This window comes from Peromyscus maniculatus, chromosome 9 (assembly GCF_049852395.1).
Source record: "Peromyscus maniculatus bairdii isolate BWxNUB_F1_BW_parent chromosome 9, HU_Pman_BW_mat_3.1, whole genome shotgun sequence".
NCBI lineage: Eukaryota > Metazoa > Chordata > Mammalia > Rodentia > Cricetidae > Peromyscus > Peromyscus maniculatus.
Window position 1 is genome coordinate 60,239,930 of NC_134860.1, and position 69,648 is coordinate 60,309,577.

At 43.9% G+C, this 69,648-nt stretch overlaps 1 protein-coding gene across 1 annotated transcript; it reads right to left on the minus strand.

Moving 5' to 3' along the window:
• Positions 1–47,537: 47,537 nt before the first annotated feature.
• Dleu7 (deleted in lymphocytic leukemia 7) lies at positions 47,538–59,583 on the minus strand. The gene is made up of 2 exons (XM_006984289.4): positions 58,826–59,583; positions 47,538–48,126 (listed from the first exon to the last, which is right to left on the minus strand). The coding sequence occupies exons 1-2, from the start codon at positions 59,246–59,248 to the stop codon at positions 47,920–47,922; spliced, it is 630 nt and encodes a 209-aa protein (XP_006984351.1). The 5' UTR covers positions 59,249–59,583; the 3' UTR covers positions 47,538–47,919.
• Between the last annotated feature and the right edge of the window lie 10,065 nt (positions 59,584–69,648).

A 69,648-nucleotide genomic window follows, 5' to 3' on the forward strand; every position in this document is an offset into this window, starting at 1 on the left:
TAAGAGAAAGAATAAACTAGAATTCAAGGAGTCACTGGGCAGCTGGTAAGCTCCAACTTTCCCCCAGGATCCCAGCCTGTGTGCAATGGAAGCAGAAACCTGGCAATGGAAGCCAGACAGAGCACAGAGAAGCCTGCAGATTCCTCTCAGGGGCTTGGGAATAAGAAGATCCAGACAGGAGAGTCTCCAGTTTTATTCCCTTCACTGTCTCCATGGCCAGCCCCAGACCATGGTAGTAGCAGCGGTCACAGAAATCAAATACTTCTCCTTGTAGAATTTGTTTTCACTCCCCTACCAGAGTGTTTCACACTACAAATACTAATTTTGACCAAGTTGTTAGTCCGGGTCCTTTCTTGCCCTGCCCTGGCTCCCATCTGCTTATGGGCAGCCTGACCATCTGTGAGAATTTTTGGACTCTTTGTCATGAGGCAACAAGTTTCCCTCCACTTGTGTGCTTCTGAAAGGCCTTTTTCTTTCTTGAAAGCCAGCTGTTGTTCCTGCCACCTCTCTCCCATGTCATTGTCTTTTCTGTTGATGCTTTTGACGCTACTCTTCTGGTTTTCAGCCGGTTGACCGCAACTCAGTCACAAGTGCCTCGCTTGCTCGTGGGTGTGCACAGTGTCAGCTTGGGTTGGGCTGAGCTTCATGGGTGTGGGGGTGGCTGTTTGGGGTCAAATTTAGAGAAAATTTCAACCAACACAGTTGTGTGTTTCCCACCTCATTTCCTCCATCCTCTCTCTTACATGTGTGATAACAATCCTGAGAGAATCCTAAAACTCAATGACAGTATTCTTAGTGTTAACATTTTCTGTTGCTCAGTTTAGCTTAGTTCCAATGGTCTAGTCTTCATGGTCTCTGCTCCGTTTTCATTTTTGTCATTTTTAACATAATAAATCTCAGGAACATGCTTGCATTTTCAGTGTTAGGAAAATTTTCCTCCTTTTTTTCTTTTTCATTTTTTCGGACAATCTTGATAGATAGCCTTAGCTGGTCTGGAACTCACTGTGTTGGCCAGGCTGATCTTGAACCCAGAGATATCTACCTGCTTTTGCATCTCTAGTGTTGAGACTGAAGGCATGTACCATCAATTTTAAGTCTCTTTGACAGATACAAATTCCATCTTTTGCTTCCTAACCTCCATGGACTTGCTACATTTTACTCCAGTGTCGTGAACCTCAGAGTGATGGGGAAAAGGAAGGGTCAAATCTGTACCAACTTTGGGAACTTAGCTCACATCCTGTTCATTCCCTATGTTCATTCCCAAAGCTTATGATAATTAACATCCAACAATTCTACTCTCTTTTACCCACTTAGATAATTCCCATCTGTTTTCTCTCAGGTATATTCTGGATAATTCCATCCCATATATCTTCCCATAGGATAGTTTTCTTCTGAAATTTCTTTCATTGACTTAAACCTGTTAATGGAGTTCATTTCAGTGACCATACCTTTTGTCTCTATAATTCTGTGGAGAATTTATGTGAGGCCTATCATGAGCGTCCACCACACAAGGGTCTTATTCTTCTCATGTATTTTCAGTTTCCCTTTGAACTAGTTTGTCATATCAACAATACTTGTTTTATCTGGCACTTATATGACCTTTGTATCCTGGAGGGTCAACACAGCTTGACCTCTGTTCTTGGTGGTTTGTGACATTGTGTGCTTGAGTGTCTTACTCAACTTTGGAAACTGAATTTATACACAGATACATTTTGTCTGAGGTGGTGATCTATTGTCCTTGATGAAGGGTACAACCCTTCAGATAAATTTTATGTTAAATCGCCAGGGAGTCTTATGCCATCACTGCCTGGCTAGGCTTGCAAAATGTCGAAGCTCCAAGGTTCCTGTTCTAGTTTGCTTTGTCAACTTGACACAACCTAGAGTCATCTGGGAAGAAAATGAATTTATGAATTGTCTTGATCAGATTGGTCTGTTGCTGTATCTATGAGGGATTGTCATGATTGTCTTATTAGGAGGGCCTATCCCACTGTGGGTAATACCATTCCCTAGGCAAATGGTTCTCAGCTCTATAAGGAAGCTAGCTAAATACAAGCCTCAGAGTGAACCAACAAGCAACATTTTTCTATGGTTTCTGCTTCATGTTCCTGAGCTAACTTCGGTCAATGATGGACTATGACTTGGAAATACAAGCCAAATAAACACTGTCCTCCCCTAAGTTGCTTTTGGTCAGTGTTTTATCACATCAACAGAAAGGAAAGTAGAACAGTTCCTATACATTAGTGTTTTCTCCACCAACATCTGGGCTAAAATAGTCATTTCTTTGACATATGCTTATGTCCATGGATAGGATATATATATATATATATCCTCTTAATGAGGCTTAACTATTTAAGAGTCCTGGATTCATACATAGTTTTTGAGCCTCTATAGGTTCAAGGTCTTATTTTATTTATGAATAGTCATTAAAACCTAAACCTTCAATTGCTGAAACAGGAAAGGCCTTTCCCCTCAAATGCAGGACAATCATAGTACCAGCTCATGGGCCACTATGCAGGACTTGATCTTACTCCTTAGAGTGCTTAACTACAATTACTATACATTTTGTTAAAAGTGGGTTTCTGTCCTCTTTTTTTTTGCCATATCATAAAACACAGATCCCCTGTTAGTAAGATTTGTAAGGAGCCTGATCAAATGAATGTTCTATGTAGAGACTATGAACTGGTGGCTTCCAATCTTGTTTTTCATGCATGTACTTCACATAAAAATCTAAGTTTCTATCCTCTCTAGAACTGTGGCTCTTAGGCAATGCTCGGTGGCACCTTTATTCAGCAGTAATTCCCAGGAATGCAATGATGATTTCCCTCTGTGAATGAGATAGTTCTCCAGGATGCCCTTGGTCACTGTGGCACCCTATAGCTACCCAGGCCTGCTTTACCTTGCTGGTACTGAAACAATGAATGTTTGCATCCACGGGACTAACAGGACTTGGTCAGACTCTCATGCTCAACTGCCAACTAAACCAGTTCTTCTTTAAGAGTCTTTTTCCTCTTCTTCCTCCTCTTCTCTTTAACATGGTAGCTTCCTCTTGCTATCTGAATTATTTGTAAGTTTGATGGAAGCTGTCTTAAAGTTGCAGTGACATGCTGGACATTTGGAATGAAGACATATGTCTATGCCACCTTTGGCTTTCTGCAGACCTTCTTTTAGCCATCAAATCTTCTTCCTCTGTGTATTAAAGCAAGATCTCACCAGCTATGTGGTGCTCATCCATCATCTCAAGACTTCATGGGCTGAGGCAGGATGATCATAAGCTTGAAGCTCATCTGGGCCACATAGTGAGATCCTGTCTTACCAAATCAAAACAAAAAAAAAAATCACACACATACATGCACGCACACACGTACTGACAGCAGGTAATTGTTTTCTTTAGAGGCAACACGATGGAACACTGGAGACACAGCAGGCAGCAGAAGACCATGTTCCATCTGCAGACCTGCCTTTTACCAGCTTCATCCGTCATCCCCGAAAGATCGTGTCTGCTTCTCCATCTCAGTCTCCAGCTGCCATCCACTGCCGCCGCCACTGCAGTCAGGTAGGAAGGAAGTGGGGGGCTCTCTTCTGTTGATCCAGTGAGATTCTTTCAAAAACAAGTGCATATTGAAAATTAAGAAATTCAGGAAAAGCTTTCTAGATCACCCTCCTCACTGAGAGTAACAAAACAAAACCAAGAAGTAAGGAAAGTGCATCATTACCTCTGCCCATAGTCCCATCTCTTAAGTTTTAAGGGTAAAAAAAAGTCCCAATTTTACCAATTTTGGAAACTTAAACAAAATCTGTGTGGGCAAAATAAAACATGTCGGTGGACCCAATTTAAGACACTAATTTAGAGAAAGAAAACTACGATAAAGGGAAGAGCTGCTTTTGATTTATGTGTTTAATAAGTTAGATATATTAAATTCTGAACTGCTGCACTTACATTTACATCCTTTGCATTCCCTAATGATTTCCTGTGTAAATCTCCAGCTCTTGTTAGTCCCGATGGGCAATCAAACCATTTACTCATTGTTATTTTCTCATGAAGTCCGAGCATGGTGTGAAATAAAGAACAGATGTTTATTCTAGCTAATGTTTTCATGGGGTTGTAGATCTGGAAAGGTCCCCATGACCTTCTAATGCAGAGATGGTAAATGATGAGGTATATGCCCACCCAGGGCCCCACATCCATCTGACAGATACTGCCTGGCACAGTATCTAGAATTCTGCTCCTCAGAGCCTGTATTCTATTGAATCAAGACTTGGAATCTGCCCTAAGCTCTGGTGTGTGTGTGTGTGTGTGTGTGTGTGTGTGTGTGTGTGTGTGTTACATGTTTATGTGGGCAGGTACATGTGGGTGTACAAGTGCAGATGGAGGCCAGATGTTGATATTAAGTGTCGTCCTCAGTCATACTCCATCTTAATTTTGAGAAGTGTCTCTCACTGAACTTGGAGTGCATAATTGATTTGCCTAGATGGCTGCTGGTCACCACTCCCCCATATCCCAGTGCTAGGGTCATAGATAGGAGCAGACATGCTCAGCTTTTTTATGTGAGTGCTGAGTAGCCCCATGCTCACATACCAGGCTCTTTACCAGCTGAGGTGTCTCTCAGCCCCCAAGTGCTATCTATAATCCATGTGTTTCGTGGGCTGTCTATAAGTATTAAATAACTCCTATGGTTGGATCAGTCAAGTCTTAGTTATGATCTGGACTCAGTCTATGTAGCTTAAGTGAGAAACCATAATAATAATGTTAGTAATAATAATTGTTACCATTCCCTAGGAACACAGCCAGGAAGGATGCAGCCAGGACTAACAATGAACAGGTAGGCAGGAAGCAATGCCCAGCCACACTGGCACACATTTGCAGAAGAGGCACCGTTTCTGCTGCCATCACATGTCCCTTAGCAACTATGACACTTATGTGTAGACACAGACATTCCACCGTAGTCACTCTAGAAAACTCTGTGGCACTATGCTTATGAAGACAAGTACATTCCCTCTGTGTTCTGACTTCCTCTTTTGGGTCTTTCTTGTTGATCTTGCCTGGTGCATCCCATCTCCTGAGGAATCCTGACAAGTGTGAGTTTTTAGAAGTATGTGCACTAGTATCTGATGCCTAACCAGATTAATTTGATATAAGTAGGGTCTTTATTGGAAGGTTTTTCAGAGCTTCTTAAATGTTGATAAGATGCTGATTCTACAGTGAACTTTTTGGGCAATTATTTTCTGACCACAACATACCTCCAGCCGTGCCTCTTAGAGCTAGTGTGCTCTTTCCAGCACAGTTGAAAAAAAAAAGCCACATTAAACTGTTAATCTGTTAACTGACAGCTACTAGTAGCAAGTTTCTTCCTGCAAAGCACAAGGTTGTGACAAACCCTGAAGACAGCTGGCAGAGGTATGTGGTCTGGATCTTCAAGACTGCAGAGTTCTGTGCATAGCTCTGGTGGAGACTCTGAGCAAATCTGGGCTACGCGGATGGCATGAGCTCACTGTGTTCCTCTGTCTGCACCACTCATAGGCAGCGCTTTCTGCACACCACCTAGCACTGCTTCAAGTAGATTAACACAGTGGGCTCACAAAATGTACTTCATCCAGGCCTCTTTTTTTACTCAAACTCAGACTTTATCAGCGTTCCCAAATGTGAAGGGTCACTTTTTTCTACTGGTGACTCACTTGTTGAGAGCAAACATCTATTTGCAGATTACTGAAAAAGAGCATTTACAAGTCATTTGCAGCACATTATTGTGTGGGAATCCAATTATAGCCAAGGATCCCCTCATAAAACAAGCCTGAATGTTTACTGAATCTCTGTACAAATATGTGCACTGTTTGCCTCTGTGAGATGTAGTCATAGACACACATGGGATGTGGGGGCTGGGGAAGGAACGCTATCCCGAAGCTGTGTGGATGCTGGGATGAAATAAAAATCAGCCCAGAAACGTAGAGTCAGCATTGGTCCTTACCCAGAAGGATTGCCTCAGAGCTCAAACCCTAGGCAGAGCAAGAGGAGGAGGCAGTTGGCAATGTCATGAAGATGGAGCCTGTAGCCATGCAGAAAGAACTCTTCGAGGGTGGAGGTTGGTGAGGATGCTACCTTGCCATCTTCTTTATGCTCTGTGGTACCTTCTCTGAATGGAAGATCTCAACTGAGGTTGGGAATTGTTGGCTAAATGTCCTACTCTGCCCATCTAAATATTCTCAAGCACCTCTCCCTCTTGGTTTCTCCCGGCATAGTGAGATGGAGACCCTAGGGCTCCTTTTCTTTCTTTTCCTCTTCCATTCCCCCTGACTCTTGCTTTTACTCCCTGTTCTAGTTTGCTTTTTATAGCTATGGTAAGACACTCTAAACGAGTAACTTAGGGGAGAAAAGGGTTTATTTGGCTTTTACTTCCGAGTCACAATCCATCATTAAGGGGAGCTAGAGCAGGACCTGAAGGCAGGAACCAGAGAGAAATTCTGCTTGCTGGTCCACTCTCTGACTTACTCAGACTCATGATCAACTAGCTTCCTTATGCAGTACAGAACCGTATGCCCAGGAAACAGTATTGCCCCCAGTGGGCTAAGTCCTCCTAAATCAATTAACAACTAAGACACACACTGAACATGCCCACAGAGCAGCCTGATGAAGATAACCACTCAACCGAGACTCTTTCTGGATGGTTCTAGGCTGTGTCAAGTTGATGGTTAATGCTAACTAGGACATTTCTGGAGATTCCCTCCAAAATAATCATCTAGGCACAAATCATGACACTGAGAAAATTCTAACCTGCCTTTCTAGGATCACACACCTCCCTTTTACTATATGAATCAATGCCAAAGCCCAACCTGGAGGCCTGCACATAGAAGCTTGAATAGCTATTGGATTTGAAAGCCTAGGCCTCAGTTCCATTTCCTAGCAGCGACTTCAGACAAGCAATAGAACCTATTCTTGGACCTAAATGGAAGTATTGCTGATCCCCAAACCGTCCCGCTCCAGATCCAATCAGCAGGCATGCACATTCACAATAGGAAGGGTGGAGGTCACTGTGTCAGGCATAGACAGGTGGGACTTCACTACACTGTGTGGCAGAAGCCAAGCATCTCTTTACAGGTATAACTGTTCAGAGGAGGAAGAATGCACAGTTGCCTTTTGAACAAAAGGAAGAGGGAAGTAGAGCTAATATATTGGTGGCCGACACTGCCTGCCACAAAGAAGTAGGAAGAGGGTAAAAAAGAAGGAAAAGAGGGTGTCACTCAATTCAAGATGCTTGAAACAGATATTTTGCAGGTGTCCCACACTCATCAGCTCCATCACTAATCTCCATAGACCCTCCAAGGATGGTTATTCCCATGCCAAGGGAGCCCATGGAGAGATGGCCCATCCAGGACTCAGCTGTGATTGCTCTTGCTACAGTAAGGATCCCAGATGTGCTGTTTTCTGTCTTGTTTGGCTTTGGTCTCTGTGTGTGCACGTTCATGTATGCAAATGAAGGCATGGGCATGCCATGAAACATCTATGGAGATCAAAGGACAGTCTCCAATGTCAGTCCTCATATTCCACCTTTGTTGAAACTGAGTCTTTTGGTGGTTCATTGTTTGCTAGCTGGCTGGCTCGTTTCTCTCTACATGTGCCAGTCCAGCTGGCCCAAGAGCATCAGGAATTTTCCTGGCTCCATCTCCTGTCTCACTGTAGGAAATTGGGTATTGCATTAGTGTTTGGTTTTATGTGAGTTCTGGAGATCTGAACTCAGGTCCTTGTGCTTGTGTGGCAAGTACCTTACTCACGGAGCCAGCCCTAGCATTCCTTGTTTTGAAGAGCATACCAAACCTAGCTATAAAGTGTTCTTGCAAAACTTCAGTCCAGACACCCATTGTGGGTGGATTTCTGTGCCACCTGGATTCCAAGAATGTTCAAATGTGTTGTGGGCTGGGAGATGCTGGTCAAACACTCATCGGAGGTGCCCTGAGGGCCTCAGTGTTTGCTTTGTCATTTGCTTTAGCTTGGGCTAGAAGACGCATTGCCACTGCTATCACGAATGCCTTTCAGGACACATTAAAGAAGGATTTTCTAGCTGCTTGCCTCAGAATATCAGTCTCTGGAGACCAGAGGCTTTTTTACAGCTTCTTAGAGACCCATAAAGATGAATGGAAAAATGTAGCTGGCACCTAAGTGAAATCTAAGGCTACAGGAGTTGCATCTGCTATCCGCTGTGACTTCAACAGTTGTTGCTTTTCCTGGAGTGCTTGGTGACTGCTTTGCCTTTAGCTTGAGGCTACCTTCAAGGAGAAGGAGTGAGGGGAATCTACAGGAAATTAAGTAGTCCCATATTCTTTTTTTTTTTTTTGCTATATAATTTTTTTATTCATTTTACATACCAACCACATGTTCCCCTCTCATCCCTCCTCCCACTCCTCCCTCACCTTCCCCCCCAATCCACCTTTCATCCCCTCCTCCAACAGGATAAGTTCTCCCATGGAGGAACAGCTAAGCCTGGTACATTCGGTTGAGGCAGGTTCAAGACCCTCCCTGCTGCATCAAGGCTGAGCAAGGCATCCTACCATAGGTAATAGACTCCAGAAAGCCAGCTCATGCACCAGGGATAGATCCTGATCACACTGCCAGGGGCCCCTCAAACAGACCCCAGCTACACAACTGTCTCCCATATGCAGAGGGTCTAGTCCAATCCCATGCAGGTTCTACAGCTGTTGGTCTAAAGTTTGTGAGTTCCTATGAGCTTGATTCAGTTGTCTCTGTAGATTTCCCCATCATGATCTTGACCCCACACGCACACACATACACCTTACTCATATAATCCCTCTTCCCTCTCTTCAACTGGACTCCCAGAGCTCAGCCTGGTGCTTGGTTGTGGATTTCTGCATCTGCTTCCAACAGTTACTGGATGAATTCTCTATGATGACACTTGGAGTATTCACCAATCTTATTACCGGGGTAGGTCAGTTCAGGCACCCTCTCCACTACTGCTAGTAGTCTAAGCTGCGATCATCCTCATGGTTCCTGGGACTTTCCCTAGCTCCAAGTTTCTCCCTTATACCATAATGTCTCAAGATATCTCTTTCATTGCTCTCCCACTCTGTCCCTCCCCCAGCTCAACCATCCCGTTCCCTCATGTCCTTATCCCCCATCCCCTCCCCTCTATTGCCCCCCCATCTTCAGTTTACTCATTGGGATCTCCTCTGTTTCCCCTTCCCAAGGTGGTCCATGCATATCTCTTAGGGTCCTCCTTGTTTCCTAGCTTCTCTGGAGCTGTGGGTTGAGGTCTGGTTATCTTTTGCTTTACATCTAGTATCCACTTATGAGTGAGTACATACTATGTCTGTCTTTCTGAGTCTGGGTTACCTCACTCAGGATGGTATTTTCTAGTTCCATCTATTTGCCTGTAAATTTCTTGATGTCACTGTTTTTTACAGCTGAGTAATACTCTATTGTGAATATGTACCACATTTTCTTTATCCATTCTTTGGTTGAGGAGCATCTAGGTTGTTTCCAGGCTCTGGCTATTATGAATAATGCTGCTATGAACATAGTTGATCTAGTGTCCTTGTGGTGTGATCAAGCATCCCTTGGGTATATTCCCAAGAATGGTATCACTGGGTCTTGAGGTAGATTGATTCTCAATTTTCTGAGAAACCTCCATATTGATTTCCAAAATGGCTGTACAAGTTGGCACTCCCACCAACAGTGGAAGAGTGTTCCCCTTGCTCCACATCCTCTCCAACATAAGCTGTCATCTATGTTTTTTATCTTAGCCATTCTGACAGGTATAAGATGGTATCTGAGAGTTGTTTTGATTTGCATTTCCCTGATGGTAGTCCCATATCCTTAACAGACATATCCTTACAGGAGTATGCCTCTTCAGGAGAAGAGCAGTGTTCAAGTGCATTTTACTGCATCTCAACAGAGGCCCAGCCTGACGGTCATTATAGAAGCATCAATGGCATTGTTTTGAAATTAGGGCCTTGTCCTTTACCCACTTTTTTTTTTTTTTACTAGCAGTAATCTTAGAAAAGCAACATGAACTCTCTAGACATTTTGGACATCTTTCCCTGATCTGCTGTAGGGTGGCCCACCTCCTTCCATGCATCTGCACTGCCAGTGAAGTTATGTTCTATGTTTGAATCTGTCCTGAGGCTCCAGGTCAGCCACTGTTCATTAGATCTGTCAGACACCAGGCTGAAGCCAGAATGCACACAGAAAGTTAGCACCATAATGGAGGAGAGTCTGGGGACCACAGGCTGCTCTTTGAGCCAGTTTCAGGCAGAGAAGGAATGACCCCTGAGTGGCATATGTCAGGCACTCTGGAAGCATCATACTCTTGTGTCACTAAGACACAACCTGGCTCTCTGCAGCCATTTTGCAAGGGGTGATGTACAGTGTGGCTTGGGCTAAGATTCTTCTTCCTGATGCCTCTGAAAAACCATCACTACCCACCCATTCATGATAGTGCATCCCTGGGAAGAGATCCAGACTCACCTGGGTTGAGGCAGGTAACAACACTAGGAAGCAGGAGTTAGACCAGACATGGACATTTCAACTTTTCACCAATTTAGAGGAATTTCAGCTTAAACTAAAAGAGGTCAGAGCTAAAAATAATAGTGTCTAGGAATAGAAAGAGGGCTCCGGGGCTAAAGCACTGGCTGTGTAAACATGAGGATTGGAGTTCATATTCCCAGAACCCACATAAAAGTTTGGTAGTCATGGTGGCCTGTCTGTAGCCCCAGCCCTCGGGGAACAGAGATGGAGAATCTTCTGGGCCATTTTTCCAGCTGTACTAGCCACATCAGTGACCTCCAGGTTCAGTGAGAAACCCCACCTCGGTAAATAATCAAAGAAGATGCCTGATGTCAACCTGGCCTACACGCACACACTTGAACATGGGCACCACATACACATATGCTAAAAATAAATTAAATTTAAAAAAATAGCTTTGTCTATTATATTGTTCTCATTTCCAACGTCACATTTTGGCAGGAGGTCATAGCAAGGGTGAAAGCTCTGCCCTAGGTTTTTGCTGTGTTAGAAATAAACACAGTCATTGCTCCTGTAGTCAACATTACCCACCGGAAACTGAAATCTGGAAATTGAGCTACTGGACATTCCTTCCAGCCCCAGCCCCAGCCTTAGAAGGGGTCAGTGGCCAGCTGCCTTGTGATCTGAGGGGCTACGGTATAAAACAATACACTAAGCACCCCACCCCTCCCTCTTCTGGTGGGGCAGGCCTGGGGTCAGCTCTTCTGCAGTCTCACTTCCTTCCTCCCTGGCCTGCAGCAATTTCCTGACTAGGAGTTGAAGTTGCCACCCATGGAATGGAGACCTCAGCGTGTGGTAGCAAGAAGCCGCATCTCCAAGAGCAGAGCGCTGAGCAGCACCTCCTGCTTGGAGGCAGCCACAGGTCTATCAGGCCAGATTTCTACGCTTTCATGATCTAAAGCAGAGACACTGGAAGCATCAGAACATCCCCGGCAACTGAAACAAACAGAGAAGGGATCCAGCCGTGAGAATTATAACTGCTTGGACAGGTCCTATCAGGAAGAACCAGCGCTGCTAGTGAGTAGGGTGGGGAGAGTGAGAGCAGGCATTCTCAAGCACAGAGTGGATTTGGCCGACGAAAGCCTTCATAGAGCACCGTTTTACCTGTCCAGCTTTACAAATAAGATTGGCATGGGCTCAAGGATCTGGGGGAAAACAGCTGTTGGATTTAGCATCAGTCCTAAGCTCATCAAAGAGCTTAATTGTTAGAGCACCTGGCTCGTCCAGCTACCTGTGGCAAATACACTTGGTCCTCCGCACAGACAACCATAATACACCAAAGAAAGAACACAATGAATTATATGAAGGTATTTTTCTGGGATCCCAGACATATGAATGGGGGCTTATTTTAAAACTGACATTATGCAACATTAATACGGTTTGCCATTCAGACTAATTTAGAAGCTGCTACATCTCAATAGTTTTGCAAATAATTGTTAAATATATTGGATTCAAATAAAGGAGAAATCCAGAAAAATCAAGAACAGAGAAAAGTATTTAATAAATAATGTTGAATGGGTAAAGAGATTTATCTAGAACCAGATTCCTTGATCTCAAATTCCCACTCTAGGATGTGGGTGGTTCCCATAACTTTGGACAGGCCCATTAGTTTTCTCTGCCTCAATTGGCTCGTTTGTAAAAAGTAGATGATAATTTACAAGATAAATTTGAGGAAAATGTAAAATCAATTATTTTTAATTCACTAGGCAATGGTCAGATGTTCTCACCCAGTCTTAGTTAGGGTTCCTATTGCTGTGATAAAACATGGTCAAAAGCAACCTGTGGAGGAAAGAGTTTATTTCCTCTTACACTTCCAGGTAACAGTCAATTATCAAAGGAAGTCAGAGCAGAAATTTAAGGCACAGGCCACGAAGGGATGTTGCTTTTTGGCTTGCTCCTCGTGGCTTGCTCAACCCCTTTTCTTATACATCCCTGGACCACCTGTCCAGGGATGGTACTATCCACGGGGAGCTGGGTGCTGCCCTGTCAAACAGCAGTCAAGAAATTGCCCCTACAGAGCTACTCACAGGGCAGTCCAAGGGAGACAGTCTCTCAGTTGAGAGTTGCTCTTCCCAGATGACTGTAGCTTATAAGTTCATGAAACTAACCAGCACTGAATCCCCAAAGAAGAGCTTCGAAGTGAGGGAACATGTAGACATTTAAAAAAGAAATTATAGGAAAAGATTGTTCTGTGAGATATAACTTTTTATAGTGTCCAACCAACTACAAACTTCTGGGCTTATCTATTTTAATGAGGAGAAAATAGCTGTAAATTTTCAGGGCTAAAGTACTCACTCTAAGTCGTGACTCCTCTAAGTCTGGGAACATTAGTCAACATTAAGCAGTGAGGTGATCCAAAGAAATGTCTCAAGGAAGTCCTTGGGTGACCTCTGCTCCCTAATGTCACTGCAAGAACAGGGGAGCACTTTTTGCTTTCATTCCAAGTTTTAGATACTTTTCTGCCAGCATCTTAGCTATTGTTAGGATTAAATGGAGTAATATGTATGAAGCGCTTAAAAGACTGCCTGCTCTTGGCTCAGGAAATGGCATTAAAGTTCTGACTTTTTCCAGGATAGTCAGGCCACTTAATCACCCCACATGAGGGATTCAGTGCAGATATCAGAAAACTGTTGTCTGTAACCCTAGCACTTGGAAGGGTAACCCTGGAGGGTTGCCACTTTGGCCCACATGGCAGATTCTAGCCAGAGATAGACTATATCCTAGATGCCTCTCCATCTCCTCTCAATATGCCATCTTGCCTCTCCTCTCCAGCGCTTTCTTTTGTTCTCCCTTGTGGTGGTTTGAATAAAAATAGCCCATAGGTCCATAGGGAGTGGCACTATTAGGAGGTGTGGCCATTTTGGAGTAGGTGTGGCCTTGCTGGAGGAAATGTGGCTCACAATCTTCCTTCCTGCTGCCTGCCAGTCTGGATGTAAAACTCCCAGCTCCTTTGCCAGCACCATGCCTGCCTGCACGCTGCCATGCTCCCTGCCATGATGACAATGAACCAAACTTTTGAAACTGTAAGCAAGCTCAAATTAAATGTTTTCCCTCATAAGAGTTGTCCATGGTCATGGTGTCTTTTTACAGCAATAGAACACTGACTAAGACAGAGCCTAGACAAGTGTTTAGCAAACCTATGTCTGCTCTCAGAGTGTGAGGGTAGAGGCTAGCCCACAGTCCTCAACCTTCCCTGAGAATATGGGCAGAAATGTATGTAGTGATTCAAATGTATGTAGTGATTCAAAGATTCTGAGCTAGCCCATGACATGTCCCCCCTCTCTCTCTCTCTTCCTCTCCTCTCCTCCCTGTGTGCATGGTGGGGGGTGGGGAGAGAAGTGGGGGCGAGAGAGAACATAAAAATAAATAAACAAAATCAAGGCTGGGGAAAACCTTGACATGAAAAGCAATTCCGTCACTGACTAGAAGGAATCTCAGTGTTGGGTGTATGCTCTAATAGACCCCATCTACCGGCTTCCTGCCTCTTTTGCACCAGGGCCTCGCACTGCGCCCACAGCGAACATGCTCTTCTGTTTCCTGCAGTCAAAAGTAAAGTGAAACTCTAGCACTTCCCAAAGCTAAGAGATGCAATTATGATAGAGAAAGATGAAAGGGCTGGACCTGGGGGTTTCCGATGTGGAAGTGACGATGATAAATACTACTAGCTGAAGATTCCTGCAGGCAGTGTGACTTGTTCCAACTTGTTTATTGGGGGGGGGGAGGCTTGCTGAGAGTAAGGGGGGGCAAAATCTCCAGGTTCTCCTGGGCACATTCCCCCTCGCGGCAGTCACTCCATCAACTGCGTCCTCTTTTCAACCATCAGCCAAGTACAGGGCTCAGGGTAGTACGTGAGCTACTTCATAAGAAAGCAGAGCTACTAGGAAGGCCACAGCGAAGTGAAGCTTGGCTTACCTTTCTCTGTAAATAAATGGCTTCAATTGCAGAAAAAAAAATACATCTGGAGCATTGTCCTGCAGTTGAAAATGCAGAGCCTCATCACGATATGACAGCAGCATCCAACAGCTTGTCTGCTCACATGGATGTTCCCTAGGGGTGTCTGGTGTCCCCCAGCATGACGTGTACTACATCAGTGTGCGTAGGCATCCAGGTTCTCAGGTTGGGACTGAGCCAATACAGGGACAAGCATCTAATCTAGTGCTTAATTCTTAAAAGTGATTAATCATGATGCCTTTGGGCTGGACTGAATAACAGTAAAATATCAACGAAACAAGACAGACCACTAACATGGACTCCTAGAATGTGAAAACCAAAATGGACCTCTGAATGATTTTATCCTAATTCCATACTGCAGCTAACTAAACTAAGCAAATTACGCACTGTATTTTTAAATGGTGTTAAAGGACTCATAAAAAAAATGGAAACATCTCAGCACAGAATAGCCAGTATTTCCAAAAGTCTTGGTGTCCCAAAGATGTCTACTTCACATCCCTGTTTTTGTATCTGTCACCATTAGTACTGCTTTTGTTTCAAAAATAAAACAACAAGATCTGAAGGGGGAAGTCGGAGCTGCGTGGGAGAGAAGTTTGTTTTGCTCCTTTCAACCTCCTTAGGTTCTGGCTGTACCACTGTGGACTCTGAGGTGTCCTCTTACACCCACAGGGATCTCATGTGAATGTCAAGGATGTTCCCAGCTTCCCAGGCCCCCTGATGCTTTTTCTTGTCATCTTTGAAGACTGGCCATGGAGTCTGACTATCATCCATGTTCGGGACAGCCCTGAGAAACCCATGGCGCCTCTCTCACACACTAGCAGAGAGGAAGCATGCTGGGAAAAATCCAAAACAACAGGGAGTGTGGACAGCCAAGATGTGGTGGCGAGGGCTGGGGGAGGAGGTGAAGTCTTGCTGGCTGTGAGAGGAAGAGAACTCTGTCCACTACTCAAGACAAACATTTCTACACTACATCAACCAGCTTCAGAGATGAAGCATCCAAGCCAGAGCATCTCCCAATGAAGACGAGCCATGGATGCTATTTCTATTGGTTTCTTACATTCCTAAGGAAACAGCCATAGAGTGCCATTGAACTCATTTGAAATACAGTATCTCCCCTTCAAGGTAGAAAAAAATTGCTTAGAAGGTTGTTCACCAATCTGAGTAAGCATACTTGAGCTATGCTCCCAGGAAAGCAGGAAGGTAGGGAAGGGACAGGGCTACCTCATTCTCACCGAAATGAGGGGACTCTGGACAGTAGAGGACGGAGTTGAGGCCAGATGAAGACACAGAGGAAGAAGCAGGAAACCCTGGTTCTGGGATTTCAGTGCTCAAGTTTATAAGCCATGGACCCAACACGTGGCTCACTCGTGCAATCGACATACAAGTGCCACTAGGCTTCAGGGCTGCACAGATGTGTCTCCCTGGCTTGACTGGGCTCTGCTCTAAGCAATGTGCAAGGCCAGGTGGGGTCTAGCACACCCAAGACTACTGCTACTTTCAGCTACACACTTGGCACCTAGAGATGCTCTTTGCCTAGCACAACACGGGTCAAGAGATACATGCTGAATGGATGTCATGTACGCACTCACCTTGTGGTAGGTTTGAACCTTTTAGGAAGTCCTGTAGAAAGGGTCCAGTTTAGCTGTAAATGCTTGGCCCTAGTTACAGTGCAGACTGCTTTACAAGTGAAGAAGCTGAGAGAGGTTTGCCCAAAGCCATAGTCAAACTGGACCTAAGCTGGGCTTGGAGCCCAGGGCTCTGAGCAATGCTGCTGGGCCCCTTCCACTACGTCAGGTGACCAGATGGCCCTTGACATCTGCTGACAGTGGTATGTTCTTACAGTAAGCTGGTGGTCAACCTGTTACATATTCTTCATTGCAAAACATTAGAAGTGGTGGGTTTGTGTTCAAAACAGAAAGGCAGCCACTCCACATGCTCCCATACAGCTTCTCGGCATTGGTGTGGGCAGTGTTGAACAGTTCCATTTAACTGAAGCTCAGAACGGTTTATGGACAGTCAGAAGAACAATAAGGCTGATACATAAACTTGGATCTGCCCTCAGTTGACTCTCTCCAACACAAGCATAGAATTAAAGATCTGCATCTGGAAGCTGACTGACTAGACTAAATACTAAGCATGCTAGGTTATAAGCAATGATAAAATTACAAATAAACTTGATTCTCTATAAACTTATACATACTAAAACAATATCATTATCAGAGGATGGTTAGTTTGACATATGATTCCACTGAATTAAGAATTAAATATTCACCAAGTGAGGGTTGGCTTCAAACACCACAGGAGAGGTTGAGGATGCAGATCAGTTGGGAAGTACTTGCTTAGCGTGTACACATTCAGTCACCAGCACAGCAACACACACACACACACACACACACACACACACACACACACACACACACACCACAAAATGGCCCCTGGTATAAAGTCTTTGGCTTGTTTGGGGAGTTGACATCACTAAGAGAACGCTACCTCATGGCCCTGTAGAAAGTCTGTCAGTGTTACCCTAGGGAATATCCCATCTTGGAAAACCAACTTCTGTTCCAGGTTATATGTTTCTTAGGTTCTCCTAGACCCTAATGACCCCCACGACAGACACTTGACTGTGAGGGAAGAGGCTCCAGCGACAGGAAGGAGAAAAATTGGCCCGGAACTCAGGTTCACACCACCATGTTTGCTACGGTGGGCCAGTGTCCGTTTGCTATCAACTGATAATGCAGCTTACAAGGAGAAGGGAACCATGAACATGGAGCTCACTTGTGTTCTCCCAGCCTGGCTAGCTGTGTTCCTTGGAAGACAGCAGTCGAGATAATGCAGCAGAGGTGGGTCAAGGTTACACTCGTAAAGACCGTTTATGCCATTGTAGGAACACGACACTGGCCTGGTTTTGGTCAATGTCGCACTGCCCTTCAGACTGTTAAAATATGAAAACAGCCTGCCTTGGAGGCTATTTTCACTGCAAAGGTGTTACACATCGGTGTGTTCCTATTAAACTTATCCGTAAAGAGTAAGTGCTATTTAAGTATTTTACAAGTTGTCTGAAGTGTTAGTTCACATTGAGATTGTTTTTAAAGGTTTCTGCGGAATTGAGATTCAGCACAAAGACTGGAAATGGAAGAAGGGCAGTGTGATGATCATCACACATACATGCTCTACTCACTCATTCAACTATCACTAAATAATGGCTACTCACTCATTTAGCTATCCTTGTAGTTAACATATATATGCGGATTGGCAAGATGGCTCAGCACGTACGTGCTTGCTACCAACCCCGAAGACAGGTTGGAGGTGATGGAGTATTTGAGTGTGAGCACACCAGATAAGGCTGGTTGTTCAGGAACAAACCATGGGGTGTGAGTGGAAGAAGCAGGGCTAGAACCTAGATTCAACCAGGGGAAGTAGCTGGCATGAGAAAGGGGGGTTCTGAGGGGCATGGTCTCTAAAAGGAGGCGTCTGCTCTAAGAGTGCCAGCCTGAGCCTGGGCAGGTAGTATAGCCACTAGGGGAGTCCAGCTTCAGGACCACCTCAGCCCAAGGCAGTCTCCAAAGACATTCAGTCCTTGTGTGGAGCCTGCTAAAGAAGCGAGGAACCCAGGCGAGATGCTGACCTCTCCACACACATGCTTTCAAAAGAGTCAAAGGGGCTTTTGAACTGGGAATGACAGATGAGAAATGAATAAATGGCAGTATTTGTCATATTTAAAGATGGGCTTTCTGTGTTTTTTGTTAAGCTTGAGTTTAATAGCTATGGCTCTCTCTCGAGACTAGAAAGATAGAAAAAGACAAGAGAATTATTGTTATTATTATTATTATTAATTTTAACTCAATAAAACAGAGACACAAGGTCACTTCCTTTGGGACATGGAATGTCTATTTGCTGTTACATGTTTTATCCCACTCTTTCAAGATTATTATTTGGTCATTCACTCCAGTACTGAGCTAGCTTCTGTGCCCCTACATCAGCTGGAACCTGAGGGAAGGACAAAGTATGTGGCCTGAGAAATCACAGCCTCACCACTGTGAACTGGCCCTGCCACAATAGATGCTGCCCCACATCTTCACTAAATGTCTACTGAGCCCTCCCGTGGGGCAGACTTTGTGCTCAGGGAGGCCATGCTAAAGGGAGTTCATGGTCTAGCCACTGTACAACAGGGCAAACTTCAAAATGCCCTTATAACAGGTGACCACACCAAATGGCCTTGTCACTTGCCATTTGGAAGATGACAGACATCAGTCTGCCCAGGTATGGAACCTCTCACTCAATAGAAGCAGAATGGACAGAGCGAATGAAATGACCTAATCCATGTGGAATAACTCTGCTCTCACAGTTCATTCGAAATAACACTAGTGCGAGCGACCATGTGTTTATAACTCGGGTTACACAGCATCACAAATGTCATGGAAAATTTCACCATTGAAAGATAAACTTGGAGCACTGGGGGCAGCTTTCTCCAAGTCATGCTATCCTTTGGTTGGTGGGGCCACAACTCACAGCTTACGAGCCTGGAGCAGGGCCTCGTGGCAGCCAGGATCAGGCTCTCTGTACCGCCTCAACTTCCAGCCACGCTAGGATTTGTGGGTATATCAGTTCTGCTGATGACGCCCCCACCCAGCTGCAGCAGCCTTAGCCAGGCAGCCTTGCTTCTCTAGGGCTCCAAGGTCCCGCCCATGCTGCCCTGCCCGCCTCACCCTCTGAAGAGAGGCACTCACCCTCAAATCCACCCTTCTCTCCCCCCCCCCCCCCCCCCCCCCCCCCGCTCTTTCCAGCTGAGCAGGCTGGATTCAGGAAGCTGTATTCCACTCTTCTCCATTTCCGCTACTCCTCTGGCTTTCAGTTTTAAAACTCAAAGGTGGGAGCAGCTCAGATTTACTCTCAACAGTTTCAGTTTTTTTAATTTGCAGGCCTGCTTGGCTACCTTGGCCAATGCCCCAGCCTCTTCCCCAGTAGATTGGCCAAATTAGTGGCTACCTTGCATGGGAGTGGTTTTATTAACTGCAGAGATCTGTCTCTGCACTCATAAAGTTCCTACACGAACCTCTAGGTTTCTTTAAGGCTAACCATTCCCATTCCTTCATTACTACCACACAGATGGGACTGAGACCAGAAACTTGAAGCACTCAGGATCTTATCCACAGCAGACGCTGTTAACCAGATGTGAGCTCACACATCTGCAGTCCTAGCTCTTGGGGGAGGTAAAAAACAGAAGGATCACACCAAGTTCAAGGCCAGCCTGGTCTACCTAATGCCATCCAGGCCAACTAGGGCTAGATATCAAGACCCTACCTAAAAAGAACACTTGATTGATTGACTGAAAATGAACTCTGAAATAACTGCTACATCTGGTCTTCTTTTGGTACTACTGTAAAGGGAATTAATGTATTTTATATAGACCCCCTGATGTGGGGACAGTAGTTAACAATTTCACCCTGAGAAGCTATGCAGAAAAGCCTTCTCTCTGCTGGACTTGGAGTCTTTTACTCCATGGTAGCTGCCTGTGTTGTATTATCTTCATTCTCCCGAAGGCCCGATGGTGTTACCAATGACCACTCCTGTGTTGCTGAAGCATCCATCTTCCATTGTTTGATTGTTCCCACATGGGAGTAAGGATTAGCAAACTGCGCAGAGCTCTGAGGGTAGAAAAGGGAATGGTTTGGTTTTGTCTCTGAGGGAGAAGACTAACAAGGGACATTTTGGACTAGGTTTGAACAATATATTCAGTTTCACCGAATGGGAAAGATGCCTGTCCTGGGGTTGACACACTGCAGGAAGCACACAAGGGGAAAGTGTGATAAATAGAAAATAAAACAAGGGGCAGCCTGGGAGGAAAGCTTGTGGTAGGAAAAAGACAGAAGGAGCAGCTGGGAGCTGCAGCAGGTGGCCCTCATGTTCAAGAGGAGTTTCCATGAACAGTGCTTAGCCTGGGTGACTGAGTGGGAAAAAAGAAATGGAAGCCCTTCAAAACACACAGGGAAAGCTTGAAGGTGAATACACAAGGCAGGAAGTCACTCCCCCGCCTGTTTGAATGTCTCCTTCCTTTACCAGGGCTTTGAAAAGAGATCCATGGTGGCGCACACCTTTAATCCCAGCACTTGGGAGGCAGAGGCAGGCAGATCTTTGTGAGTTCGAGGCCAGCCTGGTCTACAGAGTGAGTTCCAGGACAGGCGCAATGCTTACACAGAGAAACCCTGTCTCGAAAAACCAAGAGAGAGAGAGAGAGAGAGAGAGAGAGAGAGAGAGAGAGAGAGATCCTACACTCTGAAGAATATGGAGCCCTTCTCATTAAGCGTAATTTTAAGGTACTAATGGCAACCCACTCCTCTTAAACTGCCCTTTGATGAAGAAAGAGCATTAAGTCTGAAGGACATGCCCATCATAAGAAGGATGTGAAAACCACGGAGAGGGGCCTTTCCTGCAGGGCAAACTGACCTGACCCTTCTTCCTCAGCAGTCAAAGCACTTTGGTAATGAACAATAAAGCTACAGAACTGGATAAACTGCCCAGAGCTTTAAGTATTTGATTTGGACAAACATTCCACTCTGCATTTTGTACCCTCAAATCCTTGAATTCTGGAGAGCAGGCTTGTGGCCCTCGAGGAGGCAAGGAGAGAGCCATCAATGGTGTTGATACCTCTGTGTTTCCTACCTCCTGAGATTCTCCTAATAACCTGATAGATAATTGTGAAACATGTAGCCTGGGGCTCTGCAGTTCCACACATGTGTGAGATTGGCAGGGGAAAGGCTCAGAGAATGACCACAAGTAAGCTAAGTAGGGGGGGGGTCAATTTGAAATGAATATTTGGGGAGACCATTTCAACTTAATAGAAATAAGAATTCTGATTTAGTCATGGTTTTCTAGAGAAACAGAACTGATAAAATGAAAATAGATAGATACATACATACATACAGACAGACAGACATAGATAATAGATAGATATAGATAGATAGATAGATAGATAGATAGATAGATAGATAGATAGATGATAGATAGATACATACATACAGACAGACAGACAGACATAGATATGTAGATAGATACATAGATATATAGATAATAGATACATAGATGATAGATAGATAGATAGATAGATAGATAGATAGATAGATAGATAGATAGATATGAGAGATAGGTAGGTAAATAGATAGATGACAAATATAGATAAATGGATAGATATGGGATTTATTAGAGTGGCTTATAGGATGGATCTGAGTGTTCCAACAATGTCTATCTCCCAACAGAAAGTCCAAGAATCCAATAGCTGTTCAATCCATGGGCTGGATGTCACAATCCTGAAGTAGTAGGCTCTAAGTAAGGGAATGAACTTGCCTGCAAGAGTGAGAGCAAACCAGCAAAGAGCAAGAGCTTCCTTCTTCCACGGCCTTTATATAGGCTGCCACCAGAAGGTGCGGCCCAGATTTAGGGCAGATCTTCCCACTTCAAATGACCCAATCAAGAAAATGTTTCACAGGTGTACCTAGCAGCTTGGGTTTTGGTTAATTCCAGATGTAGTCAAGTTGACAACCAAAAATAGTTATTACAAGTTCACCCCTTGTTAAGCTGACACGTGATAATATCTCCTTATGTCATAGTTAATTTCAAAATGAAAACAATAGCTAGGTCATAATTACACCTAACACGATATAACACTCCCAAATACAATCACAAATGCATTATATATTTTAGCAAGTCATAATTATGCCTAACATGGTATAAACATGGTGTAACTACCCTATGTACAACTACAAACACATGTATTTTAGGAAAGGTGGCAATATCTCTTGAGGGACATTCTTTTAGTATTGTAAAACTTAATATGATAACCATTGATATTATCTTTAATGATGTTATATTACATGATAAAGAACTCAAGGAAAAAAAACACATTAACAAAATATGACAGACACACTCACGTCCTTGTTTCTGCATCTTGTCACATTTAGCTGGTATTTATGACTGCCTTCCTCTACTACCCATTTGGTATTTCTTCCACCCTCAGTAGGCAATCATCAGGTTTGGGTTCTTTTCATGGAGGAGTGACCCGTATCTTCATTCCTGATGGATCTGTGCCCTTTGTCATCCTGCCTGGATTGGGCTGTTATAGTTTCCCATTGACTTTTAATCACAGGACATGGTAACACTAAGAGATGCCCTAAGGGATCTCCTGCATTCCAGACATAATATTTCTTGCCTCCATTATGGAGAGGCAATTCATTCTCGCCTTAGCAGTCTGAATCAATCACCCCTCCTAACACTGTTATTCCCTCCTTAACTTGTTGCCATCAGAATCCCAAAGTGACCAAAAGAAGTCTGAGCTTCCAGTTCAATGAAATGTTTGTTGTGGCTCCGGGCAGGAGCGTGTCCCACTCTGGAATGAAAACTTACGGTCACAGAAATAGAAGAAAACTTTCCTAGTGGGTCACTAAGGGGTGACTGTAAATGGGACCATTCCCTTGTCCACCCCTTTATTCCTGGCTATGGGAGGAAACCTACCACATATTAGATGTTGATTCAAAACATATACTGCCTTCTGGAGCACCCTACCCCAGCCCTCCTGGCTTCTGCCACTTTGGCCCTATAACTGTCTTCAAAAGGCCATTCCATTGTTCTGTTGAACTAGCTGCCTCAAGATGGTGGGGAACATGGGAAGACCAGTGGATTTCATGATCGTGAGACCACTGTCACACTTCTCTAGCTGTGAAGTGAGTTCCTTGGGCAGAAGCAGTTCTGTGTGGAATACTATGACGGTGGATAAGACATTCTGTAAATCCACAGATGGTGGTCTAGGCAGAAACATGAGCAGGAAAGGAAAATCCACAACCATAATAAGTATCTACTTCACTAAGGATAAAGCGTTGTCCTTTCCACAAAAGAAGTGGTCCAGTGTAGTCAAGGTCACTAACTGGTCACCCCAGGGAATGGTGCCATATGGGGGCCTCAGTGTTGGTCTCAGCAGCAGCTGTAACCAGGTTAGCCTTGGTGGATGGAAGTTCATGTTGTTGAGCCCATGCACATCCTCCAACTCTGCCACCATGGCCACTTTGTTCATGGACCCACTGGGCAATGACATGAATGGCTGAGGAAAGAGGCTGACTGTCCACAGAATGGGTCATCCTGTCTAGTTGATTACTGAATTTCTCCTCTACTGAAGTCACCTTTTGATGAGCATTTACATGGAACACAAGTATCTTCACATCCTTTGCCCATTTGGAGAGATCTCTCTACATCCTTCTTCCCCAGATGTCTTTCTCACCAGTTTTCAAAACATGTTCTTTTCAAGTCCCCATACCACTGGGCTCCTAAAAGTTTCATTGAGTCCCTTGAGTTTGGTTGTATTTACTCCCATCCTCTGATGTGCACATACATTACCAACAAAGTGGTTGCTATCTTCTGCTCACTTAATTCAATAAGCATAATGCCATCAAAATAGTGCACCAGTGTGATATTTTGTGGAAGAGACAGATGACCAAGATCCCTTCAAACTAAGATCTGACATAGGGCTGAAAAACTCACATATCCTTGAGGTAAAACTTAAAGGTATACTGCTGGCCTTGCCAACTGAAAGCATATTGCTTCTGGTGGTCCTTATACTATACTAAGGAAAAGACATTTTCTAGATCAATAGTTGCATACCATGTACCAGGAGATGTGTTATCTGCTCAAGTAAGGATACCACACTTGAGCAGCTGCAATTAGAGTCACAACTTGATTAAGTTTTCAATAGTCAACTATCATTTTCCATAATCCTTCTGTCTTCTGCATTGTCCAGATACAAGAGTTAGAAGAGTTGTGAGTGAGATGTGGTGGGAACTACCATACCTGCATTTTTCAAGCTTTTTGTGGTAAAACTAATTTCTGGAGTTCCTCATGGAATGTGATATTATATTTGGTTCACTTTTTCCCCTAGTAACTTCAATGGCTTCCATTTGGCATTTCAGCCATAATAACCCTCACTCTAAAGGCCAAGGAATCAGTATGGGAATTTTGCCAACTTCTAAGTATATGTATCCCACTTATACATTCTGGACTGTGGAAATAATTACAAGAAGAGTTCGAGTTTGCAGACCCAGGACCCCTTGATTGAAGGGACAGCCAGATTCCACTAAGGACCTCAATAAAATACCCAAGAGTTTTACCTTTAAGCTTTTCCAGCCTTCCCCAGAGGGACCTTTTACAAGGGTAAGTGTACACTGGTGGTACACTGGCACCCAGTGGACCTACTATGAGTTGGACTTCAGTCAAAATTCAATTAATCACCTGACCTCCTTGCCCTACTTTAACTGGAGGACCACAATGCTTCTTGGGATTTCCTGGAGTCAGTGTTGGTTGTGAACCAGTTTTCAATAGACTCTGGAAAGTCTGATTGTTTCCTTTCCCCCAGGTCAGGCCATTATGGACATTGTTTTGCCTATTACTATGCTGCCTATTACAATAACTGTACGCCTTTCAAAGATTGTTTGTTTATTATGTATATAACATTTTGCCTCTATGTATGCCTGCGTGCCAGAAGAGGGCACCGGACTTCATTACAGATGGCTGTGAGCCACTATGTGGTTGCTGGGAATTGAAATCAAGACCTCTGGAACAGCAGGCAGTGATCTTAACTCTGAGCCATCTCTCCAGCCCCCTATACACCTTTCTTAAATAAACAAACAAACAAACAAAAAACAACTGTGTGAGCTTCCATATTAAACCTAGAACCTCCACTCAATGGGCCTGTACCAATAAACTCAGCCTGATCCAGTTTTGTGTTTCTTCCACCATTATCCTGCACCCTTAAAATCCATTCCCACACATATTCCCCAGATGTCTGCTAGAATGAGTAGGCAAACTCATTAAGCTCCTTAGTGGTGTAGGGCACCTCCTCATGGACTACATTTTCTATCTTCCTTCTAGGTGCCTGCTTAACCATAAGTCTGGGTATAAGTCTTGAGGCAACTACTCGTGGGCCCTGGGGGACATCAGTGTTGTCATCCCTGGTAGCTCCTTCAGGGAAATCATTTCTGGTTTAGCAGACAAGGAGGATTAATTTCATCAGGCAAAGGCAGAAAAAGTAACATTTCAGGCAGTCGGGTTGGGGATACATCTTCTGCTGAGGGTGAGGAGTACATCCTCAGGTGAGATAAACCCTTGCGAATCTGAGGGTTCGAAGTTCTTGTCCATGGATATCTCGGCTGGTCTTCAGTGTTCCCCTGAATCCTGAAGAAGTAGGCCCTAATGCCCGTGAAGGAATGAACTTGGCAGCAGAGTGAGAGCAAACGCAAAGCACAGGAGCTTCCTTCTCCCATGGCCTCAGTATAGCAGAAGGTATGGCCCAGATTTAGGGCGGGTCTTCTCACTTCAAATGATCCAATCAAATAAATCCCGCACATGTGTACCTAGCAGCATGAGTTTGGGTTAATTCCAGATGTATTCAAGTTTTGCGACCAAGAATAGCCATCACAGATTCTGACTCTGATACACATCACCTGCAAGAAAACCCCTTTACCCTCCCTTTTGAAAACTCCCATCACTGGACCAGCCAGATGGCTCTGTGGGTAAAGGTGCTTGGCGATAAGTCTGATGATCTTCATTCAATCCCCTCTCAACTCCTTCAACTCACATGATGGAAAGAAAGCACTTAATCAGGAAGTTGCCCTCTGACTCCCACACTCAGGCACACACACACACACACACACACACGCACACGCACGCACGCCCGCCATTAAATAAATAGGAAAATAAATAAAATTAAAAACAAGTTTAAAACCAACCCCCATAGCTAATGAAGAGCCCAGCATGTTCAGCAGAGAGGAGTCTGGATAGGGCCCTTTCTGTACCAGCATCTCCCTTCCATCCATCCACCTGCTCCCACTCCCCATGTTACAGAATTCCAGACAGTCACTCTTCAGCATTATGTCCACAAGCCTCATCTTTGTGTAGCCCTTTTCTGTCTTGTAGTTATGGGGGAGGAGGTGGAAGGCTGTCTACTGCCCTGCTAATTCAAGTGATTAGTTCAAATGAGATTAGCGACTCAACACTGCCCTCTTCTGGTTGGTACAGAAACATCTCCTCCCTTTTTCTCCCAGCTTCAACCATATTCTCAAGTGAGCAGAATCCTCAGAACAGCATGAGGGTGTTGGTAGGGGGCTATCAATGTACAGGGGATTGAAATTTAGAATAACTATTAAACCCTCTAGCAGTGAATGCATGTGTAGTTTCTGGAAAACTCTAATCTAGCATTACGTTCTGATAACTCCTTGTAACGATTCAGACCCTTGCACCATGCGGCTTTATCATTCTTACAGCAATTTTGGGAGCACAATGTTGAATTTACAGTGATCTTGGAAGTCTAGGTCCTTCTGATCCTCCAGTGATGTCACTAGTGGCTATTCAGTTTCCAGCTGATTTACACTTACTTTTTAAATCTTGAATTCCAACTGGCCATTGCGACTTCATTTTCAACTAGTGTACTAGTAATTCCACCTACAGACTAAGCTTGTGGCAGTGTCTTGGCTGTCAGCCAGCCAAACTCATAAGGACCAGCCTGACCAGTGTCTTCAGTGTTCACCTGAATCCTGAAGAAGTAGGCCCTAATGCCTGTGAAGGAATGAACTTACCAGCAAAGTGAGAGCAAACGGCAAACCCAATGCCCCTGGGTACCTGTGTGAGTACTGTCAGGACTTGGAACCAGTCAGTTTCCTGAAGAGGTTCAAGGCAAGGTCAACAAAGAAGCTTGTACACACATGCACACACACACGCACACGCACACGCACATACATGCACACTGTAATCTCAGCATTCAGGATGCTGAGACAGGAGGATGGCAAGCTGGAGGATGGCCAGCTTCTGCTTCATGGTAAAAGTCTGAACAAAAAACAAACAAGCAAAACACAAGAACACAAGAACAATTAGTACAGATTATTGTTGAAAAGAGCTTGCCATTTTGGTCCCACTAAACAGAGAACATCAGAGAGGCTGATCAGGACAATTAAGCAGAAGTTAAAAAGCTATAGGAAAAACTCAGGTCTGAACCACCTCTCAGATGGCAAGCCCTTGACTGAGTGTAGTTTTTATGTCTGGGAAAAGACATCATATATGTCCATAGCTGAGCCCTGGATATTTAACACAGAAGACAAAACAGGGATTTGCCATGGTTTCTAAAATGAAATGAAATAGTCTCAGTATGTGTGTTTGTTTCTCCAATGCCCTTTAAAACATGTTTCAACATTTTAACTTTTGAACAGGTAATACATATTTGGGTACTAATTGTCAAAAGCATTGAAGGGTTTACCCCACTGCAAGTCAGTAGCTACTTATTACAAATGGTTCTTTCCAGGTGTATTTGACATATTTGTATATGTAGATTATATATGTGTACATACACATTTTGTATTTTTATTCACTGATTTCTTGCCCATTTCCCCCTTTATAACAATATAATTTTATATGTCTTACTTGGGGTTTCTATTGCTGTGAAGAGACACTATGACCAAGGCAACTCTTCTAAGGAAAACATTTAATTGAGTGACAGCTTACAGCTTCAGAGGTTTAGTTCATTATCATCATGGTGGGACAGGCAGACATGGTTCTGGGGCTGAGAGTCCTACATCTTGATAGGCAGGCAACAGGAAGTGAACTGAGGCATTGGGTGTGCCTTGAGCATATATGAGACCTCAAACTCACACTCAAAACCACAGCAACACACTTCCTCCGACAAGACCACACCTACTCCACACCTCCGAATAGTGCCACTCCCTTTAGGTGCCCGTTTCTTTCAAACCAGCACAATGTATATAACCTTTCATCTTGTGACATCAAATATTTACCCATTCATTTTTGTTTCATAGTGGCATTTCATTGTAAGTGCTCTGTAATCTATTTGACCTGCACTCTGTTGATAACATAAAGTAGTGTTTAGTTATATGACTAAATAATAACTCAATAATTCATTGGTAACATAAGCTATTTTTGCTAGGTAAGAGAGATGTTCACTGGTCACCTGGATAGACATTGCCACACACTGCAATACATCGCAGCCACCAGCAGATGAGATGCTCACTCTTAACCCCTGGGCTCAGCTTATTATAAAATGGATTGATCTTTGTCAGTTTGAAATGAGAGTATTTTCTACTAGATTAACTTGAAGCTCTCTCTTTTAGTGAATTAATATTGGGCTCACCCCCCAACACACCTTTTTAATAGATTGTTAAATTTTTTTATAGATTTATAAAAACTCTTTCTATATTTGAATATTTATACTAATATATGGCTGGTACAAGTTATGGTTTACAGTAAATATAAAACACATACTAGATTTCTTATACAAATAATGGAAATATTTCAGTTGTAATACTGTATATCACTTATTGAAAGGAAATTTGATTTGTCCAGCTAAACACAATATATTACTAAAACGAATTTCACCTTTTTACCACTTAACTGGCTATAGTGCTAGGGAAGGTGGAGAGCAGCAACTGTCCTGCATTCGCATCTCTGTTGGGTAGGAGAGATTCAACCAGCAGGAGTTTTAATTCTCTGTCGAGGCTGTTAAAATGTTTTATATTTACAATGTTGTATAATATTCCTGAGTTCTTATCCTGCTATTTGGATTTGCCTCCCAGAAATACCAACTGTTGGCATCTCCTTTGTTCTGCGTATCTTGTTCATCTACATGCAACGTCACATGACCCCTTTTAACTTCCCGTGTGTTCTTTCCACTCAGGCTTTCCCAATCCTGCTTCCTGTTCAATCATCCACACTCCTGGCAAAGCCAAGACTCCTATGTAGGGTTTCCATTTTGGCTTTGTGCCTCTGGCTATTTTCTCATGTCACCCTGGGCTCTGCGGTCACAGGGTTGTTTCCTATGAAGTGGCATCCAGGCTGCTTCACCCATTTTTTTTTTTTTTAATAAATGTGTTGGGCTCAAAATTTTAATCTGCCTCCTGAGACATTTTTCTCACAACCATTTCTGGACCACCTCTTTCTTCTTGAAGGCTCTCTCCTTTAATATCTTTGTGTGGAGCCTACGCAGGGTTCCTTTTAGCTTGGTCACTGGGGAGTAAAGCTTTGCTGAACAGCTAATTTTTCAGTAAGAGAATTACATCATTCCCTTCCCTTTCGTCACGGGTACCCCCGGCCTCTCTTTCTTTAATGTGATATGAACCAGTTGTTTTTAAAAAGACTTCTGTGGTAGAGAAGCTCCAGTCATGTTCCACCTGGCAGACATTTTCCTCATGAAGGGGGACGGTGGGTGTTCTGGCTTTATTTTCTATAGTTTCTATAGAAACTCTGGGCCATTCATAGGGCAAAGGAGCTTGCCGCTCTCTGGCACACTACAGCCAACTTCATCTTACCTCATTTTCCTAGAAACCTTTCCCGTGATGTTCAGGAAGGTTCTCCTCCAGCTGGCATGCTATTCCTTCCATAGAACAGGGACTAACGAAGTACAGCCACCAACTCCCTGCCTATTTATAGAAATGGTTTTATGGGACTACCTCCTGCCTTTTTTTTATGATGTGTGGCTGTTTTAGCACTACAGTGGCAGTTAGATAGTCATGGTATAGACTAACTGTCTCAGGAAGTAAAATACTTACCAGCTAGCTATTTAAGAAAAAAATCACTAGTGCCATTGTAAAATACTGGGTTTACATTTTAGTACCTGGCTTGGAATGGTGCTGAAGATAGAGGCATGAGCTGTATGTGATGTTTCAGAGGGAAGTTTGAGAGTCCCTCCAAAAAGCTATCAGGCGGCTGGTAAGACTGCTCTGTGCTTAAGAGCACAGGATGCTCTATCACAGGAGCTGGGTTTAATTTCTAGCATCCACATGGCAGCTCACAATCATCTGTAAAACTCCAGCCTCAGGAGATCCAGCACCCTCTTCTGACTTCATTAATCAAGAAAATGCTCTATAGACTTGCAGTCTGGTGGAGGCTTTTGCCCAGTTGAGGTTCCTCCTCCTAGATAACTCTAGCTTATTCAAGTTAACAAAAAAACAAATAAGGACACTAAGTGTTATTTACTCATATATTGGGCTATTTTTAAAGTAAATTAATTTTTTTATCTTTTATGTAGTTGTACATTTATCAAAACTATAGTACTTAAATATCCTTACAAAGTACAATTATATTTTTTACCTAAAGAGATGTAATTTTTTTAAGTGGAGGGAAATCGCCATCCTAAGTACGGTATTTGGTGCCCTATCAGTCTGGTTTTTGCCTTTTCTTGTTCTACTTTGGGGAAAAGGTAGATTGGGAAAACCTGAAATCAGAGAAACAGAGAGGGTGCAGGGAGAAACAGCGGAACGGACTGTCAAGAACTTTGAAAGGCTACCCCGAGGGGAAGAGAAAGGGGCAAATGTGCATTGGCGGGGTCTTCCCACCTCGGGCTCAAGGACAGCCCAAGGCGTCACATGCCTTGTCTCATTCTGCAGTTTTTGTTCTCCACGGCAGTGAGTGCCGAGCCAGCCCGGTCTGAGGTTGCTGAAGTTTATCTTAAGAAAGACATTTTTCAAAAGAAGAAATGGGGTGGGGGGGCGGGTATCAGATGCAGGGAAAGTTAGAGGAGCCAATCTGTAGGGCCAGACCTAGCATGCCAGCCTATGATGCCAGCACTTGGGAGACTGAGTCAGGAGGATTATAAATCTGAGTCCAGCTGAGGCTATGTAGTGAGACCCTGTCCAATAAACAATAACTACAACAAAAACAGAAACTGTGAAAATGAAGACGGAAAAGTCACAAAGAAAAGCCGATACACTCTACTGGTTACATCTCAAATTAGAAGGTGTTTTAGAGGCACATGTCTTTAATTGCCTCAGTTAGAAGACTGAGGAAATAGAATTGCTATGAGTTCAAGGTACCCTGAACCACATAGCAATACCATGACACACACACACACACACACACACACACACACACACACACACACACACACAATTACAAGTAAAATTGTTATGTTGAGGACATTTCTTAAAAATGGGACCAATTCCCAGATTCTCAGTCAATTCTGCAAGTCTGGAAACTTGTCTACTTACTTGACTAATCGGAGCATGAAAATGATGGTAGTGGTTTGATGGACAGATGATAAAGCTCGGCCAGGCTTCCTCGCCAGCTCCCTGTCCCTGGGAGGTATTAATCACTGAAGCTCTTGCCTTGTAACAGATACTTTGAAAGGAAAAACCTAAAAAATTCATTTCCCAGCTGGAGGAAGCAGGAGAGCTTCACTCAATCTATTCCAGAAAATACAGGCACCTGGGAACTGAACATTTCTTTCCGTTGGAGCCCCAAGATAATCTCATTAGGAGCGCTGTGTGCATTGGGGGTGATAAACTGGGCTGTTGTCTAACCTATGGTATAATTTTCATTCTAAAATTCTTCCACACTGGACATAATGACCCCACCATTTGGTCTACCAATTGGCTGATTAAATGAAGTAAGAAGAGAATCCTAGCTGGTCTCTGAGGGGTGAGAGTTCAGCTGACTGAGATTTCCTGAGAGTTTCTCCTGGAGTTCAGTTGGGCCAGCCTGTGTTTGGTCTTCTGTCTACCCAGGAGAGGCCACTCAGGCCAAGGGAGAAGCAGTTCTCCAGGAAGCCTGTAACCCAAGATGGAGACACTCAGCCAAAATCAAGCCTTTTTTATTTTTTCTTTGTGGTGGAACTAACGCTCAGTGATCACTCCTGAGGCAGTCTGTCCTGAAAGGTCCCCGAGAAGCCAGCAGAGAGCTCTCCTCAGAGTCTCTGAAGCCCAAGTATACTGGGACGGAAAGTCCAAGTTCAGTGTAGAAAATTCATCCAAATAAAGTTTGTTCAAAAAGAAAAAAAAAGTACAGTCTTTTTTTAAGGAAAAAAATGTGAACAACCTGGAGAACTGCTTGTGACACAATATTTTATTAGATGATGCTCTCAGCCAGCAGCTGCAGGACAGACTGGTGACCCCAGCAGCTCAAGGTGACAGGGGCAGCAGTTGATATCCCCCATGCCAGTTCTGTATTGTGAGTCTCAGGAGGGCCTACATGCTGCTCACATGGACTCTGCGGCTAGAGATCCTCCAACTCATTCTCACACCTTCTGAAAGCTACCCTCAGAAACAAAGACCTCACTCCCTGGAGAATGTCCCCGGTACCAGCTTTGCCCCAGATGCCCCCCTCCGCCCTCTACAGACTCAGTGTCATCTGGCAATGTGCACTAATGTCACGTTTCATACAAAGCTAACATTGGTTCTAATATCAACCCAGAGTTCTGAGCTCTTAAAGAACAGCCGAAAAGTACGTGAAGTACGGTGTTTCTTACAATCAAATATCGCCTTCACATTCTGAAAGAAGGGAACATTTTGACAACAGAGAAAAGTCAAGGAGAGTAAGCACATGTCTGTTAGAAAGAAAGAGGCCAGAGCCTTCTTTTCAGTGTAGTTAGCTCTGCAGGACAGCTTGTTCTGTTTCCCCAGGCCTTCTCCTTGTCTCCAGAAGGCAGAAGACTACGCCAGGATGAGGTCCCATCCACCCACTGCCGTAGGGGAAAATCCAGGGCACTTGTTGCAGCAGGAGCTGGCGAAGGGGGAGGCATTGCATTGTTCGCTGTCCATGGAATCCATCACCACCCACAGCTCAGGAGTGTGAGCTTCTAAGGGACCGTAGGTAGTCTTCAACTGTTGTGAATTTTTTCATTTATTTAAAAGTTTTGCAAAATTTATATTAAATATCTGCCCCCAAGGCTCTCAAAGTTTTACAGCCCCATGGAATGTCAAAGAACTTAATGATGTTTGTTTTTCAATGACCCCAAAAGTTCATAAATAGTGTGACTGAGAAAGGATTCTGAACATCCTAAAATAACTAGGGTCAGTGAAAGTTTCAAGATGACTAGGCTATGTGCAGGAAGGTATATGTGTACAGATTAGTGCATGTGTGTACCTACATGCATGTGTGTAGGAGGTACATATGTGTGTATGTGTATAACTGGTGTGTATGTATATTAGTGCATGTGTGTACCTACATGCATGTGTGTATGTGGTACATATGTGTGTATATAACTGTGTGTGTATGTGTGCATGCTTGTGTGTGTATGTAGAGTGTGAGCTGGAAGCACCACCATGATGAGCCCCACTTTTGTTAGGTCTCCCAAACTTCCTTTAGTTTCTCTGGCCCTTGTAGAGGAGCTCTGTACTCCGGAGTCTTCATGGAGACATCCAACAGGAAAGGTAAACAGATTCAGAGAACTTAGACAGAAATTGGATGCTAAAGACTCGCCTTCAAAGTACAAGAGATGAGATGAAGACAGGCATGGACATAGATAGGAGTTCCATCTATCTGGAACAAGCCCTGGGGCCCAAGGACCACATACCGCCCTGAACAGAGCCCCATATACACTCTCATGTAGGCAGAATTCCCATTTGCTTAACAGAAATGCTTACAGTTGCCTGGGATCTCCTGTTCCAAGGAACTATGAGGGTTGGAATTTCTGAGGGAACTCTTCTCACCTCCAACACGTTCCTGGCATGGACACCTGTGTTTGGCTAGGGCTGACACTCCCTCCTCAGCATCACCAGCCTGGGAGTCAGGGCCATGTGGTCTGGGGAGGCTGAGCCGAGCAAGTAGAGCTACATACAAGGGGACAGCTGGATAGGGGATTGGAGAACTGCAGTCCGCCCCAGCTTTTGTTTCAAATCTAAGAGGAAGGTGGCTACTACAGCAGCCACTTCTGACCCTTCTTCACCAACAGCCCTCTTTACATAGAAGTACTACTTGACAATCACTTAAACGATGCAGAAAAGGACATGGGAGAATTGTCACTGGAGCCCAGATTCAGGGCCACCAGAGGCTTTGCCCGTTCCACCTGCTCTGAGAAAGTCCTTGTGAGACCTCAGAACAGGATGGATTTGACAGACACCCTTCCAACTCCCACATCTTCTTAGTCTGGTCAGTGTCATAGAAACCCCACTGGAACATGTGTGGTGAGCATCCCAGTGAGTTTCACTGTCGTTAGAGAGGGCAGCAGAGGCAAGAATGGCTACGACCCATCCACAGCTCACCCTCATGAGCACACAGAGACCCTTACAAATACACCTGACCCAGCACATACTGATGCCATGGGCACTTTGGCACAACAGCCTTAACTCTGTGGAATTAAATGTCTTTCAGCCAATCATAACAGAGCTTGGAGGTAGGGCTTGTTGCTGTGGGTTAGTAGTTAGGTATAGGTGTATACATCACCATCCAGTTCATAGAGCAAAGAAAAACATTTAGAGAATAGCTGCAAGGCTGGAGAGATGGCACGGTTTCCTCAGCTCTGACTGCTCTTGCAGAGGACCTGGGTTCAGTTCCCAGAACCCACACAATGGCTCACAATTGTCTAGAACTCCAGTTCCCGGGCATTCAACAACCTCTTCTAGTCCCCACAAGCAGCAGGCACACACATGGTGCACGTATATACATGCAGGCAAACATCCAAACACAAATTAAAGACAATCAAACATTAAAAACAAAGTGGTAGATAAAAATTGTCACTTGAAATTAATGAGGATTATAGAATGACAGGGAAAACAGACAACTTAAAATTAAAACTTTTTCTTAAAGTTATATTTGAGCTGTTCCTTATGAAAAATAGAAAAAACCACCTGCCCTAAAAAGATTAAAAAACCAAATAATGTCTTCCCATTTCCTCTGAGCCCTCTGGAGTAGACCCCAGAACTCTTTGGCATGATAACCTGAGAACTGTGACATGGGAAATACACTTGCATGATGTAGCTGATGCTGGACACCCATGGAAGAAACCTGAGTTTCAATATTCTCTCTTGGATAACTTAAAAGTCCTTGAGGGTTGGGGAAATAACTCACTTGGCAAAGTTCTTGCCTTGATTATTGGAGGAGTGAATTTGATCCCTAGAACCTACCTTTAAAAACTGGATGCCATGCTGCACTTATAATCCCAGTATGGGGGAGGCAGGACAGGCAGATCCCTGGTGTTCTCTGGCCAGCAGGCCTAGCCTAATTGGTGATCTCCAGGCCAATGAGAGACAATGTCTCAAAACGAACAAGGTAGATGACTCTGGAGGAATAACACTTGAGGTTGACCTAGGGCCTGCACATGTATGCACACTCTTATATATTCGTACACACACACACACACACACACACACACACACACACACACTCCTTGCACTTTGTTGGCATTTTAATTATTTACTGTTTTTGACTTTCATATATGTACACAAATGAAATATGATCATATTTACCCATTTTCTCCTCCAACTCTTCCCATATTCTCCCAACACAGCCTCTTACAAATTTCATGTCTTTTTCCTGCTGCCTGTATGTGCATGGGTAGGGGACTGGTCACTGGAGCAATAGAAACATGTTAGTAGTCATGTCCATGAGAAAGAACAATTCTCTCTTCCTCAGCATTGCCAATAGCTCCTCAGTAAGGGGCAGAACCTGGAGGTCATCTACCCCATCCATGATGGGGTTTGGGCTAGCTTGATCTTGGGCAGGTAACCACAGCTGCTGTTAGCTCATAATTGTTATAGCCATGGGATGCCCCAAAGACAGCACTTCATAGCTCTCCTCATCTCCTATTCTCAGCACTTGAACATCTCCTTCTTGACCACTACCTACTGCAAAAAGAAGCTTTTATGACCAAGGTTGAGAGCAGCCCATGTCTGACAGCACCAGGAGCTGGGTGGGTGGTGGAAGTTTGGGTCAAATGTCCAAAGACGGGGGACCTATTACCTGTAGACTGCAGGAGCTAGGCAGGCTGGGAAAGGAATTTTTGGTATTGGAATTTTTTATTCAACACAGAAGTGCTTTAAGGTAAAGTATAGAGGTCTTTAGATTAAAATGTTAAAGTGAAGACCCTAGATTACATAGTAAAATAAACAAAGGTTATATTCTACAGCCTAGCCATCCTAAGAAATAGGATTCGTTCAGATGATGTATTTATTTCTTATAAATTATGCTTAATTTCTCTGTAAGATTAGATTGAAAAGCTCTAGGAGCTTTCTTCCCAATATTTATTTTCTTCAATATGAACAGCAAATTATTTTGTGAACTTCTAAGTGAGTGATCAGTTATATTTTAAAAAGCCTAGGCCACATATGTCACACATAGAATAATATAAAACACAAACATGGAGTCCTAGGTGGTATATAGTTGAACGTCAACTTGGGAACTTTTTAGATTAGCAAAGGGGCACTAGTCACATCTGGCAGGAAATCAAAGAAACAATACTTTTTAGTCTAGTTTCAGCGTCAAAAAAGGCATAAGAAACGGAAATGGCTAGCTCTGCATCCAGTGGAGCAAAGTCAACGTTACCGCTGTGTTTTGAAAGGTCACTGGTGAGATGAAAATGTGAAACTAACATAAAAGAACAGAACCACACTTGAAAATGTGAAGTTCATGATGCCTGTGGCATGGGTTTTGATGAAGAGGATTCCTCACATGGATAAAACAAGGGAATGTTTTCACTTTGGTTTTATGGAAGACTTTGATGGTAGTCAGTTTTGTTATACTATCTTAGTTACTTTTATATCGTCATGGTAAAACACTATAATCGACGAAACGTACAAAAGGAAACATTTAATTGGGGGCTTGCTTACAGTTTCAGAGGGTTAGAGCCCAAGAACATCATGGCAGAGAGCATGGCATCAGGCAGCCATGGCACTAAAGCAGTTTCTGAGAGCTCACACACTGACCCACAGACAAAGACAGAGAGAGAAAGCTAACTGGAAATGGCATGGACTTTGAAACCTCAAAGCCCACCCCCAAGTGACACACTTCTTCCAACAAGGCCACACTTCCCAATCCTTCCCAAACAGTTCTACCAAGTGAGGACCATGCATTCAAACATTTGAGCCTATGGGGACCATTCTCATTCACATCACCACAGTACCTAGAATTTAAAGACTGAGGAATTATCTGGATATGAATACTATTAATAGACTTTACAAAAACTCTTTGAATAAATTGACATTGCAAAGAATAATATCCATCCATCCATCCATCCATCCATCCATCTTCATCATTTGTCCTTCCATCCATCCATTTGTTTATCCACTCATCATCTATCCACCCATCCATCAATTATTTATCTACCCATCTTTTTCTCCTCTCTTGAAGCCTCTTCCATTTCCTCTGTGGAGTTGTAAAGCCACCAGGAAGTAGTTTATTTGAGAAACATACTGCCATACTGATTTGGGAGGTATTGCCCTTTGCTCCAAAGAAACACCTGAAATTTGTGATAAACTGATCAAATATTATAGCTCAAAGTTAAAAGCCCCTTTGGAAATATGATACAACAGTACTTGATCACTACTAAGCCCATTTGAGGACATGTGAGCTATCTAATCACTATTTAGAGCTGCATGTCATTCTGAAGCTTCTCATTTCTATAGCTACACACACTGTTAACAGAGATCCTCTGCTCTCAAGAGATCTTTTCAACCTGTATTTCAATCAACTAAATTAGGGGAAGAAAATTAGAGAGAACAATGGGAAATCATTTGTTTGTTGATACAGGAAATTACACACACACAAACACACACCTACCAAATTGCTATTGATTCATCATCAGTTATTCCATGTTGGTTAGATTGCCCGTTAAGACAACTCAGTCACCAAGGCATAAGGAAATGACAGGCCTGCTATCCTGTGCATGTAAAGGTTGCAATAGTTCCATGATCACGTAAGGTGGGGATGTTGAGCAGTGCTCTGGATGCTACCTCAGGTCCTTGTGAATCTGTGAATGTTTGTGGCTGATGGAAACAGCATTTCTTTCACAGCAAGTCTCAAAGGAAAATGGCAAAACATTGTTCAGGGTAATAATCAGAAATTATAGCCCCATTTCCTTGAGAATGCTTGATACTACTAAACAGAGAAGTTTCTCTCTTTTATGAAAAATTCCTAAATTGGTTTGGAAAATAGATAATATTTTCTTTCTCTTTTTTTCTTTTTTTCTGTCTCTCTCTCTTTCTTTCTTTCTTTTTTTTGTTTGTTTTTCAAGACAGGGTTTCTTTGTACAGCCTTGGCTGTCCTGGAACTCTCTGTAGACCAGGCTGGTCTTGAACTCATAGAGATCCGCCTGCCACTGCCTCCTGAGTGCTGAGACTAAAGATGTGCAGCACCACCGCCCAGCTAATATTCTTAAGATGCTACAAAAAAAAAGTAAAATTCAAAATATAGAGCAATGCAGATTTAACTGTAATTAAACAGAAGTGCGAGGATCGTTATATAAACAAGGTTTATCTCATTCTTACCCCTTCTTTGCTTCAGTCAAAATTTCGAGAAAATGGATAGAAGGTGCTCACATTCTCCCTGGATATGATGTTCATCCAGTGTAAGTAGAAATAGCATTCCTGCCCTGGATACAGAGTGTTTGTTCAGTTCTGAAAGTCATAGCAAGTAAGTATCTACCAAATAACATGAAACCTGAGACTGGGCAGCAGGGCAAGAAAATAGGTGGGAAAGTGAAGGAAAAGAACCAGAGACCAACATCTGTTAAAATTACTTATGCATAAAAGACTATTTAGATGTAAAAATCATAATGCAATTCAGTCTTATGAATGCCTTTGGCTACAATTCTGCACAAGACGCTCCAAGAGACAGAGAGGGGCTGAGAGAAGACTGAGGATTAAGAGATGAGAGAAAACTAGCTTGGAGGCTTGCCTGTGATTGCTTTTCCAAGAACCCTCGTGGCACCAGGGTTTTCAGGCCATTAGAAAGTGGGAGCATGATGCTTTTCATTAGAGCGAGTCTAAAACCAACCAGGCTGGTGTAATGATCCTAGCAGGGGAGATGATGGTACCCCCAACACACACATTTCCCAAATCACTTTACCACGTTCTTCATGTTTGGGTTACAACCTCAGTCTCCTCTGTATACTTCCACCCCTCTCCACCCTCCCTCCATGCTCAGGGCTCTTCTACCCCTGTCCCTCATCCCTTGCTCCGTGTTTTCCAAGCTTGTGCTGTGCTCTACACTCTCAAGTTACATTCTGAGCTACATCCACACAACAGGAGGGAAAGAGACTTTGCAGAGTCTCCTTTGTACCAACTGAAGCCAAAACTGTTCTCTGCAACTTGTTTCTGGGCTCACTGGGAATTTGTTCTTCTGCCAGATACCCTTACGCTCCACAGACATTTCCTAATCCATCTTTACAAAAATGAAGGTGAAACCATGATCATTCTAGTTTTCATCAGGGCCAGGTTGGAAGAATTAGTGAGACTTCTGTGCCAGGAAAGGTTTCTTCTAGCCTTGGAAGTGTCTCCTGACTTAGGACTGTAAGCACAAAGCAGACATGAGCTTTTCTATAGGAACTGACATTGGGATTAGTAATGCCAGGACTGTGGTGAGTCTTTAGGCATGACATGGAACACTGTGCTCCCCGATGAAGAGCCCCCAGGTGATACTCAACTTCTTGGTTGAGTTCTACTGATGTCTTGAAACTCATGGATCCTCGGGATTTATCATTATTTTAGATAGATTTACTGCATGGGGATCTGGCACTTAGAGAGGGAAGAAATGTGGAAAGGGGGCCAATTGTTGAGAGGGATTTTAAGATGTGAAAGATTTGATGCTTGCAGTCCAATATTCTGTCTAACACAAGAATCTCAATGGTTGCCTATCCACTGAAGGCCATCATTTAAGTTGAGGAAGTCAATCCACTTTGGGGAGAAACTGTGTGTCTTAGAGTTTCTACTGCTGTGATAAAACACCAAAGCAACTTGAAGAGAAAGGTTTATTTTATCTTACAGTTCCACAGCATGAGGAAAGCCAGGGCAGGAACTCAATCTGGGCAGGAACCTGGAGGCAGGAGCTGATGCAGAGGCCATGGAGGGGTGATGCATACTGGCTTGCACCCTATAGCTTACTCAGCCTGATTTCTTATAGAACCCAAGACCTCCTGCCAGGGGTAGCACAACCCAGTGTGCCTGCCACTTCAATCTCTACCTTTAGAAGCACAGTCTCTCCTTCTTTCCTACCTATATTGTCTTCTTCTTTTTTGCTTATAAAAATATGGAGTTGCATTCAGTGTCCCACTTAAATAATCCCAGTCTCATCACAATAACCTTAAGATAATATTCATAGGTTCCCTTGTTAGGATACAAATATATCTTTTAGAGACCCCCCCCCATTTAGCTGTGGCAACATAATCAATACATATGCAAACCATTAGAGGAGTGATTCAAAAGAAATAAAGAATGGAAGAGAGGGAGGGAGGAGAGAGGGAGGGGTAGCAGTAAGAATTGATCAGAGAGTGACGTGTGTGTGTGTGTGTGTGTGTGTGTGTGTGTACTTGGATGTTTATGTACCTGCATATGCATGCATGTTGCTAGGGACTGAAATTAGGGCCTCACACATGCTGGCAAGCATGATACCACTGAGCTGTAATCTTACAAAGGATACTATTTTTATTAAAGAAGCACGCAGATGTGTGCAAGGGGAAAGCCGGTGAGTGTGTGGGAAGGGAAAAAAACCAGGGCGTGAGCAACTAACAGCCTCCTGTGGGATCTGGGCAAGTCCTCCTAGAGGCAGTAGGGAGCTCAGAGTGTATGGGTACAGAGAAAGGGTTGGTAGTTCTACAGTAAGACAGTAAGCATGCCCATTCAACGGTTTTCATTATCTTCGTGTGCTCAGAAGCCAAGCCACACGCTAAGAATGAGGACATCAGAGGAAGGTAGCTTGAGAAAGTGTACAACTGCCTCCCGACGGAAACAGTTGAAGACAGCAATGAACTGTCTCTTGAATTTCCTCCAACAGTATACACTATAGAAGTGCAGTGCAAGTTGCTTATGCAGGCTTGTGTTTTCTAGTAACCACACTGAAAGTTTTCTTTTAAAGGTACACTTAATCATATAATATATGTGTGCAGTGTTTGTGCATGGCGTCTTTATGTAGTGGGGGGGGTGCACAAGAATGCAGGTACATGGGATGCAGCGGCCAAAGGAGGACACGGGGTGTTTTCCTTGATCATTTCTACCATCTTTCCTGAGATAGGATCCCTCGCTGGACCTGAAGCTCGCTGTTTTGGCTGGGCTGGCTGCCAGTGAGCTCCCAAGACCAGCCTGGCACTGCTCCCCAGTAAAGTGGCTGCAGGCATTCATAGCTGTACCTGGCCTTTATACGGGTATTTGGAGATTTAAACACCAGCCCTCTTGCTTTCAGAGCAAGTGTTCTTATACCTAGCTCCTCTAATAACCCATTTTATTCAACCCAACATGTTCAAACCATTATCATTTTAACATGAAATTAGTCATAAGATACTGAGGTAGGTTCAGTCCCCTCTGAACAGCAAAAGCACTGAGGGCTCCTGAGAAAAGAACAAAGGGACCTGCCAGCATGTGCAGCCAATGTACATGTACAGACGTGTGCAGGTAAATGATCGTCAATACTGACAAGAGAGATGACTCCAAAGCTCAGTGTTAGGTGGGGAGGTGTAAAAAGACAGCAAGGATCAAAGGACTCTCAGAACTTGCTGCTAGGCAACAGACACAGAAATGCAGGATTCCTGCCCTCAGAAGGTTGACCTCAGAGACAGATGTGCCCATTAGCCAGACTGTTAAAGACAATGTGTGATAAGCGCCAGAACTGCAGCATGAACTGTGCTTCAAACAAATTAAGGCAGGAGGAAGTAATTTCCAGAAGGGTGACCCAAAGGGAATAGAAGGTCAGTGGATCAATGGGATTTTAATCCATCTCTGGGAACCATGGTACAAAGTGAAGGGGAAAATCACAAGCTCAGATAGAAAAAGCAAAAATATTCAATATGTATTAGAATAAGAGTAAAAAAAATAACCTTGTTCATCAAGAAAATGATTCATTGAAATGGAGTAGGCTGCCTGCAGATGATGATGTGCCTGTCTTTAAAGGGGAGTTCTGGGCCAGGCAGTGGTGGCACATGCCTTCAATCCCAGCACTCAGGAGGCAGAGCCAGATGGATCTCTGTGAGTTCAAGGTCAGCCTGGTCTACAGAGTGAGCTCCAGGACAGACACCAAAACTACACAGAGAAACTCTGTTTCAAAAGAAGAAGAAGGAGGAGGAGGGGGAGAGGAGGAGGGAGGAGGAGGGAGGAGGAGGAGAAGGAGGGGGAGTTCTGGAGTAGGGGTTAGTAGGTAGAGTGCTTACCCAGCACACACAAAGTCCTGGTACTGACTTCTGCCCTAGTTGGGGTTTCTATTGCTGTGAAGAGACACCATGACCATGGCAACTCTTATAAAGGAAAACATTTAATTGTAGCTGGCTTACTGTTTCAGAGGTTTAGTTCATTATCCTCATGGCAGGGAGTATGGCAGCATGCAGGTAGACATAATAGTTGAAAGTTCTACATCTGGATCCAAAGGCAGCAGGAAGAGAGAGAGAGAGAACTGGGCTTGGCTTGGGCTTCTGAGATGCAAAAGTCCATCCCCAGTGACAACTTCCAACAAAGCCACACCTACTCCAACCGGACCACACCTCCTAATCCCTCTCAAAGTAGCACCACTCCTGAATGATCAAACATTCAAATATATGAGCCTATGGGGGCCATTCCTAGTCAAACAACCACAGAAAAATTAACACTAATATCCCTCAAGTTATTCTACAAAATAGAAACTGAAGAAATGTTATCTAATTCACTTTATGAGACCACAATAACACTAATATCTAAACAATGTAACAACACAAAGAAATTACAAGCCAATCTCCTTTATGAATATTGATGCAAAAATTCTCAACAAAATACTTACAAATTGAATCCATGAACACATAAAAAAGATTTTCTGCCATGATCTAGTAGGCTTCATCCCTAAGATACAGGGATATTTCAACATACATAAATCAAAAAAATGTAATTACCATGTAAACAGACTGAAAGACCAAAATCAAATCATCATTTATTTAAGTGAGGAAAGGTCTTTGACAAAATTCAACATCTTTTCATGATAAAAGTTCTGGAAAGACTAGGAATACAAGGGACATATCTAGATATAATAAAGGCAAGTCACAGCAAGCCTACAGCCAACATCATCTTAAATGGAAAGAAAAATGAAAGCATTTCTACTAAAATCAGGAACAAGAAAAGGCTGTCCACTCTCTCCATACCTAATCAATACAAGTACTTGAAGGATTAGCAAGAGCAGTCAGACAACTGAAAGAGATCAAGGGGATACAAACAGGAAAAGAAGTCAAAGTATCTTTACTTGCAGATGATATGATTTTATACATGAATGACCCTACAAACTCCATCAGGTAATTTCTTCTGGTGGGAAACACTTTCAGGAAAGTAGCAAGATTCAAAATTAATACACAAAACTCAGTGTTCTTCCTATATACAAATGACAAACAGGTGACAGAGAAATCAGGGAAGCAATACCTTTCAACATAGCATCAAAAATATCTGGGGTTAACTCAAACCAAGAAAGTTAAAGACTTATATAATTAAAAATCTTAAAACACTGAGGAAAGAAATTGAGGCAAATACCAGAAGATGGAAAGATCTCCCATGCTTGTGGATCAGCAAGATTAACAGAGGGAAAATGGCCATCTTCCCAAAAGCAACCTACATATTAAACTCAATCCCATCAAAATTCCCCCATAATTCACAGATATTGAAAGAACAATTTTCAAATTCAGTTGGAAACACACACACACACACACACACACACACACACACACACACACACACAACCTTTAGGATTGGCTAAAACAATCCTGAATAATAAAAACTGCTGGAGGTAACACCATCCCCAACTTCAGGTTGCACTACAGAGTTATTGTAATAAAAACTGCATGGTATTGGCATGAAAATAGACATATTCAAAGGACTCAAATGGAGGACCCAAACATAAATCCACACACCTATGAACAGCTGATTTTTAACAAAGAAGCCAAAAATACACACTGGAAAAAAGACAGCATCTTCAATAAATGGTGCTGGTCAAACTGGACAGCTGCATATAGAGAAATGCAAACAGATTCTTAATTACCCTGTGTAAAACTCACTTCCAACTGGACCAAGGACCTCAACATATGATCAGATGCCCTGAATCTGACAGAATATAATGTGGGAAATAGTCTTGGACTCATTGTCACAGGAGACTTTCCAAACAAGACACAAATGGTACAGGCTCTAAGGTCTACAATAATTAATAATAATGATAATAATAATAATATGATAATAATAAATGGGACCTCATAAACCTGAAAAGCTTTCATATGGCAAAGAGTACCATCATTTGGTCAAAGCGTCAGGCACAGAATGGACCAAGAACTCAACCAACTACACAGCTGATAGAGGTTTGACATATAAAATATATAAAGAACTAAAAAACTGGACATAAACAAAACAAATAAGCCAATTAAATAAAATCAGGCACAGAACTAAGCAGCGAGTTCTCAAAAGATGAAAAACAAATGGCTGAGAAACAAATGCCCAACATCCTTAGTCATCTTGGAGACACAAATCAAAGCTTCCCTAGAGCTCATCTTATACCAGTGGAAAGGGCCAAGGGCAGTAGAACAAATGACAGCCCATGCTTTAGGGGGTGGGAAAGGAGGAATTCACCTACTGCTGGTGAAAATGCAGTCTTGTACGGCCACGATGGAAAGTGGTGTGGTGGCTCCTCGGGAAGATGTGAGTAGATCTACCCCAAGATCCAGCTATATCACTTGTCTTAGTTAGGGTCACGATGGCTGTGATTAAACACCATGGCCAAAGCAACTTGGGGAGAAAATAGTTTATTTGACTTACACTTCCATGTCACTGTTCATCATCAAAGGAAGTCAGTACAGGAACTCAAACAGAGCAGCAACCCAGAAGCAGGAGCTGATGCAGAGGCCATGGAAGGGTACTGCTTACTGGCTTGCTCTCATGACTTTCTCAGACTGCTTTCTTACAGAACCCAGGACCATCACCCCAAAGGTATCACCACCCAATGGACTGGGCCCTCCTCATCAATCACTAATTAAGAAAATGCCCTACAGCTGGGTCCCCAAAGCAACTTGGGGAAGAAAGGGTTTGTTTGGCTTTCCTCTCCAAGTTGCTTAGAGAACACTTCCACCTGAGCTGTGGTCCTGGGCGCTGTAAGAAAGCAGGCTGAGTAAGCCATGAGAGCAAACCAGTAAGCAGCACCCTCCATGGCCTCTGCATCTCCTCCTGCCTCCAGGATCCTTCCCAGCTTGAGTTCCTGACCTGACTTCCCTGGATAATGTATAGTGATTTGGAAGTGTAAGTCAAATAAACCTTTTCCTCCTCAAGTTGCTTTGGTCAGGAGGTTTCATCACAGCGATAGTAACCCTAACTAGGATGCCCATCAATCACTAATTAAGAAAATATCCTACAGGTTTGTCTACAGCCCAATATTATGGAGGCATTTTCTCAACTGAGGTTCCCCCCTCTCAGATGACTGTAGCTTATGTCAATCTGACATAAAACTAGCCAGCACACACTCCTGGGCATATATGGAAAACACTAGTGTTCATGGTACTGAAAGGTACTCTGCATACTACCAAAGGAGAAAGGTAAACACCAACCCAGCTGAAAATCCTGCAGTCTATAATGGTGACCTAACTGCATGATGTGCTGGTACAATTGTGGTACAAAAAAAAAAAATGTGATAGTAACCAACCACTATCTGACTTGATTTAAGACCCTCCCCATGGATGAAACCCATGCTTGTTACTGCTTGGGTGGCTAAGAGCCTGAGACTAGACAGGCCAGGAGCCTAAAAGAAAACCAAATTCTACTCTTCTCTGAAGGAACGTAGCAATAAAATGAGTCCTAACAACATTCTGCTATACCTGTAGATCAGTGTCTAGTTCAGCCATCATCAGAGTAGCCTCCTCCTACAGTAGAAGGGAACTAATACAGAGACCCACACTGGACAATGTGCAGTGAGTGAGAGACTTTGGAACACTCAGTCCTAAATGGCATATCTTCATCAAACCTCTCCACTCAGGGCTTGGGGAAGTATGCGGAAGAGGAGGGGGAAAGACTTTAAGAACTAGAGGGAATGGATGACTTGAAGGAAACAGTGTCTTCCAGACACAACAGGACTGACCACATAGGAGCTCCCAGAGACTGTGGCAGCATGAATATTTTCTACACAGGTCTACACAGTCAGATGGGGTCCCCACACCGAGAGAGGAAAGTGGACAGAAGATCACAGCTCTAACCAAGAAGCTATCTTCAATTGACAATCTCTTACAAAGGAAAAATTGGCTTTCCCATTGAATCTCACTGATATAAACCATATTTAATGGCAGGCCCTGTGTCCAGCAGTAGACGGACACACAAAACAAACTCAATGATATTTTTGGAGATTTTTTTGCCTCGTATTACTTTGCGCTTTTTTTTTTATCTAATTGGTCTTTTGCATGTATATTACAGTTTATGATTTCATGTTTTATCTGGAAGGAGATGAAGGAGGGGAAACAGTGGTATATTGCATGAAAAAATATTTTCAATAAAAGAGGCTCTGCTTCTTACTAACACTTATTTTAGACAGATACACCTCACCACTCAGACCCAGTTATTAATTCTTTCAAAGGCAAGCCACTCATATACACTTCCTCCCTCTAACCTGGTGCTGCTTCCACAACAGACTTTTACGGCACAGAAAGGCCCTTTTAAGCTCAGGTGTAGTCGTCACTGAACAATAGAAAGCATGTGTAGATAATTGTTACCAAAAATGATAATGGAACCACCCTCTCTTTGCAGATCCAAATGTTGGATTGTGCAAGGGAGTGCCCACTCCCTCCTCCTCGCAGCACTTTGCCATCTCAGTTGGCACATTTAGAAACAGTAAGGGAAGCCAGATGGTTCTACATTGAGAGTTTAATAGTATGTACGTGTATTTACATATCGTAGAAGCCTGGTGCCCCGCAGTTCATCATTTTAAATGATGTGCACAGATCAGTACATAATGATACAAGGTCTAGAAGCAGCTCTTTCTGGTAAATTACAAATGACAGGGCTGGGCTCACAGTGACTGGCACCTATGAGTAAAGAGCACTGTCACTGCGTATAATGAAGTGCCCAACAACCAGAATGTGTCAGTTCCCAAATGTCCCATTCACTCAAAATAATGTGAAGAGCCAGGGTCCTTCTACTATCCAAGTCTGTATTAAGCCTGAGAGCCCACAATAATACAAATATAGATTCAAATATCATTCAGTCAAAACCAATGCTTAATATGGTTAATAAATATATACATATATACAATCCAATTAGCTCCACAAAAAGAAATATATTTCAGTCATAAAATCAGCAGTAAGTTAACATACTTAAAAAATGTACACTACAAGTTTAGAAATATGTGCACTCGCATGCTATAATGCTGAAGGCTCCAGGCGCTCTTGGGCAGACGTAGACGTGAACTATCAAGTCCTTTTGGGAATATGAACACCCATCACTGCTAGTTGTTTAGGAAGGCAAAGGATCCGGTTCTCTCAGCAGAGCCAGCTGCAGTCTGGCTGTCTCTCATGCTCATACATCTGGGAGATTCTGTAAGATCTGTCTCAAGGAAGCACAGGCCACCACGTGGGCATCCGATGGGAGATTAGCAAGTGACTGGATCAACTTCTTGACTATGGTCTTCAGGCACTGATGGGCGGCATTCAAGTCTCTGTCGAACTGCTGTCCTTCAATCTGCAGAGCCAGGTGACTGCAGATGTTTCTAAACTCAACACTGTCCTGCAATGAACAGCAAACAGGTGGGAAGTCAGAGCGATGATGGGACATTGGTTGTGCTTCCCTTGCCTGATGTCCAGATTTTTCTCCAAGAACCACTCTCTCCATCCTTAGCTATAGGAGGGTGGCTGGACCAAAGCTGACCCAATCCCACCTCCGGGTCCATGAGATCAGAACTGATCAGGAATGACAAAATGACCACACCCAGTCAAGTGACCTGACCAGAGATAGACAGAGCGACCACACTCAGTCAAGTGACTGGTCAGGTACAGGTGATTACAAATGCCACTGGTCCCACGGCTACTGGACTGGAAGAGAGAAGCTCTCTTTGGCCAGGATTACTTGCAAACATTTTGTAACCTGTAGGACAAAGTACTAATGAGGATGTCTCCAAAGCAAAAAGGTAGATGGAGGAGATTAAAAGTGACTGACTCTAATAATCTTTTTTGACTATATGGATCCAGCAGGGAACTCCAGGATTTCTCATCTAGCTGAGTTAACGAACAGCCATTTTTACTGAAGTTAGCTGAAGCCAAGTTTCTGTTACTTATTCCTAAGAGAGCCGTGACAAATACATAAATAGCCTGTGTTCTTACTGTTTGGTATTTACCATGCTCAGGATTCCACAATAGAATTTACTATGCAATGGACGTGGCCTCCAGAAATGGCCAGCCTTGGCTACACAGTGAGATCCCAGTCTCAAAAAACTTAAATACCCTAAACTGGTAGATCATGCAACAAAATAAACCATACAGCATATACTATACAAATTGGAAAATATTAGTTTGAACCAATGGAAATAATCAAACAGAGTTGTTTTGAAACAAGTGTGGAATATTTGTGGAATCTGATGCCAGCATATCATCACAGAGCATATCTTAACACATCTGGAAGTCTGTGTCATACAAAAAGCCCAGCACACGCAGGGAGAAATCAGTGAGGCAGCTTATCTTCCCAAACACACATGAGTTTAAAAAGCACTTCTAAATAATTCATAGGTCTACCAAAAAAAATGAACTTTGAAAATACTTTATATAGAACATGCACAGAAACATTGCATCAAAACTGTGGAAAGTAGAAAGATATGCAGACTTAAATACCTACATGCATAAGTAAAAAATTACAGAAAGTTCCTAAGCAAATAATTAAACTCAATAGCTTGGGAGGAAAGCATAAAATGCCACCACACCCCACTTCCTACCAATGCAAAGAAGGCTAAGAGTTAATGGGAAGGTTGGGGAGTGGGAGGTTTGAAGGAAAATGGCCCCATAGGCTCATATATTTGAATGCTTGGTCTCTAGTTGGTAGAATGGTTTGGGAAGGATAAGGATGCATGGCTTTGTTGGAGGTGTGTCACTGGGAGTGGGCTTTGAGGTTTCAAAAGGTCACACCATTCCCAGTTAGCTCTCCTTCTCTCTGCCTCATCATCATTGTCTCAACATGTCAGCTCTCAGCTACTGCTCCGGCACCGTGCCTGCCTGCCTGCTGCCATTGCTCCCTACCATGATGGTCATGATGTGCTCCTGTTCATACCTAACCCAAATTAAAATGCCTGGAAAAATAAACCCAGCTGGGGCAGTGGTGGCGCACGCCTTTAATCCCAGCACTGGGGAGGTAGAGGCAGGCAGATCTCTGTGTGTGAATTCGAGGCCAGCCTGGTCTGCAGAAGGAGTTCCAGGACAGTCAGAGCTGTTATGTAGAGAAACCCTATCTCAAAATAAAAAAAAATTTAAAAAAAGAATATGAAAATAATAAAGTAAAATAAACCCATGGATCTGAAACCTGAAGTTGATTTCACATTTACTTATGTAAAGACTCAAATAGGGCATCTTTGGGTGAAATCATAGAGGTTTCCAGCTGGTTCCCAATGGCCTGGGCCCACTGCAGAGGTCTGGTGAACTCTGCAAGGTCTCTTTTGATTAGCCTAGTATAATCTTTTCTTTTAACCCTTTCTAACATACAGGTACAGTCAACGAAAGCAAATGATTGGTAATTGACTTTCCATGGGACTCCTACTCTGGGGAGGGGGAAGTAGAGGGAGGAAATAAAACAGGTGATATCTTCTCTTTCTTTCTAGAAGGGCTGAATGCCAACTCTGAGTACACCCAATCATTGCCCTCAATCAACTTAACGCTGCTCCTGCTGGGGAAGACTGGAATCCCAAGACAGAAGGTTAAGGCTCATTAAATGCTCTGTGGCTTTCAGTAGAAACACACAAGATCAATACTGGCCACGATCTCCCTCTGAGTGCCTTCCATTCGATGACAAACCATATTCTCCTGTGACTTATAGAGGAAGTCCCAGACGCTCCCCCAAATGAGGCAATATCCTACAGCACTTTGAGCACTTTGCCAGAGTTAAAACCACATACAGGAGCAACTGAAAACAGTTGGGGGAGCCCCGAAAGCATTCTGTAATTCAGACTCTGCCTATGAAATGTGGCCATGGCTACAGCGGCCCAAACTGAAGGCACCACTGACCTTTTCAAGTGCATTGAGATTCCCCTCCCATGTCTTAATTAATCTCGTGGGGTACCAATCTAGCCCTGTTTAACTCAGCAAATAAAGTAGCAAATTTATTTTAAATGTGCATCAAGCTATGTGACTTGACTACACTGGATAAAGTCAAGGAGACACGTTTCCCTGTCTCTAAAGAGCTGATAATGCAGTGGGGAGAATGGGCACATGATCATCTATCCAAACATGCAATGAAAATTAATAAGCTCTGCAGTGAGAGGAGGAAGACCTGAGTGTGTGTTTTGACATGGACATGGCCTGTGGAGAACTCCCAAGGCCTTGGACTCATGGGACAATTGGCAAAGCCATTACCCACCAGGACCAAGCTCAAGATGGGTAGCAAAGCTCTCCATGGGGTCTGTATATATGAGTGTTTATGGACCGTTGGTCAGTGTGCGCAAAGAATATCAACTGCAACTTCTTCCTCCAGATAGGTATAGTCTGAGACTGCTTGCCTACAGAGATGGGACTGGCTAACTCCTCCCCCTGTGCTGTACCTAGTAAACGTGCTGAGCTTCCAGGTTGAGGCAGAAGAAGGCAACCAGTAGCTTCAACTCTTCATGTAGCTGTGTAATTTTTATTTATTCTCTCACTGCTCCTAACCATGGTTCCTAGACCCAAGCCACATGGGACATGGCAGAAGTCCATGGGGAAATTGCAGACATTGAAGAACAGACTTTTACACACTTAGAATCAATGCCCAGTCCAGGGTCCCTACAAAGCTGGATGAGTCCTTTCTACTGTGTGCCCCATGCCTTCCTGTCAAAAATTCATTCAGATACACTAGAGAAACCCATGCTCACACCATGAAACTACTGTAAGAAGATTACAGTTTCATTGATTTATCATTATTGTAAGTGTATTATGATGTGTATATGTGTGTTTGTGCACACAGTGGTATACATATGCCAGAGTGCATGTGGAGGTTGCAGGCAGAGCAGCTTTTGGCAGTCCATTCTCTCCTTCCATCGCAGGTTTGGGGGATTAAACTCAGGTCATAAGACTTGCATGCCAAAAGATTTTACGCACTAAGCCAAGTGTCCAGTCTAACACTCTTTTTAAAAAACAACTGTTTTTATTATTATTATTATTATTATTATTATTATTATTATTATTATTATTCGCAGAACTCTGTCCTATAATAGGTAAAGCAGTAGCCTTCTCCAAAGATTCCAAAGATCACATACTAATTCCCAGCACTGTGAATATGTCACTCAGCATGGCCATCAGGCTGTCCTGAGTGTCAGGACGGGCCTCCCTCTGAGCAGACAGAGCCAATTCTCTCAGGAACAAAGCAATTGCCATCAACACTCTGGTTCTGCCCTTTGATAGGTCACCTTCAGATAATCCATTTCATCTATGGAAAATGCATTTTCTCATCTGTAAAATATAATTAATGATCGCTGGCATAGAGAACTGTCTATACTGTGCACAGTCACCCCTGCTAATCAGTGGCCTGCCCAGGGGCATTCTCTCTTCCTCAGCTCTGAGCTCTTATTCAGTATGAAGGAAGTCTCTTAGGAACACCACTGGCCTAGGGCCTTCTTGCATCGTATATTGTGTTTATTAATAATGCATATGTCTGGAATGTTTGAACAGTATTTTTTAAAACCCGAAAAGAAATGTGACTTCAAGTTTTTGCTCCGGTAATGCCCATAAAAAGGAGAAGTTAAGCCCCTTTCAGGATCTTACTGAAAATAAACACTCCCCTCAGAACTGAAGGCTTAAAGACAGGAGGCATCTGTCAGCAGGAGCCAGGTTCTGGGCTTGCTTTCTGAAAGCAGCATTGATGGGCAATAAATCCATAAGTGCAATATGATGTCACAGGCTCTTAAATGCAGATAATTCTTAAACAACCTATAAGTGGATGTGAGTACATGTTCATGTGGGTGTGCAAATGTGTAGGAGGAAAGAGATCGATGTCAATCACTATCTGTACGTGTGTGTTATGAGTGTTGTGTGTACAGTGTTTATTTGTTAGTGTGCATGTGTACATGTGAATCTGCATTCACGAATACATAGAGGCCAGAGGTTGATACCAGATGTCTTTCTTCAGTTCTTCTCCACCTTTATTTTGAGGGACAGGATCTCTCAGTAAACCTGGACCCATCAGTTTGGCTAGACTGGCAGGCCAATGGACTTCAGGCATCTCCTGTCTCTATTCAGCCAAGCACTAGGCTTACAGGCACATGCCATACTGCCTGGCTTCTCCTTGGGTTTTGGAGATCTGAACTCAGGTCTACTCCATGCCTGTGCAGCACTTTCCTGACTAGGCCATCTCCCTACCCCTCTACTTTTAAAATATATATTTATATTTTATGTGTGTGGATGTTTTGTTTGCATGTATGTTTGTGTACATGCATGCAGGCCAAAAGAGGTTGAAACTGGAATGATAGAGGGTTGTGAGCTGCCCTGTTGGTGCTGGGAATCAAACTCAAGTCCTCTGGAAGAGCAGCCAGTGCTCTTAACCTCAGAGCCATCGCTCTAGCCCCACCCCTTTCTTTTTTGAGACAAAGTCTCTTACTGATCCTGGAGCTCATTGATTCAGCTAGACTAGCTAGCTGGCTGGCAAACTTCAGGGATGCTCCTGTTTCTGCCTCCCAGGATGGAACTGCAAACACACACTACCATTTTTTTTACATGGGATGAAGGTAAGAGCCTGTATGTGCAGGGTAAGCACTTTACCACTGACCCATCGCTGCAAGCCCCTAAGGTGATGTTTTTACCTAACATGTCACCTCCAAAGTCACGTAAGAGATCTGCACAACTTTGGTTGGCAACCTACTGATGTCAGAATGAAGTTCATTCTCTTCAAGATGGTCACAGCCCAAGGTAGAGTTCCAATGACCTCATACGCCCCTTTCTTCCTACATCCCTTCCTAACAATATCAACAGAGAGCAGGAAGGACAGGAAGTGAGGCCGACAGGAAGGCAAAGACAATGGTGAGCGGGCTGTGCCTCAGAGACAGAGATATACATGGAGGCAGAGGCAGAAGCAAGAAAAAAAATAGTACTATTGATCTTCAGAGACACACACTGAAAATAAAGAAATCATATACCCTGGAGGAGACGTGCCTCCTGGCATCCATCTGGGAGGACTGGGCCTGTTCCCACCCCAGTACCATCGCCTTTTATCCCATCTATGCCATGTTGAACTTAAGAAGAAAAGAAACCTCTCCTGAGTTCCTTGGGGCAACACCTTGTCCTTGAACATCTGCCTAGCCAGCACACCAGCTCCTCTTCTGCAACCTAGGGCAGTGCTAAAAACAAACATGGCCACAGACCCATCAGGATTCTCCACAGCACACATGTCAGTGGAATGAGAATGGTGTTTCCTGCCAGAGAGGAAGACTGGGAACAACCGGGAACTTCCCCCAACCTCACCTACTCATCAGAGTCTGGCTTGGAACTCCAAGGTCACAAGGCCATGCTCACATAAATTTGTCACTGTGCATCAATGAAATACGCAGTGCGGAACCTGGGTGTGTACCAATCACCATAAAGAGTCCATCATCTACAGGAAATTCAGCACTTTGACTGGTGGTGGGCCATGATGAAGCCTCCTCATGCTCTAGCTTTGGGTATGGCACCATTTACAGCAGGACAGTCCAGTGAAAAGCACTTTTGTGAAGAGTCCAGACGACTCAGGTGTGCTCATGGAGGTCAAACCCCATGTTAGTTCCTGCCCAGTAGCCAAGTAGAGCTGTTTTAGAACCTTCTGGCCTCTTTCCCCAAAGTTTTATTTCAGAAAGCTTTCATGTCACTTCCACTATAAACTATTATAAAACTGTAAATAAACTAGCCGGTGGACCACAAAAGCACAATTTTGTCTCAGGTAACAAGCAGTCTCCTAGCTGTGGCTACTGACAACCATGAACTTCTATTTCTTCAGCAGTATTGCAGTGTGGTTTACTCTTGCAATGGTCCTTTGCACCTTGCCGGGGATATTAATCAGCCCTCTGCCCAGGTTCCAAGTTGTATACTAGCCTTTGAGCCAACACTGTTACTACATTGACAGAGCTTGTGTTCAAGAGGCCCTTCTGTAGGTGCCTAATGCTAAGTCATAAGGCCTCTGTCATTCACCTCACCACACACAGGCATTGTCCTAGGCCACCAAAGGGATAAACATAGTGTGACAAGATTAGAAGGGGGGAGTGTTCACATGACTTATAACTGTACATGGTTATTCACTGTTCTAGCTTACTGTTATTGTAGTTAATCTCTTACTTTATCTAATTTATAGATTAAATGTACCTATAGGAAAATACAGAGTGTATTCCGTAGGGCTGAGTACTTTTCTCTGTAGAAAGCATGAGTAGGGACAAGTAGGATTCTCTTCAGTGGGACAAGGAAGAACCCACGGGAGGGAAACGTTGATTTGTCTGAGACAGACGATAAGAAAGGCGGGTGGAAGAACCGCGGAGACGGCTCAGTCAGCGCAGTGCTTTCTGGGTAAGCATGAGAACCAGAGTTCAGATCCTCAGCACCCACGTTAAAACCAAACAAAACGCCAGGTGAGTAGTAACACTCTTCAGATCCCAGGGCCGAGGAAGCAGGGACAAGGAGATCCCTGGGACTCACTAGTCAGCCTATCTGGCCAAACTAGTGGGCTTCAGATTTAGTTGGAGGCCCTGTCTCAAAAAAAGGTGGGGAGAAACTGAGAATGATACCTGACATTGATCTTTGGTCTCCACATGTACATGTATGTACACAGCATGAACACACACACCACACACACATACATCATACACCACACATACACACATACCACATACACACACCACATACATCACACACATACATACCACACATACATACACCACACACACATGCCACATACACCCCACAGACACCTCACATACACCCCACAGACACACATACATCACACACACACACACACACACACACACACACACACACACACACACACATAAATGAAATAGTTCAGAGGGAAAGGAAGATATTTTGGTCCATTGGCATCAATTTTCCCAGAGGAGGAGTAAGATCTAGATAAAGACATGGAAAGGGGTAGAGTGTTCGTAGGACCTTATGTCACCCAGAAATGTCTAAAGGATTTCTGAAAATGGGTGGCCACTGTACTGAACAAAACACCACAACCTCAGTGCCAGTGGCATTAGGGTTCTGGTTCTGGCAGCCTCAGAACATCACCACTGACCTGACTCACACTGAAACTCCCCATCTGTGACTGCTCTCTCTAATGTTTTCTATGGCTATAGAATGCCATGTAGGCCTTTCCCCTGACCGGCCCTAGGTGTCCAGAATCACTTTTGCCCTTCTTCCAAAATGAACTCCTCGCAGCTGCAGCCACATCAATGCTTGTGGTTTGAATCACACAGCGCTTCTGCCCCATGTGGAAAGCAAACAGTCATTTTTAAAAAAGAGAAGAAGAAAGAAGTTGCTTCCCCAAGCAGCCTTCATAGATTACCTTTGACAAAACAGATCGTTCAGCATCTCTAGCTGCCAGTCTGTCTGTGTCCTGCATGTCTGACATCACACTGGGTTTTTTTTTTTGTTTGTTTGTTTGTTTGTTTTTTACCCTTTAAGGGCCCACCACCCAGCTCCTAAATAAATACACGGAAACTGATGCTTACTTATGAATGCCTGGCCATAGCTTGGCTTGTTTCTAACTTAACTTATCCTGTTTCTCTTTAACTATCTCTGGGTTTTGTTTTTTTTTTTTTTTTTTTTTACCTTTCTTTATTCTATATCTCTTTCTTTCCTTCTTACTCCCTGGCTGGCTGCATAGCTGGATGGCTGGCCCCTGGCATCATCCTCTCCTCCTTTTCTCGTTCCTCCTCTTCTCGTTCCTCCTCTTCTCTCTCTTCCCTGGATTTTTCCTATTTATTCTTCCTGCCCTCCAGCCCCGCCTGTTTCTCTCTCCTGCGTTGCTATGGGCCATTCAGCTCTTTCATAGACCAATCAAGTGTTTTAGACAGGCAAAGTAACACAGCTTTACAGAGTCAAACAAATGCAACATAAAAGAATGCAACACATGTTTGCATCATTAAGCAAATATTCCACAGCATAAACAAATGTAACACATCTTAAACTAATATTCCACAACACACTGCTCTGGCTTGAATATGAAAAACAACCACGGGCTCCTGTTTTGAGTGTTCTCCAGTGAATTACTCTACTTGGGTTAGGGCTGTACAGCTTTTAGAGAGTGGGGCCTATGTGGTAGAGGTAGGCTTTTGAAGACTAAAGACCATCCCTAGCCCTCACCCACCCATCCCCTTCCCTGCTTACAAGTCCCCATGATGTCTAAGCACCAAGAAGCTGTTCCACCATTCCTTCCCCCAGAGGATGCACCAAAATATCTTTGCAACTGTAAGCCAAAAATAAATCTGTCACTAGGCAAATAACTCAGTGGGTGAGCTATTGCCTGGCATGCTCGGGGTCTTGGGTTCACTTCCCAGTGCCATCAAAGAGGAAAAGAGGTGAAGACTAGGCCAAAATAAACCTCTACTCCTTTAAGTTATTTCCATCAGGCTTTTGGCCATAGTGACCCCAAAGCAACTATTACACACATGTATTTCTAATGTGTTTTAATATTGCACAGCACTTAAAATTTCATCAGTTCTGAGATACACATTCTTTTATAACTTAAACTCAATGAAATTAGTATGTAATTCACAGCCAATGATAGGTCATACATTGGCAGAATTTAATTTTTTTCTTGTGGGGGGGGGAGGAAGAGAGAGAGACGCCCCTGCATCCGACAGTGCTTGGTGATGTTTGATTTGAATTTCTACAGCCTATGATGCAACTTAATATAGTGCATGTTTTCCAAACTTTGGCGTGTAGAATAAGAACAGCATCAGCTCTTAAGGAATGCACCAAGCTCTCCTCAACACTGCATCTCCTCGGGACTCCCAAGTGGTTAGACAAGATGATGCTCCCGGCCACAACTTGAGAGCCGGCAGGTCGCAAAAAATTTGTGACATTAAGACAATGTCAAGTTTGCTTTCTATTGCTGTGATAAACACAGTGACCAAAAGTGACCTGAGAAGGGAAGGGTCTGTTTCAGCTTACAGTGTACAGCCCTTCATGAAGGAGTCAGGGCAGGAACTTGAGGCAGGAACTGAAGCAGAGTCCATGGAGGAACCATGGTTACTAGCTTGTTCAGCTAGCGTTCTTTTTTTTTTTTTTTTTTTTTTTTTTTTTTTGGTTTTTTGAGACAGAGTTTCTCTGTGTAGCTTTGCGGCTTTGCCAGCTGCCCAGGGGTGGCGCTGTCCAGTGGGTTGTGGGCTCTCCCCTCCGCTCCCCTCTCACATCAATCACTAGTTCAGAAAATGCCCCCACAGACCTGCCTACCATCAATCTGATGGAGGCATTTTCTCAATTGAATTTCCCTCTTCTCTGATGACCCTAGCTTGTGTCAAGTCAATAAAATCTAAGCAACACAATTAGGTTAGTTAACAGTAAGGCCAGGACCGAACCCCAAAACCCTAGACCCCAGCTTACCTCAGCTCTCTTCCCAGTTCCAGCCCCCATACACGTCAAGCTGACTCAGCAGGAGTCCCTGTTACTGTTAGCAAGCCTGTCAACTTCTGGGACCACCTGCCCTCAGCCCACTTCATGAGGATTTGGGTTCTCTGTCGGGTCTCTGCACTCTGTGAGGAACTGGATTTATGAAAAACTATTGTGATTCACGAATGTGAAGGAACTTTAAATAAACGTGGATGATGCCGTCATAACATATGCAGCTGGGCTTGGAGGAGGAGGTAGGGGCAGCTGACTTCTACAGGTAGAAAAATTATTTGTGTGACAGGTAGGTCTTGACAAGGCTTCTCCTCCTCATCCTGCACCCTAACCCTTTTACACACACACACACACACACACACACACACACACACACACCACACACACACACACACACACCACACACACACACACACACAAACACACACACACACACACACACACACACACACACACACACACACACACACACACTCGTCCTGGTCCAGGTCTAGTTAGTCAGACGCATCCCGGGTGGTTGGTTCTCAAGCTCTCTGTCCCACATGCCAGTCCTCTGTGCTTATCTCCTTTTGCCCTCTTCCCCCGCCCACAGCAGGTTGACCACACCCTGCTTGGACCCCTGTGGCCCCATTCACTCCATCCAGCCACTGCAGGCCAAGGGGAAGGCATGACAGACTCACCTTCAGGTGGATGGGGAAGGGCCGCTCTTGCTGGAGAGGCCCAAGCAGAGTCTGCTCCACGCTGACCAGCTCCGAGGTCGAGTCCACCACGCGGGCCAGAGCGCTGCGCATCGCCATCCGCGCCAAGGTGCAGGGCCCGCGGTCCCGGGGGAAGGGCAGCAGCTCCGCGCCCCCCTCCGCGCCTCGCAGCCCGCCTGCTTCGGGGGAGCTCCGCGCTCCGGCGCCCCCGCGCCCCAGCCCCCGCCGGGTCCGCATCTGGCCTGAGCGACGAGCTTGGGCGACCGGCACGTGGTCCTGACCGCGCGGGCTTCCGGGGGCGCTAGGACCGTCGCCCCATCCCCACTCCTGCTGTAGGAGCTGCAGGGTCTGCAGAGCCACCATTTGGTGGCTGATGGAAGCCACTAAGGGCGCAGGGCTGGCCATGGCCCGCTGGCAGCTGTGTGAAGACGAGCAGGTGGAGCGCAGGAGAGGGAGCCTAGCGGCGTTTGGGGTCGCAGGGTCACATTTTTCTTACTCCTAGCTCTCCTCCGGCCTCCGCGTCCCTCAGCGTGTGTGGCCCGCCCCGCCCCCGGCCCGCAGGTGGTGACCCGAGCCTGCCCCGGCATTCAGTTCCAGGCAGAATGGGCTCAAAATGACCCAAAGCTGCCTGAAGCCTGCTGGGTGAGCGCTTGAACATCAGCCAGATGCTGAGCTCTGCTTCTTCCGCCTCTCAGGGCTTTGGTGGGGAAAGCGCTGCTTTGTGCGGATGTATCTATCCCCAGATACCCCGCCCCTTTCTTCCCAGAAGGATGCCAGCCTAGGACCGCTTAAGGCAGGGGAGGCCCCGGCAGTGGGGTACCACCTAGAGCCAAAGTTCCCTGAGCTCCTGCCAAACTCACAAAGGAGGCTGTTGGATTCCCCTTCCTTCCCTGGGGGCATTTTCAGAAACTCACAGAACTAGTCTTCAGGCCTTGCAGACTCCCGGACAAAATGTGTGGACAATGTATTTTAAAGTTCAGCCCTTATTGCTCAGTTACCGCAGGTACTGACATCCCAGATGCAGAAATGGAGTGGAGGAAGAGTTGGCACCACAAATGAAGAGTTGACGGTTTTGTGCCGGGAGGACTCAGGCAGCAAGGTCAAAGGTCAATCCTCTTATGCATGAACCTCAGGACAGCTGTATAAGTACCCATTTTTAATTACACCAAACATGGCTGTCTCCTTTAAGTGACGTGAAAGGACTGGCAATTTTAATTTTTTTTAGATTGGCAATCATCAGTGGTTTTTGTTTTGTTTCGTGGAGGGGGGCAGATTGGTTTGGTTTGGTTGTTGTTTATAAAGGCATTTGGAGGGGATAGTGAGGAGAACTATCCCAGAAAGCATCTTTTCTTTTTTTTCCTGCTTTCTTCTTGTAAGGAGAATCCAGTGATCCAGCAAAGGCAAGGGCACGGAGGGGTGAAGAATCGAGGGTGAACTAGAGGCCCAGGCAGACGGCGGGTGTGTCCTGTCCCGTCATTTCTGGACGGCTCCTGCATGGAAAAGCCATGGCCTTGGTGCTGTTGGCACACCAGAATGAGCAGTAAGAGATACGGGGCCCTTCAAGATTCATTGACTCCGGGGGAGTTGACAGGGAATCCTCCCACCCTCCAGCAAAGGTTCTTGGAATTCTCAGTGTTTCCTTCCCCTTGAAAACCAATCTGAATAAATAAAGAGGTTTTGTTTTATTTTTAAGCAAAAACAAGCATGTTCACATTAATTATATCTAGTTGAAAATGCTAGTCTGTGCCAGCCACAGAGGAAATTTGGAGAGAGGCAGTTTAATATTGATTAGTTTATCTTGCCATAAAGTTACGTAAGTTCATATGCAGAAACACAGAAATTCTTCCAAATGGTGTATGTATGTATTTTTTTTTTTAATCTTTAGATGTTGAAGCACATTCCCCAAAGATGAAACAGGAATAGCACAAACCACACTTGGTTTCCACAGAGTGTGTCAGGTCTCTGGGAGTTCATGAACTAACCATCGGCTCGGTTGACTGCAGAACTCTCCTGACAGACGCCGTTCCAGTCAACGGGACAGGAGGCACTAGACAGAGCAGAATCCCAGCCCTCTTCTACACACCACACTGATTCTCAGAGCCGTGAGACAACTGAACTTCCAGAAGTCCATGAGATGAGGGCCAGAAAACCACAGGGCCTGAGGGGTGATACCTCCTACTGAAAGATGGCCTGGTGCCTCTTCCAGCAAAGCTCTTCCTCTGTCCAACCGTGAGTCACATTTGTGTTTGGTGTGATCTCCAAATGGCTGATGGCCCAAAGCTGAAGATCAAAGACCTTAAGGGAAAGGCTTCATGGGTACTTACACGAATTAATGGTATTAGCAGATCTGTCCTTGGTCTGAAGCATCTGCAAGAGTTGACTCTGCTGAGCCCAGACCACGTGCACACCCACACCCATTGTGTATCTAGTCTGAAACATTGAAAGAAGCGTTCATTCAAAAGCACCACAAAACATTGCACATCCAGTATTTTTGTTTAAGGGTTTATTTGAGTATTTTATGGAACCTATGTTCTTATTGCTCAGTGGATACTCTTCCTCTTTCATGTTCAGCCCGTAGGCTCGATAAAAATAAACTGATCCAAGTTGTAGAAGAAAGAGATTTGGGTCATCCAGGCTGCAGCCAATCCCACACCACCTTCCCATGGTGAGAGGTCAGGAACCATTTAGAGTGCTTTCAATTGATAACTAAAACAATGGAACTTCACAGTATAGGCCAGGAGACCACATAAGCAGCAAAGAACACTTCTTCTTTCCATAAGAAAGTATAACACAAAAGGATTTAATCAACAAGAATTTATTGTCCCACATAATAAGAAATCTCAGTGGCTCTCACACTGCTCAGTACTGGAGTTCTGGGGTGTCATCAAAGCCCTAGGCTCTTTCTATCTTTTTGAGAGATGATCCTCAGGATATCGACTTTGTCTTTTGTGCTTGGTTCTTGGGTTACTTTAGCCACTAAAGAGTGACAATGGCTGCTGGCCTTGCCTCTGGACAACAACCTCTAAGCCAAGAGGTTATTTCTTCTTCAGTAACCTTTCTCAAGTACAGGGAGATGCTTCATAAAAAGCTGCAGCTGTCTTCCTCTACATCTTGGCCAAAATTGTAGAACATATTTGTGTCAAGGCAATTATAGTTGAGAGAAAAGGGGCCAAGATAAGAATGAACCAAAATTCAGTCCTGAAGCATATGCATGTAAGGTGGATGGAGAATACCCAATAGGAATCAGGGTTCTGTTACCAAGCAATAGCAGTGATAACCAAACACCAGGAAGCTTTAGCAGTGGCCCTGGGGGAAAGGACACGTCTGATCTTCAGGTTCTCTCCTATTTCCAGATACACAGGAAGCAAAGCATCACGAGGCTAACCCTTCCACTACAAATGACTGACTATGATGTCCCTTGTACAAGAGAAACTGAGGAGGTATGTGCTGAGGAGCCTATGTAGCTATCCTGTGAGTCTGAGGGGAGAGCTTGCCTATGAATAACTCAATACCAAAGAAAAAAGCCAAAATATCTGGAGAGAAAATCAGGAATCCTTATAGTAGCACCATTTGCAGCCTGCACAGAGATACTCATGAAGACAGCCCCACCCCTGAGCTGTTTGGTTACAGAAGACAAGAAAGTATCTTTTTTGTTTGACCCATTTTGGGTTTAATTTATTAGAACAGAAGGAATCGTAATATAAACAAACAACATAATATATCACTGAAAAAGTAGCAGGTCAATTTCACTGACCTTGTGACCCAGCACGTGGTTAACTAAACGCTACTGAGTACAACCGATCAACCAGCTCCACAATACTTTTGCCATCCCCTGACCTTTGCAGGTTAAAGCTCTTGGAGCAACTCCCATCTTCCCCATAGCCCATGAGAAACTTTCAATTGATCACTGAGATCAATGAGACTCTTGTGGATGAGAGATGAGAATAAAAAGGGGCTAAAAAGCTCAATGAGTGAGCAACAATGCCCCAGCTGCCAATGGACAAGGAGGACTATTATTACTACATGGACAGAAGTCCAGCACTTCTTTTACCTCAAAGGTTCACAGACTCCTTTCCCACATGAGCCAAAGATGCCAGTGCTCATGCAGGATGTTAGAGAAGCTGGGCTCAGAAAGGATAGAAGGGAACAGGTGCTTAGAGTCGCCCTCAAAGGACTCATCAGAGCCCAGATACGTTTGAGCCCTGCTTATATTCTTTGGCACTTTTCTCCAAGAGGGATCCAAGAGAACTCCATAAATGGAGCCAGCCATTAACCTTCAATGCACCCTCGGGAAGTTCACAGAGTGGGGCAAAACAAAGCATGTCCGACGAGGCCAAAGTGTTCTTGCTGAATACAAACCACAGAGGAGGACTACATCAGAGAGGTAGATGCTGAAAAGACACACCAAGATATGAAAGGGTATGGTGAAGGAGGAACAGACAAGGGAAAAGTGCAGGCAGAAGACAAGCAAGAAAGATCGAGTTCCCTTTGTAAATACGTAACTGTAGTGTTTAAGACTCCAAGTCATAAAAGTACACAAGAAGTTCTAACTTCAGCCTAAACATTTTCAGTAAAGAAAAAGAGAGAGGGATGCAATCCTGTCATGAAACTGCTAAATTGCCAAGAACAATCATTCCACAGGGCAATGTGCCTTTAGAACATCACGTATACACATCCTCAGATCCTATTAGGTTGATGACTTGGTGGATCCGAGTAAAGAAAAAGGCAAAAGTGGATGCAGAGAGCATCATGACTTGATATAAAGTGTCCCCCAAAAGACTCATGTGTCAAAGGCTTGGTCCCCAGCTGGTGAAGCCAATCATTGAGCAGGCTTTATATTGAGAGGGTTCTGACCTAATCAGGGATTCATTGGCCAGTTCGTAATGAAGTATTGGAAGGTGGAGGATACTGTTGAAGATGAAGAAGTCACTGAGGGCGTATTCTGGGGGTAATAGTGAGTCCCTAACCTGTCTCTGCCTTAACCCCCCACTCTCTGCTTCCTATCCACGCTGAGGCAAGCAGCTTCCCTCTACCATTTGTACTGTGATGTTTGACCTCGTCACAGGTCCCAGATATGGCTGTGTACTTTATCATAACAAACCAGAGAGGGAAAAGAAAGTTTGGAAATGATGAGTACCACCTGGGCCTCCTGATAAAATCAGACTAGAGTTGCCATGTTTTGCCTTTTCAACACAAAATGCGGTTCTTTCCAGATGTAGAAATTATTTCACTTGGTTCATTTTGTTTACTTAATAAAGTTCTAAATTTATGGAGGAAAGGTATTTCTATGTAGCCCAGGATGGCCTTGAACTCACTATCCTTTTGCCTCAGCCTCTGAGTGCTTGAATTGCAGATGTGCACTATCACACTCACTGCATTTTAATAGTTTATCCTACAAAGAAATTTTGATGTTGGAAGAAAAAAGAAGAAAGTTTTAGGAATACATGTCAACTTTTTAAATTGTTGCAATTTTGCAAGTGAGGGATTTTTTTAGAATAAGAGTTTGCATTCCACCTTAGGTTACTTCAACAGAGCAGACTGGCCAAAGTCACTCCCCAGATAATATCTTTTTCCTTAGGGGAAAAATAAAGGACTACTGTAGAATCCTAAATTATTTTGACTATCTCTATAGATAAGGTTAATGTGTTGAAATGGGAAAATTTAAAGACAAAAAAATATGTAGCTAGAGTTTTCCTGCCTTGCCCACAGTCAGGACAAATCTCTATCACCCGCCAGTCCCACAGCCACTCAGACCTGACCAAGTAAACACAGAGACTTATATTGCTTACAAACTATATGGCCATGGCAGGCTTCTTGCTAACTGTTCTTATACCTTAAATTAATCCATTTCCATAAATCTATACCTTGCCACATGGCTCATGGCTTACCGGCATCTTCACATGCTGCTTGTCATGGTGGCGGCTGGCAGTGTCTCCTTCTGCCTTCCTGTTCTTTCTTTTCTCCTCTCTGTTAGTCCCGCCTATACTTCCTGCCTAGCCAATCAGTGTTTTATTTATTGACCAATCAGAACAATTTGACATACAGACCATCCCACAGCAAAAATAAGGAAAGAGTCTGTCACAGTGGCACATGCTGCAACCCCAGAAACCTAAAGGTAGAAGCAATGTTGAGAGAGTGTGGCCAGCCTAGGCTATAGATTTATAACCTACCTCAAAAAGAAATGGGGGGGTGACTTTGTCAACTGGATTCTAGGGTCTTTAACCTTCATGCAAAGAAAATTTCACCACCTTGTCAGCTTAGGATCACCATGTATTTCATATTCTAGTAACTTCCATTTGAGTGCAATAGAAAGAACTAGGCTGGACAAGTAGTGGCTCATCCCTTTAATCCCTGTGCTCAGGAGCCAGAGGCAGGTGGGTATCTGAGTTTGAGACCAATCTGGTTTATATAACAAGTTCCATACCAGTCAGGGCTACATAGGGAGACCCTATTTAATTAAAAGAGGAGTAAGAGGAAAAATGAAAGAAAACCACTTGACTTATGTTGACATGTGTGTGTGTGTGTGTGTGTGTGTGTGTATACATACATACATCATACCTACTCTTGGTCCCTGATGGATTTTCTTCAAACTTCATGGTTGAACAGACACTGGGGTTGGTTATTGATTCTATGTACTCCTCTTCTGTGTCTCCAAGGCTCCTATTCCTATTATTATAATAAATAAGAAGGGATGGGTTGGGGCACACAGCTCTTCAGCTTGGCTTATGCTATGCTCCACAGACAGAAATCCATGGAGTCAAAAGCTCATACTGGAAGATCCCGTAGACTTTCCCAACTCAAGCCCTACCTGAAGGGGATGAGAGCAGGGCTGGACTGGACAGCTGGCAAAGCCTTTCCACCTCCTCTCTCTGCATCCGGGAAAACAAAGGATGTCACCGAATCTATTTACATTATTTGTTTAGTCATTTTAATCTTATTTGTTACAAAGTACTATTGAGAATGGTCTGAGAAGTTGAAACAGGGTAAAAGATACTAAAAAAAGGTATTTGTTAAATATCTCTGAAGTTACCCTTTTCTCCCACTTGACAGAAACAAAAAAGCCCACATTCTTAAACTTACATTGCTACACAGCATAAAGAACATGACTTTTTTTTTTTTAATCTGTTTCCACACTGTTCAACCACTTGGAAATGGAGTCTTAGAAATGCTAATTTGACCACAAAGTTTAAACCATCCATAGAAGGAAATGATCAAATACATTTAGGAAGGGCAGGAAGAATGGTTCTAACATAACCAAGGGTGCTGGAACCTTGGTGTCTGTGGACATCCCGGAAACTAGAAAGGCATTTTTTGGCTGCATCTACGACGGTGTTTCCAGGGATGTCTAACTAAAGGAGTGAGACCCCTCTTAAATATGGGCTGGGGACCCAGGTAGAATAAAAGAGGGGGAGAAGGAGTGCAGATGCTCCTTGGCTACCTTCGCACTCCCAAACCCTGGTTGCCATGGTGAGGTGCTCTGCTGCACAACTCTCTCCCCTGAAATCACCTTCCATCCTTTTCTAGTTTTCCTCTGGCCTTTTGTCACAGCAAGGAAAAATTTACACACATAGTACACACTCCGATATTTAAGTATATGATTTACACTTGGAATGATTTTTACATGTATGAACTGGTATAAAATGAGCAAATAGTTTGATAGAGGTGCGAATGTGTATGATGTTATTTCGACTAATGAAGAATAACCATGATATGATTATTATTACCTTATTCAGTTTTATTCTTCACAGTTTGGGAGGAAAGGTTTCCAAGGCAAAAGTGTCAAATGATGTCTGGTGAGGGCTATTTTTTCTGTTCCCAAGATGGCACCTTACTGCTCCATCTTCCAGGAGGATGAATGCCATCCCTTCATGTGGTAGAAGTGGGGAGAGCAGAAAAGGACAAACTCTCCATTAAACTTTAAAAATATTTTTTAGATTTATTTCTTTTACTTTATATGTCTGAGTGATTTCCCTGCATGTATGTGTGTGTGTGTGTGTGTGTGTGTGTGTGTGTGTGTGTCACATGTGTGACAGGTACCTTCAGAGATCAGAAGAGGATATTGGATCCCTTGGTGCTGGAGATATAGATGGTTAGGACACACCAAGTAGGTTCTAGGAATCTTGATCCTGAATCTTTTGCAAGAGTACCAAGTTAAGAGTACCAAGTACTCTTGACCACAGAACCAGCCCATTAATTTTTTTAGACACACACCTCTCATGGGCCATCTTGACTCACTGCCCCAAGGCCACACCTCTCAATACTCCATGGTTCAATTTCAATATGAATTTTTGGAGAGAGCAAAACCATTCAAAACTCAGCAGCTATCACTGTGGTTAAAAATAAGACCAGAAGTATCCTCACTTCCCTTGTGAGAATAAATAACAGATGGATTCGAGCTCAATGTAAACTGTCAAGACTGTGTCAGGAGAAAAGAGGAGAGAGTGTGTGTGTAGGCATCGAGGAGGGAAGCATTTCTGGTGATGATAGGATGCTACACCGAGGAAACTGGACGGGTTTTATCATGCACAATATCGAAACACTCGATGATGAATGACAAGTAACATTAAAAAGATGTTGAGGGAGAGGGATGGTATGTCACATGTGTGAGAGTGTGCGGGGAGTCCAGAAAAACATAATGGGGCCTGGAGAGATGGGTCAGCAGTTAGGAGCACCTAGTGCTCCTACAGAGGGACCCCAGTTCGGCTCCCAGCACCCAGGTCCAGCAGCTCAGAAATCCCTGAGCTCAGAGATCCAATGCCCTCTTCGTGGTCACTGTCACACATGTGACATACCATCCCTCTCCCTCAAACCTCCACTACACACACACATACACACACACACAAAAAAAAACACAAATGAAAAATAGAAATAAATCTTCACAAAAGTGGCAGCTTGGGGGAAAAAGGAATGCCTATCAAAACCACAGACATAAAAGCAACCACAATTGTTTAATGATGAGGATTTTGATTGCATATAGCAAAAAAAGAAAAAAAATTCAAATGTTCAGCAAAAAAAAAAAAAAATGAAAAGATACTTACCCTCACTGGTAATGAGGAAAACAACACACATGCAGTCTGTATGTCATATGATTCTCTCACTACCCAATCCTCAGTGGTTAATGTGACGTTAGCGTGACAGCAATGTTGGGCAATGGCTGTTGTCCCATGCTGTGGGGAAGACACAGTGAGGATTAATTTTGTCTGCAGAAATTTTGACACATGAACACAAATGCACTTATACAGTATGGGATCTTTCTAAAAGGGGACAAGGGTGAAACATAAACCATTGCATCCCCTGTCTGTAAAGAAGTGGGTGGGAGCATAAATCATGGGACACCCAGGAATGTGTAGAGCCAATGGCTGCTGTTGTGGAAGGAGTGGTTGGAACACAGCTGGCCTGAGTACTGATGTTGACTCGGCTTTCTCCAGGCCTGGCTGTCTAAGAAGCAGCGAAGCAGGGCAAAGTCTTCCCTCATGAAGTTCAGTTCTAGTGTCAATGACTGACCAGAAAGAGGAGTGGAACCCAGACAGACATCGGTAACAGTAAGTGCTGGAAGAAAAGTAAAGCTTGGAGAGCCTTTCGTATACTTACTATTCTGTTGTAAGACAAAGTCAACTGGGCAGAGACTTGACTATGTATCATTTACCATGTGAAACAGAAATTCTGGGCAAGGGAGGAGTAGCAGTTGGTCAGTAAGGACAGGAAGTTCCTTCCAGTGTCTACTCTGCCTTCCTCTCAGCACATGGCTTTACTCTGTTGGTTACATCAGGGCTAGTGCACCTCCACGTAGCCAGTCAACATGGCATGCATGAAGGCAGACAGAGCAGACTTCTTTATACACACATGCCTTACAGCTATACTTGGGGAAAAAAAGGTGTGGGGGTCATCTGCCATCAAGTTAATTCAACCTCCTGAGTGTCCCTTCATGATACCTGAGACTCATCACACACATGATTTCAATGCCACAAATGACAAGATTTTAATCATGAGGGAGATTTTATTTGATTTTATTTGTAAGCTTTGCAGCAGCTCTGAAGAGAAAGGTTTTCTCAATGCAGGTATTGCAGCTCTAAAGGAAAAGGTATCCTGGCAGTCAGGAGCCAAGGAACACCACAAAGTCAGACCACACATCAAACCTCACATGGGTTTATTGGGAGGGAAAAAAAAAAACCCAGGAGAGTGGTTGCCTCTGCTTGGGAGAGAAGCAGCAGAGAACTTAGCAGGAGGCAGACTTATATAGAGTTTTGGGGGGGCAGAGTTTTCCAGGGTGGAGATTTCTAGGGTGAGGATTCATGGGATTTCAAGTCCTGAGCTTGGGGCAAGCCCAGGAATTGGTGGGCTTTTGAGCTCAGGGATTGGTTGGTTTTCAAATCCTGGAAGTGAGCTTAGCCTTTTTATTCAACAGTTCTTCAAAATAGAAGAAACAAGACAAAGATTTTGTGTGTGTGTGTGTGTGTGTGTGTGTGTGTGTGTGTGTGTGTGTGTTACAGCAGTTTCTTCTGAGATTGAAACATTTCAATTTACAGGAAAGTTCCTTAAGCCAGCAGGTAAACAACTCAAAATAGGTTCAGGAAGTCCATGAAATTGACCAGAGCCACTAGGCCCTTCCCTCCCAAAATAAGTAATGCAGACTACTGAGAGTCACTCCCAGACAAGACAAGCCACAAAGGAGACTCTGAAACCAGATCAGCTGCCTGGAAGAAGCAAACACCAGCCCAGATGGCTGGAAAAGGCTTAGACCCGCAGTTCCCAACCTGGGGGTCTCGACCCCTTGGGAGTCAAATGACCCTTTCACAGGGGTCATC

Excerpts from the sequence above, each read along its gene's own strand:
- Dleu7 (XM_006984289.4), bottom strand. The coding sequence starts at position 59,248 with ATGGCCAGCCCTGCGCCCTTAGTGGCTTCCATCAGCCACCAAATGGTG. Across the intron at positions 48,127-58,825 it reads CCTTCCCCATCCACCTGAAG|GACAGTGTTGAGTTTAGAAA; the intron begins GTGAGTCTGTCA and ends TGTTCATTGCAG.